Source organism: Aplidium turbinatum, chromosome 11 (genome assembly GCF_918807975.1).
Source record: "Aplidium turbinatum chromosome 11, kaAplTurb1.1, whole genome shotgun sequence".
In the NCBI taxonomy this organism is placed as follows: domain Eukaryota; kingdom Metazoa; phylum Chordata; class Ascidiacea; order Aplousobranchia; family Polyclinidae; genus Aplidium; species Aplidium turbinatum.
The window spans coordinates 15,968,757-16,032,776 of record NC_137482.1 but is presented as its reverse complement, the minus strand read 5'-3'; the positions used below and the strand labels follow the sequence as shown (position 1 = coordinate 16,032,776).

The 64,020-nt window shown below is 38.0% G+C and overlaps 3 protein-coding genes across 3 annotated transcripts; 1 reads left to right on the top strand and 2 right to left on the bottom strand.

The window, feature by feature from the left end:
• Positions 1-3,758: 3,758 nt before the first annotated feature.
• LOC145779857 (DENN domain-containing protein 5B-like) lies at positions 3,759-30,955 on the top strand. Its single transcript, XM_082591521.1, has 28 exons — positions 3,759-3,837; positions 5,530-5,609; positions 6,146-6,323; positions 7,504-7,706; positions 14,411-14,618; positions 15,190-15,377; positions 15,950-16,075; positions 16,203-16,260; positions 16,503-16,657; positions 17,062-17,232; positions 17,737-17,871; positions 18,258-18,402; positions 18,471-18,658; positions 18,731-18,841; positions 19,273-19,398; positions 19,782-19,946; positions 20,187-20,430; positions 20,940-21,024; positions 21,378-21,506; positions 21,862-21,983; positions 22,778-22,926; positions 23,256-23,366; positions 24,023-24,165; positions 24,809-25,012; positions 25,685-25,830; positions 26,038-26,140; positions 26,375-26,552; positions 27,515-30,955. Exons 1-28 carry the CDS (start codon positions 3,771-3,773, stop codon positions 27,662-27,664), a joined length of 4,068 nt encoding a protein of 1,355 aa, XP_082447647.1. The 5' UTR covers positions 3,759-3,770; the 3' UTR covers positions 27,665-30,955.
• Positions 30,956-35,444: 4,489 nt separating this feature from the next.
• On the bottom strand, positions 35,445-45,399 carry LOC145779536 (uncharacterized). Its single transcript, XM_082591142.1, has 4 exons — positions 45,062-45,399; positions 38,083-38,139; positions 37,414-37,487; positions 35,445-37,035 (listed from the first exon to the last, which is right to left on the bottom strand). Exons 1-4 carry the CDS (start codon positions 45,273-45,275, stop codon positions 35,896-35,898), a joined length of 1,485 nt encoding a protein of 494 aa, XP_082447268.1. The 5' UTR covers positions 45,276-45,399; the 3' UTR covers positions 35,445-35,895.
• A 3,127-nt stretch (positions 45,400-48,526) lies between these two features.
• Positions 48,527-60,473, bottom strand: LOC145780251 (uncharacterized). The gene is made up of 4 exons (XM_082591955.1): positions 60,406-60,473; positions 50,116-50,375; positions 49,036-49,634; positions 48,527-48,586 (listed from the first exon to the last, which is right to left on the bottom strand). The coding sequence occupies exons 1-4, from the start codon at positions 60,471-60,473 to the stop codon at positions 48,527-48,529; spliced, it is 987 nt and encodes a 328-aa protein (XP_082448081.1).
• Between the last annotated feature and the right edge of the window lie 3,547 nt (positions 60,474-64,020).

The following is a 64,020-nucleotide window of genomic DNA, read 5'->3' as shown; positions in this document are numbered from 1 at the left end:
GATTATTCAAAGCCGATTTAGATAATCTATTTGATATCTCAGCAAAAAAATTGGGAAATAACAATGTCAAATGAAGAAGACAAGAAATTCCTGCGTATGAGCAGATTGATACCACTAACTGCAGCATGGCTGGAATTGATAAAGCCCTGGCACAAACAGTCACGTAAACGAATGGGAAGTGAAGCATTTGCACGCCAGATGCAGTGCTCAGCAACAAACTGTACCACTTGCTGAAATATTATCGGAGTCTGGTAATTCAACTGAATCATCATCGGAAGAATTAGAATATAATTTCAACCAATCACTGCCATTAACTTCAACTTCGAAGGTTAGAGTTGTCACCATAGAAGTTGCAGCTTCTCTGGATCGCACCAATGTTACACCATAATGCAATGTTAATTATGGGAGCATACACCCAGGCCATGGGCTATAATCTACATGATGTCGTTCTCTCAATGAACACTATTAAAAGATCCCTTATTGTAACACGTAAAGAAACAGCTGCATCAATCAAGACACAGTTCACACCGAAAATCCCATTTTTTCTGCACTGGGATGGAAAATTATTGTAGTATATATATACTCAGTAGTGTCAAAAACGAGCCCTTGAATTTTATCCTTCAGCTTCCACTCTTCAAGTGCATTTAAGCATGAATCAGCTTGTGTTTGCCCATTGCCTCTACCAATTTTTGGTACACCAAGAAGTTGTTCTACAACTGTTCCTCTAGTGACTAGGATAGCAATGTGATCTACCATTCCCTGGCCACTAGCATCGAATAATAATTTTAGTGGTATCAATCTGCTCATACGCAGGAATTTCTTGTCTTCTTCATTTGACATTGTTATTTCCCAATTTTTTTGCTGAGATATCAAATAGATTATTTAAATCGGCATTGAATAATCCCTTCTTTGCTCTATAGCAGTCGTGCTGTTTGAGTCGGTTGGCTTTTAAGGCATGATAATATTTGAGCAGTTTGTTAAATTTTCTGATAGCAGAATCAATTCTTTGGGTAGGTATATGTGGCCTGTTCCAGAAACTAACTGTTGCATGTACTGCAACTTTAGCACTTTCATCTATACACAGAACTCCTTTATTTATCAGTAATCCGGAAGAGGTAATATCTTCTTGGAAATGCCTCAGCATCCAAATTTCTGGAGAACTTCTAGTTTTGGATGGCATGATCAAACACAGAATAAAATATAAATTTCCAATATGCCATGTAGTATACTAAACAGCTGAAAATAAATGAAAGTTTTGTTAAAAGTCTGGAAATACTTCAAATTTCGTAAATTTGCCTATTTCCCCCTAAAATGTAAAGTTATGAGTTACCTCCAAACATTCTTCAAATCGAAAAAAAAATTGGCAGGAGTGAGTTTTAGGTTAAATGCAACAAGAAAATGCTTGTGGAGCATGACATTTCCGATTTTTCTTTTTTTTTTGGGCCAGTCTACTACCCAGTGATCGATTTCGAGTAATGGGTAGTACCAAATTTAAGTCATAAGTAGAGTAGACAACCGGAAACAGACATTGCAGTCGGCTGCAGCGTGGGTCAGGTGTACGTCTGAAGGCGTACACCAATGCATAGCGCTCAAGTCCGCTTTCCCGCAATGCAGGATAAAGATAATAAAACAAAACAAAAAACAAAAGGTAAGCTTATTTGCAAATATCAGCCGCCAAAATTAAAAAGGTAGGCTACCGCATTGAAAGCGTACTCAGTGGTCTACACGATTTTTGCTCTAGGCCTATGAACTTGGAAAACTGATTTAGAGCAATTTTGGGGTGCTGAATGTGACTTTTGTCAGGTTTGTGAGATAACAGCAAATTGTTACTTTTGTCAAAAGTGGAAGATTTGATGTTGCGTTCATTGCACATAGGCTACACATTGTTCTATATCAAGAAATCCAGGCCATATGGTGCATAAGTAGCTGAAATACACCCACCGACTATAATTTTGATACCAATTTGTTGTCTAAGCAACATTATTAACAAGGCAGTAATAACAAACTAAAAGGGAAGCTAAAAGTATACGGTAACTGAACCCCTCCTCCGTCAATGTTTTGCATGAAACCACAAAGATTTAAGCAGGCTTATGTCATTATGTCAATGCTTGTCCAGCAACCTTATTTAAGCTGTTTTGGCCTGCCTAACACTAACCTTTCGTTATAGCACTGCATATGTTGGTAGTAAACGCAACGCCAAATCTTCCACTTTTGATAAAAAGTGACAATTTGTTGTTATTATATCTCACAAACCTGACGTGATAGGATAAATCTGAGGTCAGATTCAGATTCAGCACCCCAAAATTACTCTAAATCAGTCTTCAAAGTTTTGGAACAAAAAAAAATTCTTTTTTCGTAGACCAGTGTTATTTTAGTTGCATATAAAATTCTGCTAGCCAAGTAGTTTTTCTTGAAAACATGTTTTTTAAATAAACCTTTAAGTAAATTTTACGAAGAAATTCTAGATTTAATGTAATTGTTATCTTTTTTTATCATTTTATTGACAAAACGCACCCGAGCTTTCAATTTGATGTTTTAATCTTGAATTTGATGTTTTTTATGAAAAAATTTGATGTTTTAAAAATTGATGTGAGTGGCAACACTGCCTGCTACTGAGAAGTGAGAAGTCGAAAGAAACAACACAACATCCCATTGGGTACTGTATCTAATTTCACATCATTCATATCCTATTGCTGCTTCAACCATAAGCAGCTCACACCCAAACTCACTCATTTTTTTCGTATGAGATAGATTTTTCAAAGTTAGGGCAGGCTGTAATGTCAGGTCAAACCGTCTCGTCACGGAGACGGTATTTTTGTTTCAAAGTGTTACCAGTATAGGGATTAGTACAGACACCAGTCTTCTGTTGGTCTCTAGAGTCTAAGGTTGGATCAAATCGAAATTCAAGTCAATTCGGCAAATTCAAGTAAGAGTTTGTTTTTATTTCCAAACATCCCAGTGAAAACAATATATGCCAAGATAGCAGAGGTCCAGGAAAATGTAGTTCTACATTGTAGTAGGCTAACAAAACATAAAATAACTGCAGATTTTATTTGTGTTAGAAACGTGAACGTGTCATCATTTTTGAGCCTCTGTGGCTGAGTTTTATCTTTCGATCACCCCAGATTGATGTACAAGTATTGGCAACAGCATGTTAATAAAAAAATAACAGGAAAGTTTTACAAACTTCATTAGCCTGTGAGTTATAGGTAACTGGCATAACCACATACAACCAATAACAACAACAACAAGAAAAGTTGACAAAGGCAAGATGGCTTACTTTTTCTTATGGGTCAGGATTATGGTAGAAAGTATCGCTTCGTTTATTATCGTAAGAGATTGCAAGATAATCTTTGCTTAACCTTCAAGTATATATCTTATTACATGGTTGTGTGTTTTCAAAAGATGTTATATTGGCGTCTATTCAAACATAAGGCAACATTGCTTCAGGTATTGTGTAGGTTCATGCAAGACTATTTTATAGAAAATGCTTAAGTTCTATAGTGCACCGCTACCGTACTGTATTTTTACAAATGCTGACTCGTAATTCAGAAAAATTCTCATCTTTTTTCAGATACGTTGAAATCAAGATTTAAACATAGACCAAAGGTTATTGCAGAAAATACATTGTTTCCAATTCATATGATGTGTTTCATATGTTTTGTTTGAAAAATTGAAGTTACAGTGTGGTGTAAATATTATCTTTGGTCATGGTCGTTCATCAGTCTGGAAATAAGCAAGATATGATTCGGTTTATTGATTACTTTTTTATGTGCGGTTTATCTGATAAAACAGAACCAAAACTCTATAAATCACATGAAGAAGGAACTGTATCAGGTAATTTTATTGATACATTAGTTGTATTAAAAGTGTAATGATCTGAAATATAAAAACCATGAAGAGTAATCTTACTAAATGTTAAATCACTGCGTGAAGGCATTTTTTTCATTTTGATCAAGGCTATGTCATTTTTTTAATAAATTTGTGGTTTTGCTTGTCTATTATATACATCTTTACATCACTCTTTCTGTCAAATTTAAAAAAATAACACACTCTGTTTTCAGACTGTAAGTTATGCATATGAGGAGCTACCATCTCATTGAGCTTGAGTTATTATAACGATATATTTGCATTACAACAACATATACAGGGTTCGATCTTAGCACTGGTCCTCTGGCCAATGTCTAGTGCCAGTTCCCCGCGGACCAGTATAAATCGTTTCGCACTGGTCCGACTGTCCAGTGCGAAAATATCATCGTATTATGTCGTTTGATCATTTAAAGTGCGTGGTTCTCGTTTGCACTTCTCTTCAAACAACAAAACACGTGATCCATGCGTGTTAAACCGTAAGAAAAAAGCAATCGCAACATCACGTGACGGTGTTAAATCGTAAAAAAAAGCAATTGCAACATCACGTGAGCTGTGAGGCCAAGAAGGCCCGACACTGGCTATGTGTTTACAAGGCCAGACAAACACACATCCAATTCCGATTATGACCCCGTCATCAGATTCCGATTATGACCCATCATCGGATCCAAGTAGATTGAAGACTCAACGTAGATTGAATGTGTTGCCTCAGAGATAAACTGTTGTTACTGTTATTGCCGTTGTATATTTCCATGTTATTGCCACCATTCATTATTGTCGTTTTAAGGTGGTTTTCCCTGGGTTGGCCTCGTGCTTTCCACAACAATCTTGTTTTTACCAGTAAATGGGACGGACAAGTGCGATCTCGTGCGGACCAGTGCAAATGGTGAGCCACTGGTCCGGTTGGCCAGTGTAAAAAAAAGTTAAGGTTGAACCCTGATATACCACTGATTTTTAGCTCTACTGACAGATTGCTGAAAGTGTCAATCTTGTTTGCGTGCTGTGGAGTACATATAAGTTAACATTCTCTATAGTTGGCCACCATTTACTGTTAACTGAACTAGGTTGATGACTCAGGGGTCACAGATGTTTTTTAGTTGATTTATGAAGCCGCGACATGTGTAGATATTGCTAGATACTACAAAAGCCAAAAATAATTCATATGTTAAATGGCTTGAAATGATAGCTTGAACTTCTTTTATATCATTTACTGCAGGGGTTCTTAATTTTTTTGGGCTGAGCTCCCCTTGCTGTCACTTGTAAAACTTTGTGCCTCCCTTTTCCCGTTGGTTATAGACCAAAAGTCAAACTGCATAAATTTTACATGTTTTAGATTTTAAAACAAAGTTTAGTTTTTACTTTCCATCATACATACATAAATCAAAAGATTAAGTAGATCACAATCTAGCTATTCATTTAATCTTGTTCTGAGCTTGACAACAACCACAAGAATAAGCGAGGTGAACTCAAGTCAAAACTATAGGTCACACAGTAAGTCACCAGTCAATAATTATGACACAAGGTAAGGTGTTACGAGTAGTCCTGATCACGACTTGTACTTAATGAAGTAGCATACTAGTCCAAAAGCCTACCACGTTTGTGCCCCCTTTGCGCACTTGCTGTGAACTAGTTTCAAATTGTTATGCAACCTTATCATTTCAGGACTCCATAAGAAACTAGTGTCATCAGTGCTGTGTCACTTTCCAAAAAATCTTCAGGACAATCCATGGAATGCCGCTGAGGTTAGTTTCCAATTTACATTGAAACAAACAGCTATTTAGGCTATATGATGAAGTAAAAAAAGATACCAGTGCAAGCTGTAAAACTCATGGATAAGTCTGAAATTTAATTTACAACATAGTGTGCATATTCGTTATTTTATTTAAAGGTTGTGGATTGCAGTCAGTTCATCAGTCAACTATACATACTGTAATGATACTACAGTATCTATGTTCTTAAATACCTGATTAAATTTGTATTCATCAGAATAGCACCACATTTGCATTCTACTTCTAAAAAGTCCAGGATGAATTTATTGCAAGTACCAATTTTTCAGTGTTTCCAATGAGCAAGTAGACTAGCAAGCAATGGAAATTGTTGAATTTGTTAACAATTTGTAGGCCTACATTGTGTGGCATTTTAGTGAATTACTAAAATACTAATCTGTGCTTTTTCTAATGCGTCTCTCATAAATATGGCTGAGTATCCAACGCAATTATTTGCTTATTTGTAAAAAATATTATATATACCCTATTTACCTTCTTTGTCTGGATTGCAGCTATGGAAGTTGTGCACTCCGCTTGGTCTTTCTGTTTACATTGGTGATGACAAACCATCAGCAAAGCCAAGGTTTCATTCTTTTCTCATCACTCGCGAAGATGGTTCCAAAACCTATGGCCATGTACTCACATTTTACGAGCTATGTGTTAATTCTGTGAGAAAAAAAGAAATAGCTGGTGAGAATATTTATGTATTAGTGTCACTGATATCAGAATGTTTGAGCTTATGGTGTTACTATTGAATTTTAATTTAACTGCATGTGTATTCTCATTGTATTGTTGTTAACATCTGTTATTGTATTTGATAGGCTATCGATGTCTATTATAAATTGTGTAGAGTAGGCTATTTTACTGCTTTTATATTTTTGTGTTAAAAATAAAGTAACAACACAGACTTTTGTATTTTCTTACGTTTGTAGCCTAATGGTTATACAATATCATTTGTGCAATTTATCAATGCCTATCAGTAAAATGATTTTTAAGTATTTAGGTAGAAACATTTTTGTATGGTTCAGGTAACTATCGCAACTTAATTGCAGCGTGCCTTCAATTTGTACATGACATAAATATAGGAAAATCACATACTTAGTTTGTGATCTTTTTGTATGCTTATTCTATTATGCAGATTATCCTATTATTTTATGAGTTCAGATTCAAGGATTTTTGTTAGGGACGGTACATTACGGGACGCGCAACTCTGTTGTTCCGCCAACATTAGAAGGGTCAATTGCCAATTTGACATTTTTTTATGCTTTGCTGCTGGCTTGCTTTCAACTAAAAACCTTAAATTACTTTAAAACCAACTTCACTCTTCTTATATAACCTATAAAATGTACATTATTTTGTAAATCAGAAAAAATCGTAACCCTTCTAGTGTTGCGGATAAGCCAAAAGCGGATCTAGTTTCGCATCCCTATGATCTACAATCCCTAATTTTTGTGAAGTTAAATGGTTTATGCATTTTTTCCGTATTCAATTAACTAATTTTTCTTGTATTAATGTTTGTTTTTGTTGAAATGTAATCTTCCAATTTCAAACTTGGTCTATCATTAGGTGAAGTTTTTACAGACAACGTGCAGACAATATGTCTGATCATTTGATGTATTGGTGTAGTTATGGCTCTTGTTGTTACAGTTTTCCAGATGCTTCCCAATAAGATTTGTGTGCTGTTTCTTGCATGCACAGCAATTATCTTTTCATGCAGTTTTCTATTCCAGATTTCAGTAGTTTGTTGCAACTTTGATTTGAAAGTGTAAATCAAGTTTATTGGTTTACGAGGACTGTGTGTATTTTTACATGTGAAAGAAAAACTTTTAGCTCAGCATGGGCCGCTGTGTAATTTATTGTTGTTTTGCAGATTTGCTGCAAGTTGACAGCTTTACTCCAGAAAAACATCTTTACATTGAAAAATGCATGGGCTTCATTTCTCAACTTCCTCTTCTTAACACTTGCGAGAAAGTCCTTCGGGCGTTGTTCAGACTGTTCATGCAAGAAACATCCACTTCCACTTCTGGGAATAACTTGCCGATTGAAAGCTATATTTATAATCTTTTATATGAGGTATGTTTTTTCTAATTTAATTTAAAAAAAAGCAATTTCCAGGATATAACACACTCATATTAAAATTTGTAAAGTATGTACTCATATATATTATAATCCAGCCGTTAAATAACTCTCTTTTTGATGTTTAAAAAGATAGTATAGTGGTGTTTGTTCGAGTGTCCAAGGGGATGAAGCCAGTAAGATCTCGTGAATGATTGTTTGTGATATTACTTAGCTGCGTCTGATTTGTTTGACCAGTTGAAATTATTGCACAAGCCTTGTTGCGTGCCCTTCAAGGTCCAAAGTCCAATCTTCTTTTTATGTCACCAGTCTGACATTAATTGCTGCAATAAAACCTAGCGCATTGTATCATTTCAACTGCAACCATCTCGCTGCTCGTTGGAGCAGACAAAACTTTATTATTGTACTCTTATAAGATATTGTAAACTACGGTACGCTTAACCCTAGTACTGATCATTTGCAACTGATGTTCTCGAATTGCAGATATTTTTGATTTAGCCTTGTTCATTGATTTTGTAGCAGAACCAGTAGTGTATCATGTTTATTCTGTTACGATTTTTTTTTTTCAGCCTAAGGTACGTTACAGGTGGGTCTGCTGGGTTTTACTCAATGAAACTTTTCCTTGATTTTGAAAAGCGAGCGATATGTAATTCTCGAACTCAATCACAAATTGCTGTGCATACTGCAGTGCAATGTCAGGAAGCGATTACTATTCTCTCAACCAGCAAAAGTCACTTTTTTAAATCGTTTGAATGTCTAGCGAGATTGAAACGATGTAAAAACATCATTTTTGTGGCTGGGATAGCTGGTTAATGATTCTGCATTGTTTTTATTCGGCTTAATTCTGAACTGTTATCTTTACAAATTTTTCGCACATGCCAAGCAATAAGCATAATCGTAATAGTTTAATGATTGCCTGTTGTGTAAATTTCCACTCACTTTAACGCGGTCAAATAGCAGCATAATGGTTTACCACTAGGCCGCTAAGACTGTTCGTTCCATGCTGAGAGGTTTTGATTGCAAAGGCTGCTGTGAATGCCAATAAAATTGAGAAGTTTGTTAAAAACCAGTACAATGATGGGCTGACCGCTTACTTCATTTTGCAGCACAATTCTGCTATTTCGGTACGCAGCTAATCGGGCCTGCTACTATTCGGTGAGTCCGATTTGGTGAGTTCGTAACCCCTAACCCTAAAACGGCAATGATAATTAGGCTACGGTACCCGATAATTTAAAAAAAAATTAAAAAAATCCCCCGTTAAGGGATTGGACTCACCGAAACGGGCCATTCCGCAGCTAATCACACAACTTGTCGTGTCGCTTAACAATCTCAAGTCATTGCCAACCACTTGTTAAATGTGTTCATGATGCGTAACAGAATCCAATCACAGTAGCCTACACTTGTAAAAAAAACTGTGGCAAGCCAATTTTCCGTCTATCTAAAATCGTTTATTTTTGAAAACACTGTGAAGCAAACAATTTGCTGCTTTAACACATTTTGTTATATAAAAGTTTAACAAAAGCTCTGCTTAAGTTTTCAAAATAGGAATTTTTCAACGTCTCATACAGAACATAGATACAAATCTTGATACTAAAAACTAGTTTGAAAAAAAAACTTTTTGGATCATGCATCAAAGACCGCCTAGCAAGACGTCATCGGCGACACAATTTTCGATACTATCTTTGATTGGCTTTTTTCAAAACACACTCCGTTTCAATGAATAAATTGAATAAATCAATGAATTATTTGAATAAGCTTAACTGAAGATGATGTACAGTAGCTACTAGCTGATCGAAATCGATTTTTAGCTGTTCATGATTGAACTGACTTGTGTGAAAATAATTTCGTTTGTATTACAAGAAATGTAACCGAGTCGTTCGTATCAAGCATTGTTGTGGGTTTGACACCTGTCAGCAGATATTTCTTTTTTTTTTATCCGTTTCAATGCTTAACAATAAGTGATGTACAGTTTGTAATGTTGCATTGCTGTGTCTTGGTTGTTTTTGGTACATAAAAACAAACTCTCTCCCGAAATTAGATTGCAATTCACCAACAACATCACTAATTTTACAAAAACAGCATGTTTTGCATTTGATACTGCTTTTGTGGAATTTCGGTGTATTTTGAAATGTGTTTTTTACTCTAGTCTAAAAAACAGTTGATTTTTTCAATCTTATATGTTTCGCTGCGCAATAGATACAAAACCTAGGCTATGTTTCAATGTATTTGACGTATATCCACTACCCAGTAAAAGACACAAGGAAACCATTCTTAGCGAATTAACTACTTGTACTTTCTAATAATAGCATCAGTGTATAGAATATGAAAGGACATGTAATCACACGTCCGATTAGTTGTGCAAGTCATACAAAAGTAAATATCGGGCTGTTGTGTCGTGAAAACTTACGTCATACTTTAGCTAATCGAATAAATTTGTCACTTGGTTTGTTTTATAATTAATTTCGCATTTGAATTACTACTAAAACATAGGGTAATCACACGGTGTGTTTGACAGTACAATAAAGTTTAAATAAACCCTTTAGTGAATATGAAATGTCGCATTTAAGCATGTCAGCTTTCACACACTAAATAGATCTGGGTCGTAGGGATTGGAAAATGCTGCATTACGCACTTATCACACCCGTGGCTGACGGTGTGGTTCATTTCTAGTGAAGGTGTTTCTTTACTAGTTTTTATGATTGGTTAAGTAGCAGAATAATATTGTGATGTGTCTTGCTTGGTGGATGGGCTAGTTGCGCATGATATCTCAATCTGTTGAAGTGACTTTGATTTTTCCCAAAACACAAAGTTTGCCAGTGGTGTTAGCCTGATTGTTTTCCATGACGGTTCAATGTCATTTAGGCACTTCCCGGCTAACAAAACGACGTCCGGAGACGTTGAATTATTGCAAAAACGAGAAAGTTTGCCCACTGAGTTTCATGCTTGAGTTGTTGCTCACGTTGTTTCGTGCACGGCTTTTTGGTGCATGATGGAATATGATGTGATATGACCAATTTCCTTTCAGCATTACATATCCATTCAATTAGTCATATGTCTGGAATCAGTGCGGAATTACGTCGCCTGGTTTATACTCATTCTTTGACTCAATGTTTTTAAACTTTTTGCGTTTTTTAAATCTTGCCTTTGACTGCTCAAGTGCTCAACCAGATAAGTGTTTGTTGCGTCTTGTTTCTCTATACACAAACATGACACAAATAAAATCTAACAACCAGACAGCATTTAACATAATAACATGAAAATAAACTAAAAATTACAGACGTTTTCGGCCATACTCATGTTAGCCCTTTTTAGGTAACCAACTGACTGATGTTCTTCATAAATGGAAAAAAGAAACGCATAAGAATGAAACGGCAAGGCAGAGGAGAGGCAAAATCACATGATGCTTAATTGCCTAGGAAAAAAATCAAATCAATGACGCTAAATTAGCAGATAGGAGGCGCCTGCGGAAAACAGCTGCCCATTGAGGCGAGGATTGCAAGATTTTATGAGCAAAGCCTCATGGATTTTAGTATCAAATTTGGTGAAGCATTTACATACAATTTGAAAGGTTCTAGGGATGGTTTATTGTTTGAACAAGTTTGACATTCGAGTATGTATATATATGATCTTCAATGGCGCTTTTTTTGTTGAGAGCAGTTAAATCCAAATGCTCCCTTACTCTTGTGGCCAAATGTCGCCTGGACACATCAATGTTTGTACACTGTACAGTCCGCATCTCGCAAACAAGTAAACTTTTGAAAATTTGAACACAAAAAGAAGGGAGTTTCAGATTTAAGCTGAAAATAATCACCAACTTTAATTGTTTTATACCCGGGAATAATATCACTGTTAAACTTCAATTTAATAAAATTAGACACATTCTTAACAAAACAAAATTCTTTGCCAATATAAAGGACAGTGAGAAAGTTTTTTTATTCGCGTTCACTTTCCTCCGTCTGAGAGTACGTAGAACTGGAATCAAAAAACCCTCTCAGCACTTTATGAAACCACGAAGGATAGTTGTTAGCATTAAAATAAGACCGTAATCGATTGACTTCATTAACGATCAGAATTGGAGCAAATGTTTCGTGTTCGCTTAAGCAGGTGCTTAATCAATCCAGACTTGTAGTTAGAAGGGCATATAGCGTTGAAATTCAGAAGGGGGTTAGTATAGGTTGGTTTTCACCAAACCCAAGTATCAAATTTGTTGCTATTAATTTTAATTTCGACATCGAGTACTGTAAGGGGATGGTCTGATTTCAATTAATGAAGAACATCAGTCAGCTGGTTATATACTTGAAAAGAGCTAACATTACATGAGTATGGCCGAAAACGTTTGTAATTTTTTAGTTTATTTTCATGTTATTATGTTAAATGCCGTCTGGTTGTTAGGTTTTATTTGTCTATGGCAGGGGTCACCAACCTTTTTTGCATGCGGGCCACTTTGGCACTTAGGAGAGCTGTGGCGGGCGCACTAATAAAATTTTAGGTGGGTTGACTCTTATGCTAGAAAAGAACGCATTTCGTACCCAGTATCCAGCGTTACATGTTGTTAATATTTATCTTAGAATACCGCAGCAACAAAATTAGTTGAACAACGCTACTGCCAGGCCAAGCTCCTTTAACAACACTTTTGACTTCTTTAACAATGCCTAATAAACGAGGCCACTTGTTTCGCGCACTTATAACGAGGCGAGCGGTCTCATCAGAATATTCATCGCCAAGCAAGAGTGGTGTTGTCACTTCGCTTCACAAAAGATGTCTTGCCATTAACAATTTCAGTAAACATGGAAATGTTTGCCACATCGCAATACCGGCAACAATAGTGACCTGCAAACATATCTGCGAAAAATAGGCTCCAATAACAGGGAGAAAAAAACCAGGCACCATGAAACAAACGCTTGTGGAAATCACCGAAAAAACGTTTCTATCGTAACTCATGAACAGTGCTCCCTCTAAAAAAGCAATGAGTTGGTTTTTCACCATTTTTGTGAGAGTCTATAAAACCGTCTTTCCTTGATTATTAGACAAATGTCACTTGCGGTGCTTATTAGCATAGCAAGAATTGTTGATTAAACAACATTTTGCAGTACTAAGCTAAATAGTTTCATAATACCAGAAAAAGTCTTTAAAGTTGTATATAATATTTTTCCAATTTATTATAAATTGAGTTGGCACACCGACCTATTTTGCCAACAAAAACTTGCATAAAGGAACACTGCTCGTGAAACCCCATAACGGTGAAACGCACATTAGTGTTTACAGGACATTTACAAACTTAAAATAAGCCAACCTATAGCTCACAGACATTTTAGAAATTCGAGAACAGACGTTTTAATCAACCACCGGGACAGTGTGGCTGGACATCGCATTGGAATAACTTTAAACGACCCCTACCTAAAACTACAATCTGATTGGTCGGTCGGTGGAATCGTATGCAAAGCAAAAATATGCTTTTCGGAAAGTATTTTTTGCCTTCATGCTGTTTAACTCCTCAAGAAAAGTATTTTTGGTTATACTTGTGCACTGATACCATCCGCGGGCCGCACATAAAAGTGTGGCGGGCCGCATGCGGCCCGCGGGCCGCCATTTGGTGACCCCTGGTCTATGGTTAAAAAAAATCACCTCTCTACCAAAATCTTGTTTATCTGTTATGCAAAAATCAATACAATATCACTGAAAAGCTCTCGCAAATCTGAAATTGCTGTTCGGTTGATCAAGTAGCAGGTGTGGGCTGTTTTGCTTACGCCAGTCCTTCTTGCAATGATAATTACCAATGCAAATGTATTTCGTTTCCATATCAGACTGTTGCACTTGCACGCTGAAGAAAATCTGCTGCCGCAAACAATCATTTTCAATATTAGGCGTGTCTAGAATTCTACATTCTGATGTGGCGTTTTCAATCCTGTTTTTACTCACTAATTGTGAGAAGTTTCCTGCTTTCTCTTTGATTACGGTACTTGAACAACTTGTGACACGAGCGATTATTGTTTTTCCATTATATGATTTTGTTTTACCTTTTGCATCATCATGAAATGTGCAACGCCATTGAGAGTTTTCTATGATGATTCTTCATAATTGTTCATGTCAATGTAGACATTGTGTTGTTTTAATTGGATCTGGGTTGTATTTTGCCTACAGTGCTGTTGTATTTATCTGGCATGAAGAACGAAAGCGTAGGATTAGTTTCGATGGCCCATGTTAGCTATATATATTATGACGCTATATCAATCGCAACGAATCAGGAAATTTGTGATATTAATATTTACTATTTTTGCCACTTTTTGTTCAACTTACAACAAACCTGAAACATGTTCTTCAAAGAAGGTCTTGTTGCGTTACTCAACAAAACTTTTTGAGCGAAATACATTCCAAATTGTTATTCTTAGCCCTCGCAACCATTTATCTCAGATCGAATCAACTGCTTGTCAGATGCTGCGCAGTTTGCTTATAATGTTTTGCTAAAGTTCTCGTCACGCAGAGTGTAGAACTGTAGATGAATTCATTTTATAATTATTTTTTTGCGTTGAAATGCTTCTAAGTTTAATTCATTACTCAAATTTTACGATTATGTATTTGGAAATTTGGTTAGATGTCTTTAAATAAAATATTCGATCTTTTACTGCTCTGTCAGTTACGACTTGTTTTTGCTTTTTTTTTACAAATAAGTTTGAAAATTTTACCTCAAATTTTCGTTTTAGGTTCCTCTATTATCACCTGGAGGAAGCTTGAAGTTATCCTGCATGGGTCATGAAGATCCTGTTATTGTCCACCAGCCTCCTATATCAGATCTTCCTCTTGTGGACGTTAATCTCTCAGAAGTGGTTCGCCTGCTCGGAGGAACTCGAAATCTTATGAACCTCCTCACATCATTACTCTTCGAGCATCAGATACTCTTGGTGTCAGAAGGTTGGCTGCATTTTCTTAAACAAAATTGTTTTTCCCCTTTCATAACAGTTCTAACCACCCACGGGTCCAGGGTTCATCTACTCTGCGTGGTTCCACGTTTTGTTTTTTATACCTCAACTGAAGAGAAATAATCTAATATCACTCATTTCAAAAGACCACGTTATACTTCGTAAAAAAGTACAATATTTTTATTTATATTCTTATTTGTTGATGTTTGGCGTGTCGTCTTCAGTTTACTGTTTGGCAGTTCCCTTCCCAAGACAAGCACTGGTGTGTCAACCAGTGACAGTTGAATTTCTAGCCCAGCGTTTCTCATGCATGACCTGTCGTCAGCTCATAATTGTTGCAAAAATCATTGCAACCTCATAAAATGTACTTCCAGGGAAATGTGTTAATAAAAACAAACTATGTGCAATTGTGCATAAGTAATTTTTTTATTTGAGATGATTAAGTTGTTGAATTGCCACAATTTTTTAAAAACAGAAATTTTATGATAACGATTAATCCTTATTAAGCATCTACATCTTTATTTCTGGTTAATGTCATCTTCACGTTTATTTGCATTGAACAGACTGCAGACGACTGGCGGTTGTTGCTGAAGGGATCACTGCTTTGTTGTTTCCATTTCAATGGCAGCACACTCAGGTATCAGTGTTGCCATACGACCTTGCTTGTCATTTTTTCGATGCTCCGGTGCCGTATTTGATCGGAGTTGTGGTAGTGCCTGGGCAAAAGCAGTTGGTTCGACAAGCATTGGAGGTTCGTATGAAGTGTAAAAATAACAGATTGATGTTAACAATTACACCCACGTGTGATTTGTACGTAATTTCTAGGCTGTGATTGCTGAAGTTATGACTTTGCAAACCCAGGCCTTCATGAATTGAAATTTATGTGTTTGTTTGAAATTGGATTTCATGCAATTCATCTGTTGAGCTTAGTAAGAGAAAGAGAGATAACTTTAAAATTATTGCCAATCAGTTTCTATTTTAGTGCACAATAAGCTTACATCACAATAACATACAATTCACAAACATAGAGAAAGACATAAATACGCTCAGCTTTGAAAAATTCAATCTGATTACCCAGGAGCAGCGAAAGACCATTTAGTTATCCAGTGAGCTTGCTCCCGTAATAATTCCAGTTTTTATTAACAGTTGAAGACTCTATGACTTAGTTACCAGCATGTTATAAGCCCTATCTTTCCATGCCAGCGGAACAGTTCATTTTTCTATTGATTTAACGACTGCATATTATGTTGAATCAATACAAAAGGGACTGATTCACTGTTGGCGTTGGGGATATGGCATTCGTTTGTGATCACGCTTTTGCAGGTCAATCAATGTTACGTTGACTTGGATAGCGCGATTGTCGAGAGCCCCGAGGATCAGCCTTGCTTCCCGAACCACAAAGACATTATTTTTCAAATCGAGTGTTTCCTGGATAGCTACAGGAAAGAGGTGAGGAGGGCTGCGTGCAAAATTAAAGCCACATTATTCTTTGCTTGAGACAGTTGACCTTTTGTTTCAAACACTCAGCCTGCGCATTGAAAAGTTATTTATAGATTGTCGTTGAAATAAAATTCAGGTCCAAGCGCTGACGAAACAACAAATTCTGTCTCCAACTACAAACAGGAATTTACCTGGTGAGTGCGATTACTTTAACATTGCATGGTCAATTAATTAGGCCGCATACGGTTTGCTCATCCATTTAACTGGTTAACATGTTAACTAATACATTTCACTTGACGATCTGACGAAAAGTTGGCTCCAAGTCCTTCCATTCGGCTGACCACAAACTTTCTGCTTCATACGAACGACGACGACGATCCATTTAACAACCTGAAATATGACTTTAATTTTGGATGACATGTTCTTGTTCATTAAGGTGAGAGTACAAACTCTCCAAGCGTTGAATCGAACGAAGCCATCTCCAAGATCACTAACATCGCCAAGAAGGCCGGTGTGATCGAAGCCATGGACGAGGTAGCCACCTTGCATGGTAATGTTGACGGAAGTGGAAAAATTGGCGTTAAGCTACAGGTTAGATAAATATTCTTATTGCGTGGTTCAACAAGGATTTTAAACTCGGGACGGGACAACCAATTTCAACCTCGCCAATGTAAACTAGAACCGAAAACAACGAAACTAGAAGTGATACAAAATGAAACTGACATGTGGTTTCATAGATCCCAACACTGAGACAGTGCGCTGGTTGCAGCAGTTGGGAGATGTTGCCTGAGTTGCTGCCTCATAATCAAGAAGAAGCTTCAAGATCAATCTCGGCAAACTATTGTTTTAGCTTCAGAAGTTTATATTAACTGAAGTATACACACATACCGTTGCATTTTATTTGCTGTGAGTTTTTTCTGAAACGTCTGTAGACGTTGAATCAACGTAAAAAAACGATTGATTTTCTGACTGGTTAAAAACCTTTTTGTACCAAGGTGGGGCGCCGTGTTCTCTGCGAACAGAAGTTCAACATCAGTGTTCGTGAGACAATTACGTCAGCGTTCCTACAAATCTTTTTGCAATACGAAAAGTTTATCATCCCACTGAGCCTGGACGAAAACGGACTGTATACATTTTCAACCGAAACGCAAGATAATTTCGATAAGGTACCATTGATGTTGAAATATTTTATAACCGTCGTTCCATAGCTTTGCTACGTGCAAGATAACAATGTGTTTTTATCAGTTTGGTTGGAAATTTTCGCGTTGTTTGTTCACCGTGTAATTTCTTCATATACGTAAAAAATATTTTTTTCTGACAACAACGTTACTCAGGTCAAAACTGGCACTGAAGTGTAGTTTTAAATTTAACAAAGTACTTTGCCATTGCTTCAGCAACGAACAACTTGTGTTTTGCCTGATGGCTGTAGTTCCTCTCTTTAGGCAACCTTGTTTATTTGTTTTTTTTAATTTGGAAGTATTGATGATATTTTTTGATCAAAATGCTGTTTTGCTATAGTATGAAATTCGGCCGTGAACGTTTCAACGACTAAAAACGATTTGAAATCTGTTTCTACGGCAAAGATACGTTTCCAGTTAAGTTATATCAAAGAAGTTGCATCCATGAGGAAATTATAGCATGATAGTAAAACATCTTTGCAACATCCGTAGACACCCTTCCTCTCTGACCAACCGGAGACTCGTCTTCCCTTTCTCCTCTCCTTTCTGGACACACAGATGTTCGCAACATTCATCGACAATTCCATCATTTCTCATCAATCCTCTCCAGATGGCGAAGTTACCAAAGTAAAAAGATATTTTCTATGGTTGAAATTTAAACGTAAATTATTGTCTTTGTACTGCAAGTATCCTTCAACATAACCTACGTCCTACATGGCATCTTATCAAACTATTTATTTTACGAAACGCACCAAAGATCTTTTATGTCGGCAGTCGACCATGGTCTGCTGTAGTCTCATCTGGGTACTACTACTGGGTCTCATCTCACGGTAATTATATGTTGTCGATAATCACCATTTGCAGTTCATTGCTTGCTTTCATTAATGAAAACAACTCCTTCCCCCTTTTTAACAACAAAATTTTTGTAATTTTGTTTGCAACTCATTGCTTTGGATCATAACTTACGCTTGTTTTTACATATCCTGTGTCATCGTTTTGTTGTTGTTATTTAGGACCCATATTTGCGCCTCTTTGATGATCGAATCATTGAGCTTTGCAAGGCCCCACTTGATGCCCAAAGCCCTACATCACTTGGACCACCGAACCAGGCTCCCCTGCGGTCTATGTCGGTCTCTTCCAGCAGCACAACGTCGCCGTATTTTGAAAGTTGGATAAAGGAAGCAGGCAAGTCTAAAATTTCCAATAGATAATAATTTTCCCATCACTTCATGACATTAAACATCGGACCATCATTAAGGAACGTTTATTTCTATACACAGAAACGTCTGTCGAGAAGCGATTGAGCAGGGTTGATTTCGTCAGTTGTCTTCCTCATCCTGTGCACATGTCGCTTGATGCAGACACATCCGGCATCGTCATCATGAATGTTCCGGGAACCTTTCCAGTTATTCGGGTAAAAAAGTCAACAAAGCATTTTTTTGTTTGCACCTTGGCAGGTTTTGACGTTTTTACTGTTTTGTTTCAGGAGAATCTTCTGGAATCTGAAGGTTTTGGGAGCAAGAAGCGGCACCTTAGGAGGATGGATGTTAGCAGAGCTGGATTCCGGAGGCAGCCTTCAGTCCGAGACTCTAAATGGGTACAATGAGATTAGCTATTTTGTGTTAAGTTTCTGCCCACCTCTTCCAATGACAAAGTCATTCTTTGTTGATTAATCGTATTATTGACACCATCTTCCTCCTGCAAGTGTGGTGCTGAAAAACAGATCTCAAACCATTCATCAACGGCAGCACCAGAAGCCAGAAGATCACCAGAAGCCACCAGCTGCCAGAAGATCTACAGTCTACACGTTCTTGATGACGAGACCAAAGATTACTTGCTTCTGCCTTCCAGTACCTTCTCAGTGTAGTTTGGGCATTAACAATGTTCTAGTGGTATCTATCTAGTGGTTCTAAGGGTAGAACTTCCGCCCGATAGGTCAACCGACGACAGAAAAAGAACCGAAACTTTAAGAATTTTATTTTTATCAGCAGTAAACATCAACAGTTGAGCTATTTTTTTGCTTTTCAGAAAAAAATCCAAGAAGCCAGATCGAGTCTGCTGAGGCAGCCGAGCATGTCGGAATATAATCTTGAAACTATAGCTCGGACCAACTGGGTCTTCGTCGATAAGCTTTTGAAAGATGTTAAGCACAAGGTGAGGTGCATTCTGTGTGCGTCTGTTGCTTGTCCGTTTATTTTCGTTTTAATGGTATCAACTTATTGCATGATGCTGGACGTGAATGTGTTGCAATGATCCACTCCTAACAAGGGCAACGGATCGGTTTGGTCACTGAAGAGCAACCCATCCATTGTTTTGTAATCTCTTTCAACATACTTCTTTTCATGATCCTATTGTTAGATCGTGGACCTGATCAATCGCTTTTGAAATTAGAATTCACTCTCGTCCGTTGTTGTCGTTCAATAACATCTATCTTTAAAACTTTGTTTCCTGAAGTTAGATGCTGTGACTAGTTTTGTATTTCCGTTTTTTTCTTCCTGAATTTTCAATTAAAGCTTTCTTATTCATTGTACGTTAAGACGAAGAAAATTCTTGTCGGTAAAATGGGCAATGAGGCGATCGAGCTGGGACACGGGGAGCTGCGGGACAGTGTCTCACACCTGGAGGAAAAGACGTGGATTGCCAGTCTGTGCGATCTGTTGGAGAGGGTCTGGAGCCATGGCCTCCTAACGAATTATAAGAAGGTGAGACAAAGAGGAATCATTCACTACACACATTTTGTGATTGGACGTTTTGAGTTGAATGCAACTTTTGTTTACACTAATAATAATCTTTTGTTTACACTTGCCACTTTCGTTTACACTTGCTTCATGGTACATTGATAGGGTATGGTATGATATGACTTTTAGGTGTTATTTATAGTTCTCGCTATTTTGAATGATTTCAAAACATTGGGTCATTTTCACTCGTTTTTTTGTCTTCAGGGAAAATCTGCCTTGTGGTCGCATCTTCTTCAATATCAACACGAAGAGGAAGAGAAGCGAAGGAAAAAGCTGATGTATCATCATTTCGGTGGGAGCACACCATCTTTGATGTCCGAAGAAGAGTTAAATGACGAGACTCTCACATCTCAGTCCTTCAATCAAACCACATCCTTCCATTCACTGCCCCGATCCTTTGAACGAAAACGTCAATCCAGCAATCTTTCACCGAAGAAACTAGCCGACCGTGAGTTGCATTTCCATCTCGGGCTATTGGGTTACCTCGTTTTTTTCATGGTCTCTTGTAATATCTATTTCCTGCACAAGAAACTGTGTTAATTTCGGTCTCGCCGTCAATCGATATTTGAGTTTCCATAAATTCGGTTGCGGAAATCCTGGAATTATTTTTTGATTTTCGGTTTCGAGTGACAACATTTCCTCTTCTTCTAACGAGTGTAATATTTTTGTAATTGTAAACCGCATAAAAGAAACTCAACGTAACTTAGTTGATTGACCACCAGGTATTTTTTAGTTTCTTTTCTCAAACGTTCCGCTTTGTTATTACTAGACTTTGAACCGGTGTTATTATTCTTAAAGTTGACAGTCCGTACTGCGAAACTTGATTATTTCCTGCAACTTAGCGTTCATTTTAAAAATCCTGTTCCTGTTTAAAGCTATATATACATTTCATTGTTTCTCAAGAACTTTATTGTGTCCACCAACCTGCTTGCTTCATCGTTCATTTATTTTATCTAGTTCGACAAAACTCCGCAGACAGCCCAACACATTCCGGCCAGAGCCATGTCCCACCTCTCCACTGCACCATCCTCTTAACAATGGGGTATGAAGGCTTTTCTTAAGCTCTTTTTTCACTTTAACTTCCAGTATATTTTAGTTCAGTATCTAATATGTAAACAATACTCTATGGTTAATGCTACATTTTAACAAGCCGGCTTTCAGTGAAGAAACCCCGAACAGCTTACCCAAATTAAACGTTTTTAAAGCACTTCCTCTTATCTTCAAGCCATTCACCATTGATATACAGTAATACACCAACTTATATCGGTCTTTGAACCCAACCAGAAAATCGGTTCAATTTTACATTAATTCAACGTGTTTAGACCTTGAATCAGTGTAAAGAAGGACTTATTTTCTGGTTAGAAAGTTACTTAACCTTAATTTTTTTTAAATTAGGAAGATACAATCAATGAAAAAGATTCAAACGGAGGTTGGGAGGAGCAGAGCGTGGATCCGGCTGGCTTTGGAGCAGAAAAAGCTTCATTCTTACCTCAAGGAGCTTCTCCGTCACCACTACTTGCTTGAGTAAGGAATGTTTCATGTATGCCCCAGCCAGCAAATCAGAATGCAAAAAAGTGAAAATGAAACAATGTAGTTTTCAGTTAGCAAATCAGTCATTTTTGCATTGATTCAGCGTCTGCAAACATTGAGTCAATATAAAAATAGACTGATTTCCTTACTGCTTTGCGTTACTTTAAAAGTTTGAATGCATTGTGATTTATTGTTTTCAGTGGTGCTTTGGAGGTTTAAAATTGCCAAGGTTTTGTCATTTTACCCTAGTTTTGATGTGTTGTACATCTTACATTGTAGCTGGTAGCCTACCCTCTTATCGTATTGAGCACGAAAGCAACAAAAATAACCAATTGAAATGTTTCTACAGCCGGATGTACAAGAAATATTCTTTTCTGCAATGCGAGGACCAACGAGAACAGTTTCTGTACCATCTACTGTCATTGGAGGCTGCTGACTTTAATTGCTTCACCACTTCCTTTCCTAAAACAAGTGAGTGACCCAGCCAGCAAATTAGACCTTTTTTATCATTGATTCAACGTCTGCGGGCGAGTGTAAAAAAGCGCTGGTTTGCTGACTGGGGTTTTGTATGGTGTTGTTTTACAGTTTTCCACTGAACATACAGCCTTCGACATTGATTTTTGTGATTTCACAAGTTTTTAACAGTAAACTAATGCAAAGTTGGCCTCGTGTTAGCTAGTTGTATATGGAGGTGCTGCAAGTCACGCAGTCAATCTCGCCGGTTGTTGATTACGGCCGAGTTTAGGACGATTTTGTGTCGCCAACCATACCAACTTCTGTTTGCAATTTCCGTTGTTAAAAGAAAATGTCGCCATTTTTATTGATCATCCGTCTAGTTCTGCAAGCGCGATCTAATATCCATTCATTTTATCACAAACCAAATAAAGCCACTGCAGTCTTGTAGCTGCAATGCAGCTTCGACAGCTTTCCAAGATATGCATATTTCAACATTGTTTTAACATCTTACGTAATTGAAAAAACAACTTGTGTTTGCTGTGTTATCGTTCTCGGCAAGATGACGCTTATGCGTGTGACGTAAGGCGGGAAATCGTGACGTATCGAGGACAGAAGTTGATTAACTTCACGTTGTCAGTGACTGAGAGTGTGATGTTATGTTGCATGGCGCCGGTGTTCAAGATGATTTCGCTCAGACAATGTTGCAAAGCAAAGTCAGTGCCACCCACACTGCGTCCTTGACATGATGTTGAATCAGAAACTCGATTTTCTTAAGTGGATCGCACCTTATTTTTTATTTAATGTTTCAGCAATTGAGTACAAAGTTTGGATTATTCCTGGCCGACAGTTTCCAGGTCCATCTCAAACCTCGGCAAATGTTTACATGTGGATATGTGGGGAAAACTGCAAGACAGAATCCATATCTGTGCCCAAGGGCTGCCTTGAATTTTCTTTTCAAGTAAGTAGTGTGAAGTTAGCCCACAAATTGTTTAACGTATCAGTATTTTCGACATTCTTATACGTATAATTTATCTGAATACTGAAAAGTTTGTGTGTTCATCAGGAATATTGTCGTTTCTGGCAGCAGTTGCTACGTTCATCTGAACCAATTGAATGTTATTCGCTTTGAGGATTCGCAGTGTCATGGTGCGCCAAACGCCAGTGAAGCAATAGAACAACTTGTATGTTTCTGCTTTTACTTTCGCATTCATGTGATGAACGTTGTAACTACTGCTAAAAACATATAATTTGTGATAATTTGCAAAGTAACAAAACTTGTTCTGACAGTACCAGAACCTTGGCCTGATGACAACACTCACCATTGGCCACGACAACGCTGGTCTCTTTCCTAAATGGCTGCTCGATTATGTGGTCGTGCAAAACCAGGTCACTGGCCAGGTGAGAATTTGAATTGGCGGAAGTTAATAGAATTCAAGAAAGCGTGCAGTCATTCTGTATTGTAAACAATTATGTGGAGTAAGTTGCGGAGAGTGTTGTTTCTGCACGAAAGCAACGTGAAATTTTGCTAAGTAAAGCTACCTAATTTTTTTCTGAATTTTGTATGCGTGGAAAAAAACGAAACCATACAGTTTGCTTATGATTCTTCTGGAGTTACTTTACCAAATTTGTGTAACACAAATAGAGGAGGAAACCGGCAAGGTGGGCTTGACAAGTGAGGACGCGTTAGACTGATCGATGTAGAGGCAAGGTTTGAAGGCGATTGTGGCACTTGGAGGTGAATTCGGACACCCTCCCTCGGTAACGGGCACATCACCGGATTAAAACTAGACAAATGCTACTGGATGGCCTGATGGAAATATTATAATGCGCAATTCAGAGAATGCAAGTGGATTGAAAATCTAAAAATACACTTTAGATCCCAACAAAATCCGACTCCTGCAAATCTACTTGTTGATCAATCCAAACAGCGAAAGTCAAATCCGAAGCCGAGTCAACGTCTGCAAACGTTGAATCAATGTAAAAATGGTGGTTCTATCAGTAACATGCATTGCACTAATGATTGGCTTCATGCATAGGTATTTTATTTTTTATAGACTTACTGCTTTCCCTGTCGTCGGTCACTGGGCAAAGGTGTCGATGACAACGGCTTAGAGCGCCTACTGGTGGCGGAAGTGGTCCCACCTGGAGAGAATGTGACAAGGTTTGCCAACAACCTCACGCAGAAGATGATAAGAAGGTTCGATAATGGCTGCTTCTGGCAACTTCCAATTGACTTTGGTTAATGCTATGTAGTTAGGTCATAATAATCAATTGGTAATTATGTAAATGTTAAAGTTTTAATGCCATCTGGTGACTATTGTTGCTTTTTTGAGAAAGTTTTGTTTTGATAATTTGCTAAACATGTTTGTTTTTTTTGTTCACAAACTATTTCTGGGAAGACACTTACACTTGCTATTTGTATAAAAGTTTACCTAAAGCTTCAATTCAATCTTCACGGCTTGCACTTTTCATGAAAAATACTGGTTTGATATTATGTTTTTTCACGCTTTTTGTTGAATTTGATTAAAAGATAAGTCAAGTGTAATTTTGGATTATTTCAAGCTGGGAATAGTACAAGATCTTGGCAAAAATTTTCCACATTAACCTTTGAAGTAAAACCTTTAAAAAAGTGACACTTTAACGTTTCTGCTATCAGCACAAAGCTGAACAGTAGTTAAGTGTGCATATCGCGTTTCGCTAGTTAACCACACTTTTGTAACAGGCCACTGTAGGAAGAATTAAATGCCAGGTAACTGTTTCTGCTCGTCCTTGCCAATACCATGCCTAATTTCTATTTTAAAACTCGAGTGATATGCAGCTAGGTTCATTACGTGTTGCAGCTCGGCGCAGGCGGAGATCCCGGAACTGCAAGAGAGGGTTGGCCAAGCGGTCAATAATATCGTAAAGTATTATCACAAGCCTGACCGCGAGCATCGACTCCACTTGTCACCCCCTCCAGCGGCATTCACCAAACTTATATTTCACCTGGTGGTGGCGCTACATCGAGTCTTTACTCACGGATTGAAGCGTGGAGGATTCTTCAAGTGAGTTGGAGACACATTTTTACTTGGTAAAGTATCAACTCCAACAGAGAACGCGCCTTGTCACCAAATACAATTCATAGTCAAGCACCGCGCTAAAAACTTATAAAAAATAGAGCTTCGGCAGAGAGTTTGTCTTGTTAATCACATTTACACTTTACAGAAAACAACAACTCCATTGAAACAAATTACACATGGAACGTTTTCGACATCCCATGATGTCCTTTTCGGGAATAACATACAGCAACAAAAATAAAATTGCTGCATGTTATTTCTGAAGAGCACATCGTTTGATGTCGAAAACATTCGATGTGTAATTTGTTTCAATGGAGTTTTTGCTTTCTTCTGTAAATATAAAAAAAAATTTTCAATATCGCAGTGTTTCATTATTGCATTTGATAAATAATTTTGTTTCTTCAACTGTGACCAATTTTATTTCTTGGTCAAGTGTGCTGCTTTTTATCCACCAACGAGAAACATCTCATTTAAAAAAATATATGACAGTTAACATTTTCGGCGTTTTATGTTTCTTTTCATTTTTTTTAAATACTTCTTGTTCTGCTCCACTTAGAAATTGTGTTTACCATCCAGCATATCAACCACAACGCTTGCGAACGTTCAATCTGATGTAAAAAGAAAAAAACTGATTTTCTAATAAACGTAACTTTGTGCCAGACGTCAGCTGTATGCGTTGGACGTCATAGCCGCCAGCTTCAATTCATTCCGCAACAACCTGAGCAAGACAGGCGACACGTTACGCAGTGCGTCATTCTCAAACGCGACTTCGAACAATGTCGCAGCAGGTGGTGATTGGTTTCTAGGTGAGCGTCTAACGTTTTAGATTTGCATGCTATTGAGTATAGCAACCCAGCCATCAAAATACGCCCTCTTTACATTGATTCAACGTCGGCAGACATTGAATCAATGTAAAGAGGATGTATTTTGCGAGCTGGGACGCACGCTACTAGCCTTGAATGCCACAAGAAACTTCTACAATGCTTCAATTGAACCACTTCCTTGCATTGCAGGCAGCCGTCGCAGTTCAGCCATTGCTGCTGGGCTAGGACAAAGATCACGTGACCCGTTTGATAGCAGGAAAGATGTGAACGGCGTCATAAAGAGTGACAACTGGTACAGAACATGAGTGTTGTGTATTTGAAGCAGTTTCTTGTATCTTTGAGACTGTAACGTCTCGATAATTAGCCGTAACTAACATACGCGTGACTTTGCACAATTTATGTTATTTTAAATCCCGTTTTACTTCATGAAGTGTTTTTAAGTAGAACGAAATGACTGATTTACTTCTCAAGCGTACTTTTTATCCATAGTATCATTGTAATCACGAGTGCTCATCATACAATGCAGCTTGGAGAAAGAGCGGTCCGCCTTTGCGAGGTTGTGTCAGTTGTACCAACAAATATCCTCGTATTCTTCCGCGCCTCAAAAGCTCGGCAAAGATGACATCTTCCAACTGCTGATCTGCGTCGGTATCCACGAACACTCGCTGACGCTGTGGCTGCCAAAGATCTCGCACATTGCAAGAGTAAGTCGTTGGTCAACTAAACAATGTATGTTCAATTGCTCATATTACAGTTCAACAAAACTTGCATGTTGAGTAGGTTACGGCGCACTGATGTCATCCAAACTCGGTTTTGTCCTCACTAGTTGAGGCGACTGATTCTTTCCTTACAGCGGTTGTCTTCATCTGTATTGTCCAATCTCCGTCTCATTCTGTCCATCTTGTTTTTCTTTTTCAATCCGACCTTGTCTGCCTCATTCTTTACATATTCATTTTGGACATCCTTATTTCATCATCATCATCATAATCCATCGTCGGTTTGTTCCCCACTAGTGGGGGTGGCCGATTGTTTCCGCGCAGCAATTGTCTTAATCCCTTTTCTCCATTTCACCCTGTCCCTTGCATCTTCCTCCTTCAGTCCGACTTTTTTAAACTCATCCTTCACTTGTTGTTTTTTTTTCCTTTTTCTATTCTCTTTTAAAGCAAGTGTCTTCCTGAGGAAGTTTCTTTCCCCCCCCCTAGAACATTTTCTTACCATCTTACTCCATTTACCCTTGCAAGTTAGTCTGTAGTCTTCTTCATCTTTAGCATATCCATCAACTCTTCTGTCCTTCACTACACAAATTGCTCTCAGCATTGCTCTTTCCGTTTTTCTTGTGTCTAGTTTCTCTTGGTGTTCATGTCTTGCTATCGTGCAATATTGCAGGCCGTCCACAACTCCAATAGAATTTTCCCTTCATTTTCAATTAAACTATGTCTGAAAAGTAGGTACAGTAGTATAATGTATAAAAATTAATGTAAGAACAAGTTACATGTTTTTGTTTATATAAGTTTGGGTTGTCAAGGCGATGCATCAACGATGTAAGTAAGATGTTAAGTAAGTAGTAACGATGTAAATACTTCATCCTTGCAACCTGATTAAACTGGTTTTAACTGGTTCTGTCATGATCATCAAGAAACAATAATTCCACTTGCTTGATTTCTAGAACGAGACCAACCTATATGATGATGCTGCATTTTTGTGCGATGAGTCAGCAGTCATCTTCTTATGTCAAGTCCTCAACATGCTCGAAGAATACGAGATCCCACTCGATCCATCGTTTCTTCGCGGCCACGATCGAATCGTCAAGTGCTGATGTTGCCGATAGCCAACGCGTAGCGCTGCATCTGTCAGAGGTAGCAGGTCGCCAACAGCATCATCTTTCCACCGTGAAAGAGGCAATGGAAAAGATTTACTGTCAACAGTGCTTTAACCACAAGCGCATACTTTAAACTGTCAACCTCAGTAACAGGACTTCCCAGACAGCAAAACAGTCGTTTTTTTACATTGATTCAACGTCTGAAGACGTTGAATCAATGTAAAAAAGGACTGATTTTTTGTCTGTGTTGATGTTCAAAGTCTAAACAAGTGCATACTTCAAAAGAGGCTCCTGCTGTTGCAAGATTAAGCATTTCTTCAATCTGCCACACTAGGTCATTTATAGTTTCCCGTGGATTGCAACAAAGATTATTGTTTTGTGATTTTTGCTCTCAGTGAAGAATCTAACATGTTTGTATTGATAACATGCTTAATCGTCAGACAGCTGTTGCTACTTCACATTGAAGTGACTTGAAAATTCTGATGAACAGTTGCATTTCTCAGGTCTGGTCATAGCAGAGACTTTGAGGTTTGCACGTTCTGCATTGACTCCGATATTATTTTTTGAAGCTCTGTCAATTTAAGATGGAGATCGTTGAGAAAAAGAAAGACAAATCTAACCAACTAAAGTTATCCTTTTTTACATCGTTTAAAGGTCGCCAAACGTTGAAACGATGTAAAAATGACAGTCTTTGCTAAATCGAAATCACGTGTTTTTTTCAAACTTAATCACCTTCTCTCCCGAAAAGATGCATCCAGCGCAGCAAAAATGTTCAGTTGCCTTGCACGTTCAATTCTTTCACTTAATATTTGTCGCCAAGCACCCTTCGTATCTCTACAACTGTTTTTAAATAATGTTTTTATTGACGAAGTACAAGTGTTACATCTCACAAAATCTTGCCTTTTATCAGCTGCACACTGGGTTTAAGTATCATGTCTTTGGATGCTTGGGAAGGCTGTTTGAAGTTTGAATGAATTGAAACGTAGCTTTTGAAGCTTGGTCGCCATTTTGGCAACTGCTTTTCTGTGAGTTGGAGAAACAACACTTTTCCAGATCTTTACAATGTAAAAATGACGAATTTTGCTGTCTGGGTTATTAAATGAATTAAACTGTTCACCGGAAAGGACCTGACACAATTCCTTTTGGAGTTGCAAGTGACATTTCTTATTCTGACGTTTATCAGCCAAACACAACCGACTTTTTCAATGATCTAGACCAGATCGGTAATTGCAACTCTCAAAAAACATTGGCCTAAAATGGTAAACGGGCAAAGCCGGCTTGAAACATCACAAGGATAAAAACGTATCAAATAGTACAATTTCACCTTTCTGCTGTAATTTCTGTTTTCTGTTTCTTGTACTTGGCAATTGTGGCACGTTATCACTTTTCGAAGCAGTAATTTTTATCCAAGAAGCAATGTCGTAGTTTTTCGAACCGTCTGCAATCTTGCGGAATCCGCTGATGCAATTTGAGAAAATGAACTTTTCTGTTTCTTGTCCTATGACAGAGTGTAGAGTAATGAGACGTTGTTTTCGCAACGTGTGATAAAAATTTCAATGGTACAAGTTGGTTTTTAAATCACTCTCATTGGTCTGATGCTCCTTAAGTTGAAAGAACAACTTATCAACAGCTTGTACCAGCCCGCATTCTCTTTAGCAACCGTCAACCTAACCAGCCAAGCCTTCTTTTTTGCATTAATTCAACGTCTAAAAACGTTAAATCAATGTGAAAAAATGGTTTTTCTGTCTGTGATCACTTTTTTTCGTTTAAAACTTTTTTTAATAACTTGCTGAATTTTCGTGCGAACAATTTTGTAGTTTTTCAGTGTTATCGCCTGTCTTGTGCACCTTCCTTTGCGCTTTTGTTGTGTCACGTTTTTTATGCGTAATTTAACGTTTCAATAGCATAAACAGACAAACTTGCCAATGGAGCTTTTCACTTTCTCATTACACTTCGGCATACTCAGCAAGCAAAACCCGTCTTTTTTACATTGATTCAACGTCTGCAGACGTTGAATCAATGTAAAAAAAACGGATTTTGCTAGCTGAGTAGAAGCGTGTCGCAAGGTCATCAAAATCGAAATGTAATCAACAGTTTGTGCAATATTGACTTGATTTATTCTTGGCCTGTTTGTACGTTGCAAAACGTCGTAGATAGTTAATACACTTTACAACAGCTTTCTCATGAAGTTTTCATTTTTTTTCTTAAGCTTGCGACCAAATCATGTTCCACTTAACACGCCACACTTCTGTAAATGCGTCTAATAAAGTGTCGAAGACGCACTTTTGTTGGACTAACTCTTCCATCGTCTTTTTTGCCACGTCTCTTCTCTTCTCAAGCACTGACAATGATGTTACTTTGTGAGCTGTAATTTCAAGTTAATGGAAATTTATCGCATTACGAAACAAAATAGAGCCTGTGTTGGTTGTTGTAGGACTATGCTGATGACGTGTCTAGGGTGTTTGTAGGGAATGCATCATTGAGTTGTTGCATATTGGTTTTGTTTTGTGCCTTAGACAAACTTTGTTATAGTGCACGTGAGAGTATCCGCACTAACAAATCTGCTGTTGTTACCTAAGCCAAATCCAACATGATGCTTTTCAATACAAAAAGTTGCGTTTTGTCTAAAAAGAAAAACTTGAGATTTTTAGGAAAGTGCGTAAATTTAATTCTTTCCCTGTACACCTTTCGAGGAAATCTGTCCTTTTTATCTGACAAGTCACTTCAATAGCGTTTTGTTTATTTGATGAAATAACTGGAGCCTTACACGATTCATCCTGGAATCTACATTTATGCTTCAGTAAAAGTAACTCATTTACGACTATAGCTTATCCTCTTCACTCCTTGGAGTCGGGGGGAACACATTGCGACCATAAGGTTCTACGGAATGATGTATCCGCAACTGTTTCAACACGATTTTTGCGTCTTACTGTCGTTGATTTAACGTCGCTAAATGCCACATCAACGTAGGACATTGGTTAATGTGAAAGTTTACTTTTCTTTTTTTGTTGTTGTTTTTTCTTCATTTATTTCCGATCATATCGACTTTGTGTTGTAACCTACTCTTTTGTAAGGCAACGCTTTCTTTTAACATTGCATTAACATTGTTCTTTTCGACTTCTGCATGGTCTCAACTTTTTATATCTAATCGTTCCAACGACATTTGATGTTGTGCAAACGTCAATTGGTTGGAGCACGTTAACTACCATCGCCTTGTTGGCCACCGCATGTGTTTTTGTTGCTGTTTCTACCTGAATTTTGTAAAAACTCAAAAATAAACCAATATTTTCTCGACTTTGTTTCATCAGCTATTGATATTTCAGGCCCATCACGGACACATGAAAGATAATTCGTTGTTTCTTAAAGAAAGAACGAAACGTTTGATGCTTCTACAATAAAGGTGAAATTAGATTTTGTCGAAACGTACAAACTATACTGGTGAGGCTATAAAGTGCTGAGATGGCGCGGTTGATGATTTTAAAATCAGATTGAATGATTTTTCAACAGTTTGTGTAAAGAGCAGTGAGCTAGAACATGTCGTTGTAGAAGTTGACCAACTATTGAGGCTTTCAAGTGCTCAGTGCAGAATTCTTATATTTCGAGTTAAATTTTGTTTTGACCCTAAAATGTAATTTTGAATCCGTTCCGTAGGTTTAAAAGTTACGACCGCGCTTGGTCAAAGAATGACGGTGTATTGGCTGTATGTGTATAGCGCACGTTATCGCAGCCAATCAGTAGCGTATTTAGGGGGGAGGATAAGGGGCGATGGCCTCCCCCTAATGATCAGTTAAAAAAAATCATAAATTTTGCAAAAAAAGTTGTAGCGCAAGACATAAATGCTTGGGTGATTCATCCTGCGCAACTGTGTCACAAGACCTAAGGGGCGATAATAGGCTTTTTCACCAACTTTTTGGCAAGACTTGCTCAGTTTTTGGCGAAGAAATCCGAATGCCGCGGAGAGCACCTAGACAACAACATTGACCTAACATTCCAGCTGAAACCGCGGAGATCTATTTCAAACAAACAGTTTTTCTTCCTTTTCTTGACAATTGCATGGCACAAATTCACGAGAGATCCAATGAGCACTGCTCGCTAGCTTTTAAAGTCAGCACATGATATATCTGCCTTCATTGATTCATGAAGATGAGGACTGCCCGATCGACGAGATTTTCGACTTCTACCATGCCTACCATGAAATGCTGGATGTTGAACCAAGCAATTGCTTTGCAGCTGCTATTAAATTACTAAGAGCGAATTGGCTTGCAGTTTCTGTGGATAAAAGACTTGCGACTTTTGTGGATGCGTGTCAAGCTGTTGAATAACTCGGCAATTATCCATAAATTACTTCGAATCTTTGCTACGCTTCCAGTTACAACTGCCTCCAATGAGCGATGTTTCAGTTCACTAAAGTAGCCTACCTGCAAAATTATTACCGCACGACCATGACCGAGCCACGTTTGGATGGTCTACTAGCTCCGATGTATTTAAACAAGGATACTATACTCGAGTATGATGCAGTCATTGATATATTTGCCAAGCGCAGCCATCGCATTAAACTGTAAATTGTCATTGCGAATCGCCGAGAATGTTCAAAAGGTAGGCTATTCGAGGTCGAAAGGACTAACTTATTGTTTATGTTCTGAAGTGTTTGATATCTTTTGTTGGTTCATTGATTGGAACAGTAACTTACTTCTACGGATTCGCTCTTGATTTTGGACCCCCTCCCCTCCTATCTGACGGCTTCAACTAACCCTCTCCCCCCATTCTGACGCATCATATGACATTTGGTATAGCCTACTCCCCTTATTTAAAGGATCAAACAAGTCTAATTTTTACCCAAGTAGAAAAAATTTGAAACAATTAACAACCATTTTCACCAAATTTGAGTTTTCCATGTAGCCTACTACCGTTGAGACTACCCCTATTGGCCTCCAGCCGCTGAGTCAGCCGCTATGCGGCTGACTGACACAATGTCTTGGCCCCCCCCCCTAACAAACTTTCTAAATACGCCACTGCAGCCAATGATAAATGTTTCCATTCTATAGTCAAACATCATGGACGCTACGAGTAAAGTTTCGAGTAACATTCAAAAGTATAATAACAGCTTCTTATTCTCTTACCTATTTCGACTGGTCCAGCAAAGACAAGCAGAATTACGAAACCTGGACATTTTAGAATAAATCCAACGGATTGTGAAAAAGCTGTGATATGTTACAAAGTTTGTTGATCTTACGAAAACAAATTTTTGTCAAAACTCGTTAAAACAGTAAGTCTTGCGGAAAAACGGCACCAAAACCGTCATTTGCAGATTCAGAAAAGTGATGATTGTCAAAATTAAAACGTTATGAAGCTGCTTTACAAATTCCTGCCTACGTCACTGGTAAGAGGTAACAAACCGGCGACATTCAACTGTGTTCATCCAAATGTCACTTTGCTTTGTTGGAATGTCTCACTTGTGGTTGTGGTGACGTACTCTGCTCTCAAGTTCAAACGCGAACAACTAGGTTTTAAACTTCTAAAGGCGTCATAAGTGAGCAGCGTGAGAAACAATGATAATATTTTAAGTCAACGAGAGTTTAAAGCAGGGGTGACGAACCTTTTTGCTGTCTCGGGCCACGTTGTCAATTACACATGAGTTATCGGGCCACACAACTTTTTACTCGTAACCTACTGTGAAATCTATTAGAAGCGACTCAAGATATTATTCATGAAAAGTAACAAACGGCAGATGAAAGTAATAAAACCCACACAGTGGAAATTATCTTACGCAGAATCGAAACATACAACAGTAAAAAATAAAAACAAATCAACTTGAGCAAAAAGGATAGAGCAACAGTACTTGCACTGATGATGAAGACAGTTTAATTTTCGAAGCGTTTGCCTTCATATGAGTATGATTTCTTCTTTTTTGGCTCTATCCTTTTTGCTCGAGTTGACTAAATGTTTCGACCATTTAAACAACAAATCAGTTAATGAAATTTCTTTTTCAAACAACAAACAAAAGCCCATGCGCATCATACAGCTGAAGCAATCTAATGCAGCATTGAAGCATTAAATATTAAAAAATAACATTGAAGCATTGAATTTTTTTGCTTAGTGCATTGCCACCTGGAGATGCGGCCTGATTTGTCACATTTTGCAGATTTTGATTATAGCTACTGCTAGTGCTTGACTGACATTTTTTGAGATGTTTTTACTTTTTGCGGTTTCCTAATGACATAAAACTTTTTTGTTGCCTTGGGGAAGCAGTAGCAAATGAGAAAAAGTAAGTTGAAAAACGCAAAATCAGACTGTTATTGAAAATTAACAGTCTGACTAAAATCTTCGAAATCAAGTTTTCTTTGTTTATCAACATCTGAGGATGTTAAAACCTATTGTGTCGTCTAGAGAAAAGAATAAAGAAAGCGTAAAAATCTAATTTTTAGAAAAATTTATTTAAACGTTCGTCCAAAGTTAGAAAAACCTGGAAATTTCTGCAAAATGTGACAAATCAGGCCGTATCTTTACATGGCCATGCTTAGTGCGATTTTTGGAAAGTTTTTTGCTTGACTAAGCGTTCAATATTAGGTCGAACAGACGATGTGGCAACTCTCAACTGCATACTATAAGATTTTCATTTGTCAGCCTCCACCTGTAACGACTTTTTGTAAAGTGCATTTTAGAAAAGAACTGTTCATATAGGTACGTGCTGCCGAAAACAGATGACCATTTGAGAGCGTGAGCTCTCCAGTTTCGAAACTCTTCCTTTGATAAACATACACGATAAAATTCAAGCAACGGCTTGTTCACATCCATCGCTTTTAGCGTGTCATCACTCTGTAGTTTTATGAGTTCAAGTTGGAGCTCATAGGGTGCAGAAGCAGGTGCAACATTGAAGGGGATAGAAAAGAAATCAAGCTCCAGTTCTTTGCTTTTGATATCCTGAAATCTAACATTAAAACTTTCCAAAAGACTTCAACATTCCAAACCTACATGAAATTGGATTGTGTTTTTTCAATGTGGGAAAATGCGTGCAATTGTTATCTTTCAACTGATTTCCCCAAAGGCTCATAAAACAGCTTAGAGATGTCTTTTGTCTTTAATGCATGAGCGATTGCCAAATTGTTTGCGGGCCGCACAAAATTCTTTGACGGGCCGCATGCGGCCCGCGGGCCGCAGGTTCGTCACCTCTGGTTTAAAGTCATCCCTGTACTATAATTACAGCACGCGTGCTATGCTGTTCCCTACAATATAGGCTGCAGTCTTTAAGCTAATGCCGAATTTTAAGGACAAAAATGAGTGGAAAATGTAATGCGGCTGCCAGGACTCAAAAATAGCAAAATGTGGCAAACTTTCCGCACCCCTGCATTAGATGTTGCTTTTGAAAAGTTGAAATGTAACCACGTATGAGAGTACGGTAACTTTTAGGGTTAGTTTATCCTGGCTGCTAATAGTTTTTCGAGCAAAATCTATCTTGATCTTTTTTTAATCGTTTGCCGCTGTTCAAATCACGCTGATAGTAGGCTTACCTTTCAATAATCAGTTTTTAACTTGTGTGGCTCCAATTAGACACTGAATTGTCAAGTTTATTAGAACCGCATTGTTTATCACATACTTTGACCGTTCTTATCAACTTCATGCATATATTTAATTCCGTTGGCATTCATGCTTGAACGTTGACTTGTGAACCTTCTGCTCTATAAATGACAAACTCTTGACCTCAGATAAGTGCGAAACAATCTCACATAAAGAGAATGATACTGACAACTGGTAGGTGCGAACAAAGAAATGCCAAATGTTGCCATTCATAATTTTTATTACAAAAAAACAAATACACAGTAAAATTAAACAACAAGCTCTTTGGCAAGCTAAACATTAGGCTACCGGCAGTCCTGCGCAAACAGAATTTGAATGCATGAGTTGACAACCACAGAAAAATTTTTGGAGTTTACGAGAAAGTTCATATGCATCACGTGCTACTTAAAATTCGAATACTGATGTCGTTTAAATAGTTCATTGCATATTAAATACTCTGCATATGTATTTGAAACATAAAACTTTAAGACCAAATAAGAAAGCTGTTTTTCTGTGTGATTCATGCATTTCACCGGACCGACCATGCACAGTTTGATCAGTCAGTCTTGTAAAAAATTCAGTTTGTTACATTTGTGAAGCAGGCTAATTTCTTCCTCATCATACAAAAACAAATAAATAAAGACAACGAAAAAATTACCACTGTCACAAAAAAATCAGTAACCTCTAACTTCACAAGTGGAACTAAAGTTCACAGTTTGGAAACCGTTGCCGCAGTTTTGATTGTACCGAACGATTTCGCATTTTCGCCCTCTGTTACGTCGACAGTGGTCCTGATAGAGGGATACCATGTCATTTGTGTCTTTGTTATTTTTGCGATTCAGCAAGGAAGCGTCCGAGCTACTGCGCGATCTGCTGAAGTCACTGAGCTTTGCGCTCCACGAGGTCGGAGCGGAGCCAACTAAACTGTTCAATGACGTGTTGGACGATGACGCGGATGACGATGACGTCATAAGCATACATGAATCTGACGGTGAACTTGCATCGACTTGGTTGTAAACATTGTCTGCGCTGCGCGCTTTTACGTTGGAAAATTTTGTCGTAGGTGATAGTTTAAGATCGATGGCAGCGGTCACTATTGCGTTTCTTCTGCCTCTTTCTTTCATCACTGGTGGTAAATCAACCTCGTTTTCTTCGGGGTCTTCTTCAATGTTTTCTGGGATGCAAGGAAAGTTTCTTGTTAGATCTAATCTGTCTTCATTGTTATTAGTGTCGTTGAAGAGAATGTGTTTGCATTGACGTGTAAATGAAAGCGCCGGTGCCGAAGCTTGCCGCTTGAGTGTGCTGGTTAAAGTCGATACGAGAACTTCGTTCTCACTGCTGTGATGATGATGATGCGAAATGCTTTTTAGCGCTTCAGACGCACACGTGCAAGCGTCGGAATCAAGAACGGAAATTTTGTCTTGAATTCGGTAAGAGTTTTTGCGACGTTGACTGCTAGATGGCGATCGTGGGCTGAGACGAGAAAATTCTCGCCAAAGGTTTTCAAAAACTTCAGTTGAATCGTCCATCGACTCTTTGACTGATATTTCGCGGAAGCCGTGACATCCCAAGTCCCGCGCAAGTGCAATCCCTTCCTCGGTAGAAACCATTCGTTCACGCTCAGCCAAATCGGCTTTATTTCCGACGAGTATCCAAACAGGAGTGAAGTTCGCCCGGAGCTTCGAGTGAGTGTAACTCGCAATGAACTTTAACCTCGTCAGCTCATCGAAGCTGTATTTATCCGTGACGTCATATACAAAGATGAAGCTCTCTCCCCACTTGCATTTGTCTTCCAACATCAATGAGTTGTCTTCCTGAACAACATTAACAGGTATTAGCCGATATCTCAAAATGCAAAATGCTTACCGTAATCTACAAAAGTCCCAAGAGCCAAATGATTAAATGTACCTTTGGTATTACAAACACAAAGCCACAAAGTTAATGGAAAAGCCAGACTCAATAACTTGCATAGTTTATTGTTGTCAACTTTTGTTGTTTGTTGATCTTATTCAATAATATCTCTAGAAGTATGTTGTTTCTTCACCTCAATTCTTTTTCGCATACTTTTATCTTTAAATTTATGTCCTATTGCAAAGTTAAATTTGAACTAAACACTGTGTCAACAGATAAGCTAACAAAAGTGACAACATGCAAAATCAAAATAAGAAAAAGAGTGATTGCTTTGTTTTTACCTGTCCCGCGGTGTCCATGATTTCGAAATTGACAAGCTGTTCATCTATGACTGCTGTGTGTCTGTAGATTGTTTCTGAAAACGAATAAACAAAAATTATAATTTCATTTACAGTTTGCGTGCAACGTTGTACCACCCGACGCGTGAACTTTCATAAACTCCATAAATAACTTTTGCTTGTTGCAATGTTCAGTTCAATGTTGTCTTATAAAAATTGCATGACGTATGTTGAACAGTTGCGGTCATCGTCGTGAAAAACGCTTAAAATTGCATCAACAACTCTGATAGGGTCGTCACGAAAAGTAGGCTACAATTTTGAGTTTTTCTTTCAACATGTTGAAACCGAAAACTCATTGCATACTTTGGTAACTTTTTGCGTTGTGTAAAAGCTATTAGACGTTCGGGTATTGCAAACACGCAGGAATTTTATGCATGGGCGTGTGCTTTCTTGCTACACAAACCTAGCCGCGCTGCGGTGAAAGCAAAAACATCTTTTAAAGCTCGAGTATGATCCTTCGTTAAAGTCTCAAGGATTAACCTTGAGATAGAAACGAAACAGTTCCTAGGTTCATTTGGCAAGGTTGCAAAATCTTTTACTTTCTTATGAAAATGATACGTTTCAAAACATGTGCCACTATGAAAGAATCTGAGCAAGACAAACAGGGCTTACCTAATGATGGATCGTAGTCGCCAATGAACCTCTTCGTAACAAACCGCACTGACATTGCTGAAAAAGATATTTTCAAATGAAACAGTTTGCTACGATACGCTACAAAAGCAAATCACGATAAAAAATGAATTTTAAACTTTATTGTTCATACACAAACCTTCATCAAAAGCATAAACTTTTAAAACTGAACAAGTTGCATTACCCGTTACTTATCGGTCAGCACAGAGTACAGATGTACAATACAAAATGTGCATAAAAAGATCAGTTTTGCTATCGTCAGTCTCTGCAGTAGTACTGCAGTATAGTTAAGTTATAAAAATTTTCTTGAGTAATAATCTGCTGTAAATAAAAAAAAACTGCTTCATGTTTTCAAACCTATGGCAAAGCGCCCTTAGGATAAGAAAAAGTAAAAAATTCCTGGGAAAGTGTGTTTACAGGCAAAGTCATACAAATCCTGACATCACAGCACTTTTGGAAAAAATCCAATAAACCGTAAAAGGGGAAACATCTTAATTTCTACGTCAGCGCATTCAAACAAATAAACAGAACCAACCACAAATTCATCTACAAGTTTAAATTAAAGCTAATTAATTTTACGCTTATCAAGATGTCAGTCACTCCAATAAATTGGTTATGTTTTTTTAGAAAGATACAACTGCAACAAACATACCAGACAGTTCGAGAATGACGCAGGCTACTGTATGATGAAAACTCACTAATTTCGCTTGAAACTCACATCATTATTTTCTATGTGCGAAAACGGTTTATATTAGTTTCGTAAACACTCGTCGATTAAAGTTGTTGGAGATGTAGCTGGCTCATTTATCATAAACTGTATTTGCCTTCTTTGACGTGCGGGTGCTAGAATAACGTGATGGCATTTGTTTTTAAATATAGTCAAGAATTTTGTTTTCACCTAGCACGCTGATTTAACCGCAATCTATGACGGACAAGGCTATTAATTTAGCAACAAAATTGCATGTGCAAAACTTCAGATCATAGTTTACACGGCTTATTCGTTCATTAGCAATCAAATTTGAATATTTTTAGAAATTGGTTTTTCGATTCATGTAAATTTCTGGAAGGTTGACTTAATGTGCCAACGGCAAGAAATTCGCTTTGGAAGTTGAAAAATGTATTCAGTCAGTTACAAAGCCTACAAGGCAATGCAATGAACTTAGGGAAGAAATGGAAAATGCATGAAATTTGGAACTTCTAAGTACCTTCTACGTTTCACTTCACTGACATTTCAATCAACAAAGGACTTGCTGAAAAAACTTTGCATTGTTTCAAGTCAATGGTCGATTTCCATCATAGACGAGTTAGAATAGTCGAAACAAGCTGTCAGCGCTAACTCTTGTTACAAATGTCGTACTTTTTACATGAAGTCAACGAACGTAGACGTTGAAACATCATTTCTAATGTCAGACTTTATTGTCTTTAGTAAAGAGTAACTTTAAAAACCATCCACCTAATCTAACTATAACCACAAAATTGCCCATTGTCAAGTTCACTGTACTAACTTCTCAAATATCTTTCGAAGATGTTATGTAAAACGCACAGAGTCCAAGTTTTGTTTACTTTGGAGTAAAGTTGCCGAGCAGCGCCTCAGCAGAATTTTTATTGTTTACATTCTGCGTGACTGTGGTTTGAGCAAGCCAAACGCGGACTTTGTTATCTGCAATGAATTCACAAAACGACGCAAATGTGTGATGACGTCAGCACGAAAACATTTTTAACTCGAATACCCACAATGCAATTTTAGGCGATTTGTTATTTTTTTATTGTTGAACCCGAAAGTAGTTGATGATCTTCGATGCCGCCTACACAAAAACTGAAGCGTAATGGAATTTGACATTCGTCTGATCAACTGTCTGGCAAGGTCTTCACTACCTTTTGCTTAATAAGTTGTCAGTTTGAACGTTAAACTTACTTCGTTACATCCATTTAACAATCAACCTGCCTCAAAAAGTTCTATCTATGTTTTTGAATTCAACAGAAACGGTTCAAAGTTAGACAAAAAAAATGTTTTTAGTCAAGGTTTATAATGTAGTTCTTGAGATAATTTAATCATACAATTATTTCGTCCAGTGATGGTTCAGTGATTCGCTGTTTCCTCCGACCATAAGCGGAGTTGCTTTCAATTCGTTTGAATGAGATACAAAATACGACATTTTCTGCGTTTTTGAATGCCACCAAACAACAGTAGAATGTAGAGGTGCCTTTCTCAAAAGAAATTTATAATCCGATTCTTATCCAAGCGAATGTGACGTATTCAACCTTTTTTCTAATGAAAGTTAAAATTGTCCAAAACAAACTTTGAGTTTCAAAACATTTCGCACGATGCAGATGCATGGCTTGAGCGCCTGTCCTCATCGAGTTGTTTATCAAAAGAACTTTGGTTGTTTGGTTTACACGTCTAACCCATAACAAATTTTGGCTTTGACAATGAGGAGACAAGACTTCTCACTTACAACAAAACCTTTCAGGCAAATCTTTGTGAAAACAGTTACAAAAACAACATTGGGCTTTTTTGGAAGAACGTAAATTTGTCCTTATACAATGTGATGTGACGCAAGTTTGATGAAAAAACATATTGTTAGCAATCCGATGCATTTTTGCGAAACTTTGCTAACGTGTCTGTGAACTCATTCAATAAGCTCTTCTGAAATTTCTGTCAAGGTGTTCAGCAAAGAGGAAGAAAGACGAAGAAGTTTTTTTCAGCGTTGACAAAACATACGGTGGGAAGTTTGCCTGGTTTGTGTGAAAGTTATTTCTAATATAAAACTCGTGTCCAGCCGATGCTCCCGCACAAATTTTGCATCTCGGAATGTGCTTGGGAAGATGCTTTGCATCTGTGGCGCCATGGAGAGTTTAATGTACGGTATTTTTTTAAATATTACATTTAATGAACTTTAAACGCTATATATTATTTTATCATATCTGTCAGGGAGTGTTTACCTATCAGTCAATGCACTTACTACAGTTCATATAGTTTGACAGTTTAATTCGGTTATTCGGTCATTTTCAAATTCCTGTCTATCTAATAACTATGACTCATAGTCAGCACAAGCTCTGCCCCAAGAATTACCAGACATTAAAACGCGATCACCATGTTTCCAATGTCCAAGTAAACATTGTTACCAAGTAACTGTTTATAAATAATCTTTCATTCATTTTGTGTTTCCATGCGGGCATGTTTTTTCTTCACACCGATGAGAAAGTCAAATATTGATTTGCTCTTGAGTTGTCGATTGAAATTGAACATTGGTAATGCTTTAATTGCTTGATTTGTTCGTAACAAGCGCTGACAATTTCAAGTTTAGGTCACTTCGTCCATTCGGTGGACTGTAATGAGTTTTGAATGTTGGTTAAAGCTAAATATAGGAAGGTTGTCGTTGACGCTTTGCACAAAAATAAGAATGGAATCAATCAAATGCCACATGAAAACGAGCAAGAATGTCTGTGTGCAGGTCACACAACCACTTGCTACCATCGGATGTAGTCTACTGTTTTGTTTTGTATTTTTTATCAGACAGACATTTCCTGTTTTTCTTGCCTTTTTACAAAAAAGACCTGTTTTTAATCCAATAGAAAAGACATAAATAGGTAAAGATTTAAACCAAAGTGACTAAGTCTTGTAAAATGCTCTAATTGGTCTACTTTACAAATAATGCACTTCTTAGCGTTTTATCTGCTGTAGGAGGTTCATGATCATGCTTTAGAAATTTTAAAGATTAAAATCTAGTAGGAAACCCTTTACAAAGTCGAATTACACTGACAGACAGTGTGAAATTACTGCAGACATTGACCTGGTTTCCCAATTGACTACTGTGTTGTTTTTTTAAAAAAATCACATAGAAACTGATGTTTTTCTTGCATTGCCCTTTATAAATATTTACCCAACTTCAAAATTAATCCCGGAAAACTGACAGTAAGTGTTCGTTCACTCTCATAATCTCGTATCAATGTCATGTGCCTTTGGACGAGAACAACTGTTAAGATTTTGTGCCTTCGACCTTGCATCAAAGCGAAACTTGTGAACAACAATGCACTAAAGAAACAACACCTCCCACAGATTCGATTAGTCGTCCATAAATCCGGGTAGCTGATAGATGGCGCACGCTTTCAACGAAAGGCTTCTGAAAAGTTTAAGGATTGTTTATTAAACTCATTGTGAGTGTTTATTGTGAGAGAACTGATGTTGACAATAATGTGGGAAAACGTGTTTTACGCTTCACGACAATTAATCGGAAAACACTCCGAGAATACGATCGTGATCACTGTCTTGTGTGAATGGTAACGTCCACATGGTCTGACTGCTAAATGGACACACCTTTTGCTGTTGGAGAATATTTTTACTTTTGCTTGAAATCAATGTAGATCCTGATACCGATATAGCTCCAGATAACAAACTGCCTTGATTCAAATCATGACTCTACAGCACCGGTAGAAAATTCTTCCATATACAGTCATAGGTAAGAAAATGATGGCAAAACTCTTGGAAACTAATATGTTTGTTTGATTTAGAAAAAGGTATGATCAAGACGGTTTTGCAGAAACACGTAGCAGAGTCGACGATCTGATCATCATGAAAAAAGAGAGGACTCTTACCACCACGAAGCCAAAACTGTTTTCAAGAACTTTTTCAGAGAAAGTTTGTTTTATAACAACAAACTCCAATTAGTCATATCTTGATTCTGGACGATGGCCACTTCAGGGAAAGTTATCTCGAAGAATATGCAGAAAGAAGCTGGTGATTTTCTAATTACGCTTGGTTTCTGTTTGATTGAAAAAAAATATCGTGGTATTGTGTGGAGATTGAAAGATAATTTCACAACAACAGGTAAACAGGACGACGCCATAATTTTTAAAATAAGAAATGATTTGAATGAATGATTCAGCCTACTGTTGACTACAGAACCAAGAAAACTTTCTCTTACCTAGCAACTGCCTTAAATATTGGGGGGATTGCAAAAGAATGGAATTTTTTTCAATTCTTTTGGTGTTGAAATTAATAATAGTTAGTCACAACATGAGCGTTTCACCTGTTTGGCACGTGAAAATGGGCACAAGAGCGAACCAAGGTCGTACTGTGTTTATAAAACTTGTATACATGAGATTTAGGTGCGCTGCAAAACAGCGCCTGAATCACGAGTAAGCTGACTAATAAAATGACTTCGGTGTTTACGAACACATTGAGGGCACTTTTGAAACTAATTGCGTTTAATGGACTTCTTAATCTCATGTCGATGAGACATTAAAAATAACCTCTGGATATCAAGATGATATTGTTTTAGCGTTTGGCGATGTTGTTTGTTACCAAGAAAATGTCTGGATTTGCTTTTCATCAGTTGGATAATGTTTGCAACACAGAGTTGCAAAGACATTGATATTTGATTGATGTGTGCTGGCTTGGTCCTGTCTTTTGAGCAGTAAACTACTGTATGCTGCAATTTTAAACTAATGGAAAGTCAGTCTACTTAAATTTACCAAAATACTTTGAATTAAAGTGGTTGCATCAGAAAACCATTAATAATCAAAACCCTAAACTTTAGTTTTAATGTACAATGTGTCTTCAAAATTTTATTTTTTCCTCAAACGAATGCATTGCATAAGTTAGAATTTGCGATTTTAATTCTACTCTTGCAGCAGTGAAGCATTTATTTGAAACTTGAAACTACCTAATCACCACCTTTCACTGGAACAAATGGCGTTTTGTTGTTACAAGACAGATGAAGGCAGCAGGGAATTTGTAATGTTACTCCATGCAATAGCTTTGTTGTTTACTTGTATTTGAAGATCACAAATGTCAAGTAACTTAGCAAAATAACAAATGGAAGCACAAGTGCTGATGATAATGTTAAACAAATTTCCAATATTTTAACCCAAGTGGTTTAAGCGCTCACGAAACGATCAAGATACCTTCTATAGAAGATTTAAGGACAGCTTTGAAAGAGAAAGATGTTACAGTCATAATAGCCAAAATTTTGTTTGAGGCTTAAGGTATAAATGCAAAAGGCAACTTAAAATGGTTTGAGCTTTGCTATAAACCACTAGTTGCCTGGGAAATACCAAAAATTAATCGTCAAAACTGTGACTAACTGTTCAATGGTCATGCTACCCAGCAGCTCCAAGAAAACACGATCAACCAAGCATTGCATTGAGGTATTACTAGATTATGCATTTTTGGAGTTAAAGTTTGAGATGGTACGAAATGAACACAGAGTAGTATTTTAATGGAGACGTAGACCACATCTTTAGATGGAAATTATTTCATGGGCAACTAGGAAAAAACAAATCCTCCACCAACCACAATCTGGTTTGTTTTGATCAATTTCAAGTTACAAGCTAAGGAAGTTAATTGCTTCAATGACAGAATAATATATAACGATAAAAGAGGTGGTTTTAATAAAATAAAACTTTCAAAGACGCCTAAGAAAGTTATATTTCGCGCTTGGTGATTCAAATAATTGCAAAAAAGTTATAAACCGTTTTGCAATTTACTATTATTACTGTAACCAAGCCAAAGTCACGTTCTCGCATGGCAATCCCTAAGGCTGGCAAAGCCCTAACTTCCCTTTCTCGATAACTTGCAACACCAGGCTTTTCTGCTTCGTACACATCATTAGCCTTAGAGGATACAACACAGCAGACAAACCCAAATTTCTAAAATAGCTTTACATTAAATGACGTAAGTTTCTAAAAAAAAATTTTCAAATCTTTTTGGGTTAAAAAAGAATATTTTCATGAAGCAGAACAAAAACAGTATTGTAACTAAAACAAGCTGTTGTCGAAATACTTATTTTATCCGAAACCTTGCGGTAATAAAACCTGTCGATATGCCATTATTTCTAAAGACAAATACGTAATTTGGCATTTTTGCGATCAAATAAAAAAAATTGCAAATTTAAAGTTCAATAATTTTTATGGGTATTTTTATGGTTTATCAACAAATAATTTCTTGAGAGCAACCCACCTGTCTTTCCAACTCCTCCCACTCCAAGAACTACGACTCGAACCGACCTTGGTGTGAGACACATTACCGCTGATTGACTCCGGCGCATGACGTGGTGTGGTCTGGGCAGGCTTGCCAAAGCAGCCGACCCAACCGATATCGCTCTGTTCCTTGCTATGTTCATCTTGTCCGAATGCTGCTTTGATTTATGCTGATGGTGGTCGGTTTCTTTCATGAAGATTCAGTAGCTGGAGAAATAATTGAAAAGTACAGCTTTTGTCGCTTATTCGGATTTTTTCCTCAAACAAGTTCACTTGAAGACATATATTTTCAATGCTTTAAAAAGATTCACTGCTTAAATTGTCTGCAAATAAAGAACACATTTTAGTCTTACATGTCAGTATGGAGCAAGCTCTGTCAAGATCTTACAATTAACATTAAAATAAATGTTAAACCTTCTGCAATAAACAGATGCTGCTCTCCTCATCGCTGCTTTCAGCTGAACGAATAGTCGTTGAGGTCGGGATTTTAACAGCAATATGGGAAAAAAAACAAAATGCTCAACTCGGCTTCTTTTTTCTCTCGTCACTTGCTTCAACACACGAGCCTGTCGCCAACGAGCTGTCACTCGGGGCAATATGTGATTTCATTCATGCGGTTGTGGTCGCGTTCTCACTATAGATGTTCAATGGTCTGAGCTTCTTCATTATAATTGCGACACCTTGCTTCATTTGATGCTACTTGTACATATTTGGTCAGTTATTTATTTGTTCTTGAAATATTACCTGCTAATTTATAGATCGGTGGTGAACTAAAAATTCATGAAAGTATTGTGATGGTGTTTGTAAGACAAACGTCCAAACTCAGTTGACTTGTTTTTGTGATTGCAAACTACTGTGGTGCACTTTGTTCGTACAACGCTACTACTTAGCAAGCTTGAATCGCTTACAAATAACTTGCAGTACACACCTGCAGAATTTCTTATTTTATTAATGTTTCTGAGACTATTGCCGATATTTCAACTACTTAGGCTTTCAAAGGATTTAAAAGTTAAAACTATAATATGGCATTGTTGCTTTTTTTCCTTTTATGTTTAAAACTGGGGAAAAGGAGTGACATGACTTGACGCTGAAAACGTTTACAGAGCAATTACGTGTACACCAGCTAATTGATTTACATAGTGCATTGCGGCACTACACCAAATTAGTCGTAGATAGCTATGTTCTTGATGAAACGTGCTGTTTGGGTAAGACACGAAACCCTGATGACAACTCTCGTCAACGTCAGCTTATACTGCCGGTGAACGTCACACTTGTGTTTCACTTAATATAGATAAGCGTCACACTAAAGCCAAAAGAAGACATTTTCCCTAAAACGCAGCATTTGCACGAGCCACCGTTTATCTTTTGCGCACAGACCTATAATTGCAACTGTAAAATGTGTTTAATAAGCAAAAAAAGAAAATTGTTTATTGCAGGCGAAGTTAGTCAATGAAGACCTGAGTTTAAGAATAAGTAAATCACTTTTTGGAATTTTTGAGTTTGCACTAAATTTGTGTAGTTTATTATATTATATCAAAGCATCTTCATTTGTGAAAGTTGTTTGTAACCTGATTCATTTTGTCACACCAATCCGAACAATATGGTTTGATACGTGGTTTGCTAAAGTTTTGTAAATGTTTAGCCCTATTTTCTTTAAAAAAAAAATTATGTGACTTAAGTAGTTCTTAAACTTAAAACACAAAAATTTTAGAAAAATGAAATATTGCACATGGTTTTTCTTTCTAGGTATGTAGTCAGAGCTAAGGTAGAGTGTACTTTACAGTTGTACAACACGGTTATTACTATTAGGTCTACAGTAGATTGTCTTGCTCTTGTGCAATAGAACAGCAAACTGTGATTTAACAAATCTAAATCGCTTTGTTGCAACCACCTTAACCTAGCTGTTCGGATTCAGATTTAGTTCAAAAGCTAGTTGTGATAGCCTGAACACCTGAACAGCATGCCATATTTATATTCTGTCCGATCTTTGAAGTGTTTGTTTCGAAAAAGTTGTTTTTTCTCGATAAAGTTCTACATTTTAAAGGAACTCGAACCTTTCCAAAGACAGGGCGACGCGTTCATGGATAATAAAACTTTTTAAACCGGACTACTGCACGTCAAAGTGGACTTTATTGTTGTTTATTTCAAAGGGTTGGAAGCAAAAATCAATACCTACTGTTTTAAGGCGCCATTAAACAAAAAACTAATCGACTTTTCGATAAACAAAAATAGCAAGATTGAAATAATTTCAATTGCTTTCTTATCGAAATGGTGACTCATTTATAAAAACCTTTTGCAATGGAAGAAAACTCGAAAATAATTTATTTAACAGATAAGCAAAAAGGCACTTGTTCATTGCAGTCAATTGTTTCTTCAATGGACCATGACAGAGAGTTTATCTTTCTTGAGTGTTTTCCTTCCACACTCGGAACCTTTTCAAACAAAGATGTGGTCTATGAAAACAAATTTACAAATCACAGTTACAATAAATTTTGCAATTTCGCTTTCAACAAATCGACCTTTGCAAATTCAGCATTGACGCAGATTTTTTGCAACATGTAGACCAATATCAAACAATCCTCAAAAAAATAGCCTGTCCGTTCAAAAGGTCACTTTTCTAGATCTATCAGCCAAATTCAAGAGGTTTACTCTTAAAATAACAACAACGGCCCTCGATGACCTCCAAAAATTCTATACAATTAGCGTCAAGCGTAACAATCGATTTTGTGGGCTCATGTACCCCTAAAAGTCTCGTTTTGATGTCCATCAATCTCAACGTTATCAATTGGGCATAGTCCGTGAAAAAACTGGTTTTGCGAAACACAAAAAACATGGTTTCTTGTCTGTGCTCTTTTTCTTGAAAAGGCGGACAAGATCAATTTGTAGTTTTGAAAGCAAAAACAAAGCAGATTTTGTCATTTAACAATTAACATAGCCTACTAATCACACAATCTTCGGTTACAATAATCTACTTCGGTCACGCTTCAACGTCCCTGTTTGATCAACTTCTGGTAACACCAAATAACTCCCATCCATCAAGCGTTTTCTTGATCGCACATTGCAACATCAGCTTTAAACTGATTGAGGGCAGGTTTTTGTCAAAACCTGAAAGAAACCATTACAGTGTGACTAAAATTATGCAAACAACTTGTGAACAGAATCGACCTTTATTAGTCAGTTAACTCGTATTTAGAAAAAAATACTTTGCAAAGAAACAATGGTTTTGGGTGTTACAATAAATTTCGTCATCTAAATCTAAGACGTCGACAGTCAAACTCACACAAGAAAGTTAGAGAGTTTCTATATTGAACTGCGAAGGGTTGGTAACAACAACTACATTTTCTGTAAAAAGTTTATCAGAAAATTTATACGTGTTTTGTTCACAAAGAACTTGTGCTCTCTTTATTTGTATTTTGTTTTTGTTTTTTATTGAAAAGGACGATCTTTATTCGAACTGGTCAAGGATTCTTTGAATCCCTGGAACTGGTGGGATCAGCCGATCAGCCTTAACAATATTTCCAGACGTTTAATATAAAATAAACAATAATAGTTGTAGCGATAGCCAACCAAGTGAGAAAACCATTTACCTCTTGTACTTACTGATTCAGTGTATAAAAGCAACGCAATATATAGTAAGAAAGAAACGCAAAACAATCAACTGAGGAACGTGGTACAGAACGCTCAATTGATAACACGCGCAGTGCGGTGGTAATCAATTCCAACGTCTGTACCAGAAAACGCTGAACTGTGATTATGTAGTGACGCTGGTCACGAGTTACATATATTCAACGTGAATAAAATGACGACTATAACACCTCCCCCGATAATTTTTATACACAAAGAAAAATATGAACAAGACACCGAATTAAACAATAACTCTCAAAGTCCGAAACGGGCCGGAGGTCTGCGGCGACGGCTCGACCTTCGTGGGTTGTGTGGCCCGAACTCCGGTACAGTTGGTGTGTCGTCCAAATCCGTTCGAGCTGAGGTGGAGACAGCGGAGGAGTCGACTGTTGGTGCAGGAGTTTCTCCCGGCTCTTGGTCCTCCGATGATGCATAGCGAGGTTGCAGTTGGTCCATATGGCGCCTCCACGTCGGACCATGTGGCAGCAGACGTACCAGGAAGATTCGGCTACCCTGTCGCTTAATCACCTCGGCTGGAACCCAACGAGGATCCTGGCTCCGTCGTGGAGTGAATGATAGCGCGTAACAGGGATCTCCCGGTTTGAAATGCCGTTTTGTACCTTCGGAGGCGTCCGTGTTGTGAGGTTTTTGTCGGGGTACCACTTGAGACGATGTGGGGAGAAGCGTGTCGATCTTGGTTCGAATCTGACGATTGTTGAGTAATTGGCTTGGAGAGTAGCCACTCGGAGTGGGCGTGCGTCGATACTGCTGTAGGAATTCCAAGACTGCTTGTTTCGGGGGCAGGGAAGATTTGCGAAGTGCTTGCTTGAACGTACGTACGAGGCGCTCCGCCGCTCCATTGGTTTCCGGATGGTAAGGGGCACCCGTGATGTGTACCATACCCCTCTCCTTACAGAAAGTTTGGAATTCTGTGGATTTAAAAGTAGTAGCATTATCGGTAACTACAGTATGGGGATAGCCGAAATGAGCAAAAATCTTCTTCTAGCAGGTTGATGGTAGCTGTTGAAGATAAGGAAGTAGTAGCATGAATACAAGGGTATTTAGAAAAAGCATCAATGCTGAGTAATCAATGGTAACCCATGAATTCTACCGCATGATCTATGTACAAGCGACTCCACGGTGCTTCTGGAACCGTCCATGATTGGACCTGGGTTTTAGATTGCGGTTGATATTCGCCACAGGTACTGCACTTGTGACAAAGTTCCGCGATGTCTCGCTCGATGTTTGGCCAGTAGACGGACGTTCTTGCCAACTGCTTCATTCTCTCAATGCCGAAATGTCCTTCATGAAGCAACTGAAGGACGGAAGGACGAAGTTTGGAAGGGATGACCACTCTGGAACCGTAAAGTAGACATCCGTAACAAGTAGAAAGAGAGTCTGCGTACTTACGGAACGGTTCGACCGGGTCTTGTGGAGAAGACTTGGCCGGCCATCCTTCATGAATGAAACGCATTACCGTGGAAATGATAGGATCTTTAGAAGATTCTTTACGCAGTGAGGCGGCATTTGGGGTCTGGACCTGCAAATCCAAAGCATCGATAGCACAGACGATATCAATGTCATCCGCACTTTCCTCTTCATCGAAGACTTTATCCCCTCCTGCTGGTAAGCGACTCAAAGCATCAGCGTTTTGATGATCCTCTGTCTTCCTGTACTCAATAGTGTATGTAAATTGCGACAAAAAGAGTGCCCAACGAGCCAAACGATTTGCTGCCAAAGAAGGTGTCGATTTGGTCGGGCCAAAAAGACTAAGCAATGGTTTATGATCTGTGACCAAAATGAATGATCTACCAAAAAGATATTGATAGAATTTCTTTAGCGCAAAAATTATCGACAAAGCCTCTTTCTGAATTTGACTATAGTTTCTCTGAGAGGCTGTTAATACTTTTGAAATGTTTGCTATAGGCCGTTCTGTGCCATCTGGGTAACGGTGAAACAAAGTAGCACCAATGCCCACACTAGAAGCATCACATGCGATACCTACCGGAAGTGACGCATTGAAATGTGTAAGAACCTCATCAGTAGATAGATGATGCTTCAGCTGAGCAAAAGAGTTTTCCTCTTGTTTTCCCCATCTCCAAGGAATGTCCTTTTTCGTGAGATGGTATAGTGGTTCTGCTACAGTAGAAGCGTTCAACGGTAGAAACTTCGAATAAAATTGTAAGGAACCTAAAAACGAACGAAGAGAAGATACGTCAGTGGGGGCAGACATCTCCAGTACGCCGTTTACCTTGGGACCTTTGGAGATGCCCTGCCTGGACAAAATGTGTCCGAGATACTCTACCTGAGGTTGTGCAAATTTACACTTGTCTTTCCTACACCTCAGGCCTTTTGAGTGAAGTCGATCGAGGAGCCGTCTAAGATTCTGGAGATGCTCCTCAGCAGTAGTGCCACTGACAAGAATGTCGTCTAGGTAATCTGCAACCCCTGGAAGGTCGGCTGTAAGGTCGTCCATGATCTTCTGAAAATAACCTGGAGCAGAAGATATGCCAAAAGGTAAAACATTTTGTAAAAGTACGCCACGGTGAGTGCTTAATGCGAGTCGTTTTCGACTGTCAGGACCAAGTCGAATCTGACTGTAGGCATCAGCCAAGTCTATCTTGCTGAAACCGTACCCACCACCCAACTTTTGCATTAAGTCTTCTGGTAAGGGTAACGGGTGACGATGGGTCTGCAGGGAAGGGTTCACTGTGACTGAATAATCGCCACACATGCGTAACTTGGCCTTCGCTTCTGAAGAGTTTGAAGGCTTACGGACTGGAACAACCGGTGTGCCCCAATCGCAAAACTGAACTGGTGTCCATACACCACGTGCAATGCCCGAATCATAGGCTTGTGCTAAGTCCTCCTTTAGCGCGAAAGGTACAGGCCTAGGTTTTAGAAAAACAGGTTTAGCATCAGACTTAAAATCTGTGTCTAGTTCATAATCTCGTAAGCACCCGAGTTCAGGCTTAAAAACATCTTTGAACTCGTCACATAAGAGGGAGCATGCTTTCTCCAGACTCTTATCAGGCTTGTCGCATGACTGGATACTCTGTAAAGTAGAATAGTTAGACAGAAGGAATTTATCGATAGAAATTCCTAAAGACGAGATTGCATCACGACCTAGCAAGTTTAGTCCTTTGACTGTCGTGACTACAAAAGGAATATTATCTGACCTTCCCGTGGAAGGACAAGTTACCTGGGCCGTGAAAGAACCCGTGATTGGTACTAGGTGCTTGGTAGCAGATTGGAACTGCGACACTGGTGCTTGCAATTGAGGTGCGCCTACCCGAGTCCAGACGTCGTTGGAAAGGAAATTTCCATTTGTAACAGTGTCCAGTTCTAAGTGTGTGGTTACCGAATTAATGGATATCGGTACTTCCAACTTTGAATTTCGAGGTTTTCTGCAAGAACTAGAAAGCATGTTAATTTCCTCGATACAATTTACCTTAGAAGGTTTGAATTGTCTAGCTTTCTTTCGACAAACACTCTGTAAGTGTCCCGTAATATTACAGAAATGGCAGGTGGCTTTCTTAAACCTACAGTCATTGGCGTTGTGGTTGGAATTACCACAGCGATAGCATTCTTTATTTTTAGAAGAAAAGAAAGTACCTGTAAGTTGCCTAGTTTTTGGAGGTTTGCTGATGGTCCTTACTTTCGCAACTGGTGCTGGTGGAGTGCCGTAAACAGTTTCTTTGGCCACCTTGGCTGCCTCTTCGGTTTCTGATGCAACCTCCACCGCACGTTTGAAAGTAAGTTCATCAGCTCTGATTTTGAATAACGCCTTAAGCACCGCCTCGTTACCTATTGAACAAATAAAACGAGTACGTAAAGCTTCGTCCAATGGATTTGAAATGGACGAGAAGTCACAGGTGGCAGCTGCTTGACTTATGCGGGCGGCTAGTTCTTGAGCTGTTTCACCGGGCTTGCGCTTCATTTCGCTCCAGAAACGGAATCGCTCCCTCACGATGAAGCGTTTTGGGTCGAATTGTTGAGCCATGTAATTTGTAATTTCCGTCATGGTGAGATCGTTGACTTCCTTTGGGTTTGTTTCCTGCGCAGCCAAATTTGTTAACATTTTGTAGATTGTAGGTGATTGATTGGTGAGAAAAACCTGCGGCATTTTGTCTTGTGCGACTGAATGTGCTGCTACAAAGGTGTTAAACCTCTTCCAATAGTCTGCCCACAGTTCAGTGGTGGCATTGAACGTTACGAACTTAGGTAAAGATACCTGTTGTTTTATTGTTGTTGGTTGTGGTCTTGAAGTTTGGGCTCGTATTTCTCGTAGTTGTTCAAGGTGGCGCTTTTCTTGGTTGGCAATTTGATCTTGATGACGTTGTTCTTGTTCTTGGTGACGTTGTACTTGTTCTTGGTGACGTTCTTTATTGTCTGGCAATTTGCTCCTTCGTCTGGCGTTCTTGGTTGGCAATTTGTTGTTGCAGGACTTCGATCAGTTTCTCCATGTTTCTAAAATCCTGTAGAAATTCTGTAAAGATCCTGCCGGCGACGCCAGTTAAATGTCTGTTGTATTTCCAGACGTTTAATATAAAATAAACAATAATAATTGTAGCGATAGCCAACCAAGTGAGAAAACCATTTACCTCTTGTTACTTACTGATTCAGTGTATAAAAGCAACGCAATATATAGTAAGAAAGAAACGCAAAACAATCAACTAAGGAACGTGGTACAGAACGCTCAATTGATTACACGCGCAGTGCGGTGGTAATCAATTCCAACGTCTGTACCAGAAAACGCTGAACTGTGATTATGTAGTGACGCTGGTCACGAGTTACATATATTCAACGTAAATAAAATGACGACTATAACAGTTTCCATCTTACCTCTTACAATATATAGAAGCAAAGTATTGTATTTTCAATATAGTCTAGTGCAGTGGTTCTCAACCTTTTTTCTTTCGTGGCCCACTTTTGTTTGCATAAAAGTTTTGTGGCCCATTCAGTTTTTATGTAAGAAAAAAATTACAAAAAAGGTTTATAAACAAAAAGCAGCAGAACATTGCCTTTGGAATGTTGCTGAAATCCCCTTGTTGAATCCAGGCGCTGACGCTTCACAGTATCTTTTTTTCGTTAAAAAATTCACATCTTCATCCTTCTCCTTGTAATTTGGATGACTAAGAACTTTACAACCTAATACGCATTGTCCTTTTTCTTTTCTGTTATCAAAAATTGATGTAGGCTGCAGGGGCGCCGGAACGATTTTTGAGTGGGCGGGGGGGGAAGGATTATGAAAAAAGGGCACTTTTGTGGCTGAAAGGCCATTTTTTTTGAAGTTTTAGGCAAAGAACAATAGCACGGAAGGGCATCATGCTATGTTATAATAATGTAACATACTGTGATACAGAATTTTGTGTAGTGAATATTATTTTGAGGCAACAATGAAAGATTATAATTAGGCTAAAAGCGAATAGCAGAAATTGTTACATTGCAAAATGTGCAGTAGCTTACATGACCTCAAAAGGGCATCATTGCCCCCTTGCCCCCCCATCTGCAAAAAAATTGAGGGCAGGAAGGCTTTCGCGCCCCCCGCTTCTGGCGCCCCTGGTAGGCTGCATACTGAATGTAATTTTTATCAAACTTAAAGATTCAAGTACTGTATTGTCAATTCCTCCCCAAAATAATCCACAAAATAAAATGCTGCACGTAGTCTACTAAAAAGCGGATCTGCAGAAGTTCAACGATTAAGGCTACCGCTTATAAAGATGGCTTAATTGTAACCACAAACTAGTAGTCTATTACATCATAAAGTGTTATAAAAACTGAGTTGATGTAAAACTGTACTGTATGTTGCAATACTTAGATAGAATGGTGATTGCCACTTTGTAGCTAAAAACAGCAGCATCATTCATTGTAACTAAACAAACACGCAAGTGTAAAATTGACTATAGCCTAGTGACAAAATTGAAACAAAATGTTTCAATAAATCTTTCAGTTTTTAAAATATGTCTGTGGCCCATTCAAAATGCTTCTATGGCCCACCAGTGAGCCATGGCCCACTGGTTGAGAACCGCTGGTCTAGTGGTACTGACGGTACGATGAACGTGGTATCTCGCTGAACATCAAAGGTAAGACACACAATCTTAAATTAGGCCGTCAAAGATGTTGACTTTCACGCTTTCAATTTCACGCACTTTACTTTAATTAAAATTCTTCCCGACCAGTTTTTCGTTTTGAAAAACAGTAGGCTCGTGTTTATGGCTCGGTTGACTGTTTTCTTGTATTAAAAGTCTGAATAGGATTACATTCCAAAAGGTTATTTTAACTGCGATATTTGGTAGCCTATAACCTAAAGTTGTGCAGTTACCGTATTAGCAGCTGTATGCTGAAAGTTGGCTGGAGAAGTATGAAATTTTAATTTAATTCTGATTGGTACGTTAATTGATCTTCGGTGAAAGCGTACCGTCTATTTTCACGATATGCCCTATAGGCAAAGCAAGTTGTATATTTATGTGTGAGATTACACAAAAATATTTTTTGTTTTGTTTAACCAACAAAACGTTCATTTATCATCATTTGCAACTTAAAACCGCCAAAAATGCCATTTTGTTTGTCTGAATAAAAACAGTAAAAGTAATAATGAAAACTTGTAAGCAAATAATTCTTTCGAGTAAGCTTAACTCATCAAATGAAAAGTTATATGAAGGAACCATCTGCACCAACAGTAAAAAAGATCAAGCATTAAAAAGATTTTTAAAAGGTTTTTAATTGATTTTTCTTCAGATCAACTGCAAAATGTTACCCTACTTAGCTTGAGCAGAGGTTAAAAATTTGCAACTATGGTAACTTTCAAAAACTCAAAAACATAGCACTATAGCATGTCTTAAAAGACAGCTTGAAATCACTTTCTAGCTAGCAAAAAACTGTCTCTCAAGCTTCAATGTCTGACAACAATATTTTGACAACTTCAAAACTATAAAAAATGCCAACTTTTTGAAGGAGAGTATTTATTTCAAGGAGCTTTTGTCGATACAACTAAACTGTCTATGTTATGCATTCTAATACAGTATAAAATATAATAATAATAGTACTGTATAACATACTCAGAAAGTAAAAGCCTTAAGCGTGGGTCGCAAATCATCAAAGTTATTACAAAGATATTTTTAATTCATATAGAGTAAGCCATATAGTTGATCAGTAGTCTAGTACAAAATTTGAAGATAGCTAAAAGAAAGTGATTCGTTCACTCATTCCTTCTCAACTTCTGTAAAGGGTTGAGGCTTTTTCATTACCGAAGCCTTTGTAACGTCTGAAAGCTTAAACAATAGCGTAGCCCCAGATCGAGGAATGGTCGACTGCAAAAAACGAAGCGCCTATTTGTTTCTTGCAAAAATGTAGTTGAAAAACATGCAATGTATTTTCAAGTGCCTTAGGATCTCCAGAAAAAACGGCTCCGACCCTACGGGGTTCCGACCCCCAGGCAAGGAATGGGATGGGACGGAATGGAAGATGGAAGGGAAGGCACATTTTAGGATGGAAGATGAAAAATGTCAAGGAGGAAAAGGGATGGCATATTTGGATGATGGGATGGAAGACAATCTTCCATCATTCCATCTCGATTCCATCATTAAGTTTGCACCGCCATATCAAGGTATACAAAAGTTGTAAAATAAATTGAGTAAAACTTTCCGTTTGATTACGTTTTTTAAACAGAAATATGACGATTGTTTTCGTATTGAACCAGGGCGGCTGTTGGCAGACGATTGTTTAAGGAAATGAAATCGACAATATTTACATTTTGTGAGTATGACAATGACATGCTTTCACTAAATTTAGACATTTAAATGCACTACCGTACATTAAAGAACCTCGCTTTTGAATGACTCTAATTTGTGAACACTTGAACAACTAATCAAAGAGTGAGAAACAATGACATTATGAGGCAGCCTGCAAAGCTTCATATACCGGTGCAGTAGCCTACATGGTAGAAAATTAATACATCAAACACATAAGTCTCCTATCCATGTAGAAGCTACACCGTGGAGTCACCGAAATAAAGCATAAGGTTTTGTAAGTCAAAATGTTCCCCTAACTTAAAATAAAACGCAATAGAAGAGTGAGTAAGCTAGGATAACACACACCTAGCTAGCATTTCCTATTCTGCCCCAACATCAGCAAGAGGAAAGTTAAGACAGGTAGATAAGCTTGAGACAGCCAATGACCTTTTTTACGTCTATAAATTATTCTACCATCAACCGTGGTAGCCTGGTAGGTCCCTTCGGTAAGAGTAAGTCTCTTGTCTCCTTGATAGGCACTATCCATATAAGCATGGCCACGTAGGTATGGTGTGCCTGCTGAGTGTTTGGATGTGTGGACGGCTCCCGGAGCGGACGTATCAATGGTGAGTTAGGTAACAATTCCACTTTATATCGATAAAAAAATGTAAACCTGCGAGGTATAGTGATATCCACCTTGAACTCTAAGCGTTGTGCGAAAGTAAAAAAAGAATTTACTAGTTCCAATATTGATGCGGATGACTAGTCATTATAATAATAATAATGTGAAGGAGAAAGAAAACCTGACACAAAGGAAACCCATCTTCAGACAAAAGCAGCTTTTTAATTTGGCTGAGGAGAACATGGTTTTACTCTCTTTCGGTGGTCAAAATGCACATCACAAAGTAACCTAGACGAATGTGTTCGCGATCCAGTATAAGTTATTGTTCCTCGACCTGATGGATGGTATAACTATTCCTGGGTGAAACATAAATGGTTGTTTTGCAGATGGGTTGTTAGTTCTGCTTGTAGGCCTGCTTAGCAAAAAAGGATATCCTTTCAATTAGTTCCTTTCAATTTGTGAACTAAACTGTTCTTGTCTTATCGGTTGTTACTTCTCCAACGAAAGTACGAAAATACTGTTTGTTGCATGTTAATGCATCAGCTAAATTAGGCATCTATACTGCCAATCAATAAAGTTTATTATTTTAAGTCGAGTCAATATTTAACTACAAATGAGAGAAATGGTTTATTTTGGAAAACTTTTTGTTAACTAAATATTTATTTTGATTGCAAAAAAAAACAATTTTTGTTGGAACCATTGGTTGAACTTTAACTTGGGCAAATTAATTTTCAAATCTACGTGGTGGAATGTTAACATCGTCGATTGAAAAAAAGTATCGTAGTTTGTGTACCACAAATGCAGGGTACTTTTAATCATCTGTTTTATTACCGTTTCACAAGCGTCAGTCGCTGAGGTCCGTGTATGTTAAAGCACACACTCACCATCCTGGCTTGTCAGTGCTCGCACTGCTGCCGGCTGTGCGACGAAAAAAAAATATGCGAAGTTCGCATCAGCAGCTGCCGTGTCGCATGGTGACACACGCCAAATGTGCATATGAGGTTGTAGACCTTGTGGGCCCGTGGTCCGACCTCTTTGTGCAGTGTCATCAGCTTTGACTGCAATATTGACCTCACTTTTTTAACATTATTAACAAACACAATCAGATATTCTAATAGCTGAACATGAAGGGAAAAAATTGTAAAATTAGAAACACACGCCGTATCAAAAGTTTCCGCTGAAGTTATATCGCAGCCAGGGCCGTGTAAGCACCACCTCGCCCCTCTCCCCCCGAAACCACTAGTGGGCCCCTATGTTTAGTGATTGCTCTTAGAAATAGGATGAGAAAGCGTTTAGGGCGGAAAACTCTTTCATTGTGCGGAAAAATTCACATTGAAATTTATCAATTTAATTATTATTAATTAACTATAAGCTATTTGAGTCAGAAGTGTTTACTTCGAAATATTGCATCGTTTTGTTAGTTTTTTGAGACACAAAAAACTTTTCACTTCCTTAATCCCCAACTATGCTTGCCCAATATCGCCGAGATGAACGAAATGTGGTTGAGCGAGCAAAGCGAGCGAAAAAAAATTACAAAATGGAAAAAAAATTGAAAATTACAAGCCAAAAATAGCTGCACGAACTAAATATGAGTGGGCCCCTAGTTAAAGGTAGGTCCTCAGTCTGGGGTTTGGAAAGCAGTAAATACGGCCTTGCATGATTTAATTAGCTATTGATTAATCGAGCTTCTGTAATATTTTTTTTTATTAAAAAAAAAGTTAGACAGACTAAAATGAGTGGGCCCCTAATCAACCGTGTCCTTTACCGGAAAGTTGCGGGGGACGGTTAACACGACCCTGGTCGCAGCACTTAAATATATTTGCATAGATCAATAAGCTTACAATTGTCTGAAATCTGACAACTTGTGAAATATTAGCTAATATACGACAATCGAAGTTTTTAAGATTACGGTACCATAAAGTTTATAAACGATTACCTTTTGAACCGTTTCTTGGATTCAAAAATTCCAAGGAACGTGTTTGCGTTGTTGTCGTTTTTCAGCCTTCACCTTACAGTAAGACTATGTTATTTTCAAGATTGTGAGTGGTAATCAGCTAAAGACAATGCGGATCGGTGTGATAATTTTGGGTCCGGTACGAATAAGATCCTCGCACTCATAAATCAAGATAAACGTTCCCGCTCCCCCCAATAAAAACAACACATCTCACTTTTTCACAAAAGAAAAACCTGAGGAGAACGAAAAATACCAGTAAGGTAGAGGTGATTCTCATACTTAATTCAAGCATTGGGGGATGAAAAGATAAGGTTTTCAATGTACTAAGCCGCCGGCACTAACAAGAGTAGGGTGACCAGTTCCTTTCTCTCGGCCGCCTTTCTTTCAGCAACTATGCCCACCCAATTTATTATACCCTGGGTAGAGGTGAGCGGCGTTTTTCAACAAATAGCTGAAGCCGGGAGTCGAACCAGGATTGCATGATTGGAAAGCGAGCGCCTTATCCGCTGCGCTATCCCACCGCGATCCATCACCAGTAAAATTATTGAAAAAAGAAATACTTTTCCTTGAAAGGCAGGAATTGTCTCGAAAACATGGATGATCCAAACGTACTATGTCTAAAGACTACGAGATATTTTTTTTGTTCTCATGCCTCCTGGAAAGATTCTTGACCCTTACAATCATCCCATACCTTGATTCAACAGTACTCCATTAACTCCCTTGCCAAGACTACTCTTCAAAGCTCTTTGAGGAGGTGGAAGATTCGGTTAAATCTTCATCTGATCAACTTGGTTTCCACGTTTCGTAGGAGTCTGACTCCCGAGGGAACATAAAATAAGATAAAGATAAAAAAAAAAACATTTATAGAGTCGGTTTCAGGTTGTTTCAGGCCTTTATAAAAATTTAGCACGCCCTGATAGTAAGAGGTATTCCTTGCTTGCATGAATCCAAACAAAGTAAGATCTACTTCTTGGTATTTTGACTTGAGAGTGCTGTCTGCAGAAAGGTCGATAAGGACAAAGCCAAACCCTAAACAGCGGACCATCTTCTTGTGTGCCCTCAGCTTACCACCCAGTGCAGCAAGTGGTTGAAGTGGGACCTTTCAATATACAACTCCCTCGCACACGATTGTGTCGATCTTTAGTGTATCAACCAAATGACTCGATAGAAGAAGAAGAAAGTTCGATAAGTATATTCTCAAGTTTTGTGGGCAGAGGCACAATCCTGGTTTTCCCAGTATTGAAAATGCAACTCATTATTTTAATTGTTGCATATTTGTTACATTTTTACTTACTTGGTACGTAATAATAATGCAACGATTTCACGATCTAATAGTAACTTATAACATTCAGAAATGCTTTGCGGGCACCTGAAATAGCTTTTAGACCCACCAGTGGGTCGCGATGTACTGGTTGAGAGCACTGGCTTGTCCACTATCCATATAGAAGTACAGGTTCATCGTGAAAAACGTCTGGGCTAAACTGGCTTATTAGGCTTAGTCATAGCCGTACGAGACCAAACCATTTTGGGGGGGCAGAACGTAAATTTGCCTAAACGTGCACGCTTTTATAGAAATTGCCCAAATATAATGTATGCGGTGCATGATAACAGTGAAAAACTGACATAACAAGATCACCAGCAGTGGCGTAGCCAGGAATTTTGAAAGGGGGGGGGTTTGATGATGTGTCTCGCTTATGGCGACACCCATTGGCGGGGGGTCTGGGGGGCCTCCCCCAGAAAATTTTGAAAAATTACTTTGAATTTGGTGCATTCTGAGAATATTTTCAACAAAAATGTGGGTATGAATATTCCTGTAAAATTGTGCTGTCCGGTGGCATAGCAAAAGGATTAGATCATGTTTTCTTGGGCATTTTTCGGAAATAAAGCTACAAGTCTCTATGTTTTCTTGTTGCTAATTCCTGGCTGAGATATTTGAATGTTTGGTAATGGCAAAACTCGCTCTTTGCATATTTCATTTAAAATTAGGCAAACTTTGTTTTTGAGGCATAGACTGAAAGCATCATTCTCAATATCGTGACGTCACACACGTGCCAAAGGGGGGGTGCAACCACCAACCCCCCCTCCCTTGGCTACGCCACCAGCTACCTAGAATTTCTTACCAAAGGAATCAAGATAGAAGAACTGAATTCCTCTTTGAAGATACCTTGCTTGTGCATGTGCATTGCTCGATGCTTCTGCACTTTGGCATGGTAGATAGGAGTAACAAATATTGTTTTACACACCACAAATAATAAACAACCCCACTTAAATATTCAGTTGTGATGTCATAAAACACTCAGAAAAATAAACATTGCAGAAAACCGGCTCAGTGTGACCATGCGGATTCAGAAAAAAGTACATAACAATAGAGAAATTATAATTAAATGTAATAAAACACAGACATACTACTTCTGTTCAAACTTCAAATAAACTTTGTTTTGAAATCAATTAAAGTAGTTTTGATGATACGAATTTTAGTACAAAAAATAAAAAGATCTGGCAGCACTACTTCTAAAAATATAGTTAGGCTGGGTAATTTAATGACAAAAATTAACTAATATATTCTAAGGTTGCATACAGACGGTGACGTAGGATTCAAAGAACCCAATTAGTCTAACAGTTCGTATTTACATTGATTCGATGTCTGAATATTGAATAATATTCAATCGTCGGATTTGCAGAAGGCGTCGTTGGATTTTCAAAAAATCGCCGAATAGTAGCAGACCCTTTTATAAAAGTAACCAAACAAAGCTAAGCTACACCTTAATATTACTTTTAACAGGTAGGTATAGACCTAACATTTTTTTGTTAAATGTTGTGGTGTTGCTTAGCTAATAGCTATGTCTGTTTATGGTTGAAAAAGTACTGTAACCTCTCCACCTGAATTGTTTTATAATTAAAAGTGTTCACCAGATTTATATAAATTCATATTTTGTAGTCGCCCAAATCAAGATGATGCATTTATGGATATTATGAAAAAAATTAAAGACTTTGTAAATTTTGATGCGAGGCAACTGTATCATGCCAATTGGGCAGTTTTATAAATAGACTATGATCAGATAATTTCATATTTTTTTGTTGCCCAAATCTAAACGATACAGTTATGTAAATGGGAAAAATTAAGGCAGTGGCTATTTGACCGGCGCTGGCCTTTTAATCTGAAACCCTATTTAACCGGCTCCGGTCTTTTAATCTGAAACACTATTTAACCAGCTCTGGTCTTTTAATCTGAAACACTATTTAACCGGCTCCAGTCTTTCATTCTGACACACTATATGACCGATATCATATATAACCTACATTACTGTGGTTGTTCACGAAAAAGCCACTGCCTTAAATTAATGAATTTGTTCACTTTGGGGAAACTGCCTCACGCTAATTTGGGCAGTTGCATAAACAGACTAATCAGTTTTATCAAATAATTTCATGTTTTGAGCTGCCCAAATCAACACGATGCATTTGTGAAAATTAATAAAATTAGCTATATATATAGCAAAATTTGCGTTTTGATTTGGGCAGTTTCACAAAAGTATTAGAGACATATTTTGGTGGCTGCCCAAATTGGCATGATGCTGTTGGTTAAATGCATTTCGTACTACAGTTTGATCACCATGCAATACAATACATCAATATTGTGTGGCCAAATGAAGATTTTGCGGCACATCTCTTGTGCAAATAAGAGGCTGTACTTAGTTTGATAGGTAAAAGACAATTTTGTAGCTTTGCATATAGCAATTTTTGCCCTAATAATTGCAAGATTTTGCCCGAATTCGTGACGTTTCGAAACAACAGGAGGGGCGGCTGCCCCCCCTGCCCCCCTGGCTCGTACGGCTATGGGCTTAGTTATTCTCAGCGTTCCGTAGACCTTTCATACGTCGACCGTAGTATCTCCGCAGGAATCTTCTTTAAGCTCTGATGCCAACAACGAATATTGGGCTATTTGCATTTGTTGTTCTAGATAAAAAAAAAGTTTTTGGAAAAGTAGATTTCATATTGACAAAAGCTAGCAACTTAAATTATTAAATAATTTTGTCAACTAAGCATTTTTCGTCGTTTATATTATTGGATAAGGGATGCCTCAAACAAAGTAAGCCTATTGATCATCACTTGAAGTGAAAACACTTGGGCCTCTCACAATTTTGAGATGGCTATGCCACTGCATAATGTTTCTACATCCCACTCATAGGCTCCGCAGTTTGAGAAACGTCATCACGAAACATTTTAGGCAAAGTCACTAAAAAATAGGGGTTCATCAGTGGATCTCAGGAGGGAGATGGTGCTCATACGGCACTTCCTACAAGACATACGTTACCGCACAAACTCAATGTTTATTAACAGGGCCGTTTAGAAAATAATTTGGACCCGGTGCCAACAGGAAGCCTTGAAAACGAAATTTTACAAAATGATTCTGTTTTGTCTTGATTCTTTTCGAAATCACTTTTTCAAAAAAAAGTTTCGATTTCGAACTGATGAACTCATAAGATAATTTCGTTTCGTCGAAAAACAACAACAAAAAAACGCTTCAACTCTTACACACTCACTTGTACACAAAAGAGGTCAAATGCCGAGCACTTTATGGACGCTCGGGATGCACGCCGTTACCACATCTCTGAGGTAACTAACAGGCACCATACGCTGGCCAGGCGTAAGGCGCGTTTTACGCACATACAGGCGTCGTGCTAATCTGCGTGCATGTGGTGTTGTGCGCAATGCGCAGTGTTCCCTCACAAACAGTCAGTTCGGAAAGACACAATTCAACAACCTACGCGGACCTCAACTGTTGAAACGCCTGGATCATTAATAAACCATAGCATTAAAAATAGTTTGCATTTGTGGTTGCAAAAAGTTTTTTTTTTAGTTTTATTACAGATGAATTCGAAGCAATCGGTTTCATGCGCACAGAAAAACTTTGAAATTTTGCTCTCTGCAGTGGCGTAGATAGGGGAGCAAGAAAGACTTTTAATTATTTGCACAGTATTAAGGGGAGGGGGCGTCAGACTGACTGC

Coding starts and splice junctions, on each gene's coding strand:
- LOC145780251 (XM_082591955.1), bottom strand. CDS start 60,473: ATGAACCTGTACTTCTATATGGATAGTGGACAAGCCAGTGCTCTCAAC. Junction 49,635..50,115: donor AGACCCGGTCGAACCGTTCC/GTAAGTACGCAG, acceptor TTAAATCCACAG/AATTCCAAACTTTCTGTAAG. Junction 48,587..49,035: donor ATTTGGACGACACACCAACT/GTACCGGAGTTC, acceptor AATATTGTTAAG/GCTGATCGGCTGATCCCACC.
- LOC145779536 (XM_082591142.1), bottom strand. CDS start 45,275: ATGAAAGAAACCGACCACCATCAGCATAAATCAAAGCAGCATTCGGAC. Junction 38,140..45,061: donor GGGAGGAGTTGGAAAGACAG/GTGGGTTGCTCT, acceptor TATCTTTTTCAG/CAATGTCAGTGCGGTTTGTT. Junction 37,036..37,413: donor TCATGGACACCGCGGGACAG/GTAAAAACAAAG, acceptor AATGTTGTTCAG/GAAGACAACTCATTGATGTT.
- LOC145779857 (XM_082591521.1), top strand. CDS start 3,771: ATGTGCGGTTTATCTGATAAAACAGAACCAAAACTCTATAAATCACAT. Junction 14,619..15,189: donor GATACTCTTGGTGTCAGAAG/GTTGGCTGCATT, acceptor TGCATTGAACAG/ACTGCAGACGACTGGCGGTT. Junction 24,166..24,808: donor ACGCAGAAGATGATAAGAAG/GTTCGATAATGG, acceptor TACGTGTTGCAG/CTCGGCGCAGGCGGAGATCC.